The following is a 72,089-nucleotide window of genomic DNA, read 5'->3' on the forward strand; positions in this document are numbered from 1 at the left end:
GTTTATTTGGGAAAATTTCAGGACACCGCGAGTGTTCTTAGAACACATTCAACTTGCCAGCGAACAATACGGACAGCGCCCTTAAGACACCCCCATTTTGTTTATTTGGGAAAATTTCAGGACACTGTAACGCTCACCTGATTCCCGTAGAGGCGCCGGTCTTGACTGGGCGTATACCGTATCTTCAAAGGTGATGTGTAACACACGGCTGGCTCTTTGGGCTGGACCTCTGTGCACTGTATGTCTGACTCGAAGGGTAAGATGTCTGCAGATATGGGATTAATGAACTGGGTTATTGAATGTCTCTTCTTCCCTTTCTCTTCTCCTGTAGAACCCCAAAGGTTAACGCTCTCACCTTAGGTAAGTGAACGCCGTGCTCTCCATCTGCCTCGGGGCAGGGTGCTGTAACCAGTTTCTTCACTGGATAAGGGGAGCAGGACTCTTGACTTCAGAGGACTGCTGTCCGTCGTTTACTGCACGAACGGTAAGTTTCGAGTAATTCTAATGTCTTTAAAAGTCTTTAGTAATGATGTCTCTTGTTTTGCAGGGTTCCGGCGATGGCGGATGACGGGCTGAAGTGAGTTGAAGATGGAGCTTGTGTGATGAATAGGAGCGCCTGGAAGCACGTAAGTAAGCGCTTGTTGCCTGCTTCACGATGCGCTCAAACTGTCTTTTTATTTTGCAGGTACAAGTTCGGAGCGGCTGCAGGGTGCCGGAATACCCACTGGGTTAGATGTGGAAAGGAGTAATGGCACGTGAGTATTAAAGTTCCCCAATGTCTTTAAACGCACCTTGTTTTGTCTTTCAGATGCGGGATGCAGCGCCGAAGGCCTCCGGAGAGTGCGAAGAGTTGGTAAGCTTTTGTCTTTCAGATGCCGGAATGCAGTGCGAAGACCTCCGGAGCGCACGAAGAGTAGGTAAGCCTTTGTCTTTCAGATGCCGGAATGCAGCGCGAGGCGTTGGTGACAGCCGATGGACCAGGTAAGTGAAGCGCTGTCACTGAAGACCGTAATGCTAACCTGTTCTTTCTTGTCTTTATAGGTGTTGCTGAAGACTGGATTCAGGATGGTAAGCCTTTTTCCTTAGGCCCAGGATCAGATGCAGAAGACACAATGAGCGTTCTGCTGCAGAGAATGCAGAATAACGCAAAGCAAGATTCATCCATCGGGTGTGGTTTAAATAGCCTCCTGTAGTGCTTAGGTGTCTCCTTCCACAGCCACGCCTAGATAAGAAAAGAGTTCCTGCTTTCCAGAAGAGTTCCAGTGTTCTGAACCTAGGGAGTGGCTCCTGCCCCACCCAACAGGAAAAGTAGTTCCAAACAGAAGAGGATCAGAGGCTCAACTGGCAGGCAAGTAAGCAGCATGGTCTGCTGCAGGTAAGTCCACCCAAGCATTATGAGCCCGGCGCTTCCAGCGCTGGGACTGGGCATATTTATGAGCCTGGTGCCACTGGCGCCAGGACTGGGTCCAAAAGGTCCCAATTGGGACTGGTTGGCACTCGGAACCTGGGTTATGGATCTGCTTCCAAGGGAGTTGGGAAAACCCTGACCTTTTGGAAGCAGAGATCATGACAGACACCGCGAGTGTTCTTAGAACACATTCAACTTGCCAGCGAACAATACGGACAGCGTCCTCAGGACACCCCCATTTTGTTAATTTGCAAACATTTCGGGACACGGCGAGTGTTCTTAGAACACATTCATCTTGCCAGTGAACAATACGGACAATGTCCTCAGGACACCCCCATTTTGTTAATTTACAAACATTTCAGGACACCGCGGGTGTTCTTAGAACACATTCAACTTGCCAGTGAACAATACGGACAGCGTCCTCAGGACACCCCCATTTTGTTAATTTAAGAACATTTCAGGACACTGCGAGTGTTCTTAGAAGACATTCAACTTGCGACCGAACAATACAGACAGCGTCTTCAGGACACCCCCATCTTGTTTATTTACGCACATTTCAGTTCACCGCGAGTGTTCTTAGAACACATTCAACTTGCCAGCGAACAATACGGACAGTGTCCTCAGGAAACCCCATTTTGTTTATTTACGAACATTTCAGGACACCGCGAGTGTTCTTAGAACACATTCAACTTGCCAGCGAACAATACGGACAGCGTCCTCAGGACACCCCCATTTTGTTAATTTACGAACATTTCAGGACACAGCAAGTGTTCTTAGAACACATTCAACTTGCCAGCAAACAATACGGACAGCGTCCTCAGGACACCCCCATTTTGTTAATTTACGAACATTTCAGGACACCGCGAGTGTTCTTAGAACACATTCAACTTGCCAGCGAACAATACGGACAGCGTCCTCAGGACACCCCCATTTTGTTTATTTACGAACATTTCAGAACACCGCGAGTGTTCTTAGAACACTTTCAACTTGCCAGCGAACAATACGGACAGCGTCCTCAGGACACCCCCATTTTGTTAATTTACGAACATTTCAGGACACCGTGGGTGTTCTTAGAACACATTCAACTTGCCAGCAAACAATACGGACAGCGTCCTCAGGACACCCCATTTAGTTTATTTACGAACATTTCAGGACACCGCAAGTGATCTTAGAACACTTTCAACTTGCCAGCGAACAATATGGACCACGCCCTCAGGAGTACACCCCCATTTTGTTTATTTACGAACATTTCAGGACACCGCAAGTGTTCTTAGAACACATTCAACTTGCAAGCGAACAATACGGACAGCGTCCTCAGGACACCCCCATTTTGTTTATTTGCGAACATTTCAGGACACCGCGAGTGTTCTTAGAACACATTCAACTTGCCAGCGAACAATACGGACAGCGTCCTCAGGACACCCCCCTTTTGTTAATTTGCGAACATTTCAGGACACGGCGAGTGTTCTTAGAACACATTCAACTTGCCAGCGAACAATACGGACAGCGTCCTCAGGACACCCCCATTTTGTTAATTTGCGAACATTTCAGGACACGGCGATTGTTCTTAGAACACATTCAACTTGCCAGCGAACAATACGGACAGCATCCTCAGGAAAGCCACATTTTGTTTATTTGCGAAAATTTCAGGACACTGCGAGTGTTCATAGAACACATTCAACTTGCCAGCGAACAATACGGACAGCGTCCTCAGGACACCCCCATTTTGTTAATTTGCAAACATTTCGGACCACGGCGAGTGTTCTTAGAACACATTCATCTTGCCAGTGAACAATACGGACAATGTCCTCAGGACACCCCCATTTTGTTAATTTACGAACATTTCAGGACACCGCGGGTGTTCTTAGAACACATTCAACTTGCCAGCGAACAATACGGACAGCGTCCTCAGGACACCCCCATTTTGTTAATTTACGAACATTTCAGGACACCGCGAGTGTTCTTAGAACACATTCAACTTGCCAGCGAACAATACGGACAGCGTCCTCAGGACACCCCCATTTTGTTTATTTATGAACATTTCAGGACACCGCGAGTGTTCTTAGAACACTTTCAACTTGCCAGCGAACACTACGGACAGCGTTCTCAGGACACCCCCATTTTGTTGATTTGTGAACATTTCATGACACGGCGAGTGTTCTTAGAACACATTCAACTTGCCAGCGAACAATACGGACAGCGTCCTCAGGACACCCCCATTTTGTTAATTTGCAAACATTTCAGGACACAGCGAGTGTTCTTAGAACACATTCAACTTGCCAGCGAACAATACGGACAGCGTCCTCAGGACACCCCCATTTTGTTTATTTGGGAAAATTTCAGGACACCGCGAGTGTTCTTAGAACACATTCAACTTGCCAGCGAACAGTACGGACAGCGTCCTCAGGACACCCCCATTTTGTTTATTTGGGAACATTTCAGGACACCGCGAGTGTTCTTAGAACACATTCAACTTGCCAGCGAACAATACAGACAGTGTCCTCAGGACACCCCCATTTTGTTAATTTGCGAACATTTCGGGACACGGCAAGTGTTCTTAGAACACATTCATCTTGCCAGTGAACAATACGGACAATGTCCTCAGGACACCCCCATTTTGTTAATTTACAAACATTTCAGGACACCGCGGGTGTTCTTAGAACACATTCAACTTGCCAGCGAACAATACGGACAGCGTCCTCAGGACACCCCCATTTTGTTAATTTGCGAACATTTCAGGACACTGCGAGTGTTCTTAGAACACATTCAATTTCCCAGCGAACAATACGGACAGCGTCCTCAGGACACCCCCATTTTGTTTATTTACGAACATTTCAGGACACCGCGAGTGTTTTTAGAACACTTTCAACTTGCCAGCGAACAATACGGACAGCGTCCTCGGGACACCCCCATTTTTTTAATTTGCGAACATTTCATGACACGGCAAGTGTTCTTAGAACACATTCAAATTGCCAGCGAACAATACAGACAGCGTCCTCAGGTCACCCCCATTTTGTTAATTTGCGAACATTTCAGGACACGGCGATTGTTCTTAGAACACATTCAACTTGCCAGCGAACAATACGGACAGCATCCTCAGGACACCCCCATTTTGTTTATTTGCGAAAATTTCGGGACACCGCGAGTGTTCTTAGAACACATTCAACTTGCCAGCGAACAATACGGACAGCGTCCTCAGGACACCCCCATTTTGTTAATTTGCGAACATTTCAGGACACCGCGAGTGTTCTTAGAACACTTTCAATGACCAGCGAACACTACGGACAGCGTCCTCAGGACACCCCCATTTTGTTAATTTGTGAACATTTCATGACACGGCGAGTGTTCTTAGAACACATTCAACTTGCCAGCGAACAATACGGACAGCGTCCTCAGGACACCCCCATTTTGTTAATTTGCGAACATTTCAGGACACGGCGAGAGTTCTTAGAACACATTCAACTTGCCAGCGAACAATACGGACAGCGTCATCAGGACACCCCCATTTTGTTTATTTGGGAAAATTTCAGGACACCGCGAGTGTTCTTAGAACACATTCAACTTGCCAGCGAACAATACGGACAGCGTCCCTAGGACACCCCCATTTTGTTTATTTGGGAAAATTTCAGGACACTGTAACGCTCACCTGATTCCCGTAGAGGCGCCGGTCTTGACTGGGCGTATACCGTATCTTCAAAGGTGATGTGTAACACACGGCTGGCTCTTTGGGCTGGACCTCTGTGCACTGTATGTCTGACTCGAAGGGTAAGATGTCTGCAGATAGAAAATATGGGATTAATGAACTGGGTTATTGAATGTCTCTTCTTCCCTTTCTCTTCTCCTGTAGAACCCCAAAGGTTAACGCTCTCACCTTAGGTAAGTGAACGCCGTGCTCTCCATCTGCCTCGGGGCAGGGTGCTGTAACCAGTTTCTTCACTGGATAAGGGGAGCAGGCCTCTTGACTTCAGAGGACTGCTGTCCGTCGTTTACTGCACGAACGGTAAGTTTCGAGTAATTCTAATGTCTTTAAAAGTCTTTAGTAATGATGTCTCTTGTTTTGCAGGGTTCCGGCGATGGCGGATGACGGGCTGAAGTGAGTTGAAGATGGAGCCCGTGTGATGAATAGAAGCGCCTGGAAGCACGTAAGTAAGCGCTTGTTGCCTGCTTCACGATGCGCTCAAACTGTCTTTTTATTTTGCAGGTACAAGTTCGGAGCGGCTGCAGGGTGCCGGAATACCCACTGGGTTAGATGTGGAAAGGAGTAATGGCACGTGAGTATTAAAGTTCCCCAATGTCTTTAAACGCACCTTGTTTTGTCTTTCAGATGCGGGATGCAGCGCTGAAGGCGTCCGGAGAGTGCGAAGAGTTGGTAAGCTTTTATCTTTCAGATGCCGGAATGCAGTGCGAAGACCTCCGGAGCGCACGAAGAGTAGGTAAGCCTTTGTCTTTCAGATGCCGGAATGCAGCGCGAGGCGTTGGTGACAGCCGATGGACCAGGTAAGTGAAGCGCTGTCACTGAAGGCCGTAATGCTAACCTGTTCTTTCTTGTCTTTATAGGTGTTGCTGAAGACTGGATTCAGGATGGTAAGCCTTTTTCCTTAGGCCCAGGATCAGATGCAGAAGACACGATGAGCGTTCTGCTGCAGAGGATGCAGAATAACGCAAAGCAAGATTCATCCATCGGGTGTGGTTTAAATAGCCTCCTGTAGTGCTTAGGTGTCTCCTTCCACAGCCACGCCTAGGTAAGAAAAGTGTTCCTGCTTTCCAGAAGAGTTCCAGTGTTCTGAACCTAGGGAGTGGCTCCTGCCCCACCCTACAGGAAAAGTAGTTCCAAACAGAAGAGGATCAGAGGCTCAACTGACAGGCAAGTAAGCAGCATGGTCTGCTGCAGGTAAGTCCACCCAAGCATTATGAGCCCGGCGCTTCCAGCGCTGGGACTGGGCATATTTATGAGCCTGGTGCCACTGGCGCCAGGACTGGGTCCAAAAGGTCCCAATTGGGACTGGTTGGCACTCGGAACCTGGGTTATGGATCTGCTTCCAAGGGAGTTGGGAAAACCCTGACCTTTTGGAAGCAGAGATCATGACAGACACCGCGAGTGTTCTTAGAACACATTCAACTTGCCAGCGAACAATACGGACAGCGTCCTCAGGACACCCCCATTTTGTTAATTTGCAAACATTTCGGGACACGGCGAGTGTTCTTAGAACACATTCATCTTGCCAGTGAACAATACGGACAATGTCCTCAGGACACCCCCATTTTGTTAATTTACAAACATTTCAGGACACCGCGGGTGTTCTTAGAACACATTCAACTTGCCAGTGAACAATACGGACAGCGTCCTCAGGACACCCCCATTTTGTTAATTTAAGAACATTTCAGGACACTGCGAGTGTTCTTAGAAGACATTCAACTTGCGACCGAACAATACAGACAGCGTCTTCAGGACACCCCCATTTTGTTTATTTACGCACATTTCAGTTCACCGCGAGTGTTCTTAGAACACATTCAACTTGCCAGCGAACAATACGGACAGTGTCCTCAGGAAACCCCATTTTGTTTATTTACGAACATTTCAGGACACCGCGAGTGTTCTTAGAACACATTCAACTTGCCAGCGAACAATACGGACAGCGTCCTCAGGACACCCCCATTTTGTTAATTTGCGAACATTTCAAGACACGGCGAGTATTCTTAGAACACATTCATCTTTCCAGCGAACAATACGGACAGCGTCCTCAGGACACCCCCATTTTGTTAATTTGCGAACATTTCAGGACACGGCGAGTGTTCTTAGCACACATTCAACTTGCCAGCGAACAATACGGACAGCATCCTCAGGACACCCCCATTTTGTTAATTTGCGAACATTTCAGGACACGGCAGGTGTTCTTAGAACACATTCAACATGCCAGCGAACAATACGGACAGCGTCTTCAGGACACCCCCATTTTGTTAATTTACATACATTTCAGGACACCGCGAGTGTTCTTAGAACACATTCAACTTGCCAGCGAACAATACGGACAGCGTCCTCAGGACACCCCCATTTCTTAAAGAACACTTTCAACTTGCCAGCGAACAATACAGACAGCGTCCTCAGGATACCCCCATTTTGTTTATTTACGAACATTTCAGGACACCGCGAGTGTTCTTAGAACACATTCAACTTGCCAGCGGACAATACGGACAGCGTCCTCAGGACACCCCCATTTTGTTTATTTACAAACATTTCAGGACACCACAAGTGTTCTTAGAACACTTTCAGCTTGCCAGCGAACAATACGGACAGCGTCCTAAGGACATCCCCATTTTGTTAATTTGCAAACATTTCAGGACACGGCGAGTGTTCTTAGAACACATTCAACTTGCCAGCGAACAATACGGAAAGAGTCCTCAGGACACCCCCATTTTGTTTATTTGCGAACATTTCAGGACACCGCGAGTGTTCTTAGAACACATTCAACTTGCCAGCGAACAATACGGACAGCGTCCTCAGGACACCCCTATTTTGTTAATTTGCGAACATTTCAGGACACGACGAGTGTTCTTAGAACACATTCAACTTGCCAGCGAACAATACGGACAGCGTCCTCAGGACACCCCCATTTTGTTAATTTACGAACATTTCAGGACACTGCGAGTGTTCTTAGAACACATTCAACTTGCCAGCGAACAATACAAAAAGCGTCTTCAGGACAACCCCATTTTGTTTATTTACGTACATTTCAGGACACCGCTAGTGTTCTTAGAACACATTCAACTTGCCAGCGAACAATACGGACAGCGTCCTCAGAACACCCCCATTTTGTTTATTTACGAACATTTCAGGACACCGAAAGTGTTCTTAGAACACATTCAACTTGCCAGCGAACAATACTGACAACGTCCTCAGGACACCCCCATTTTGTTAATTTACGAACATTTCAGGACACGGCGAGTGTTCTTAGAACACATTCAACTTGCCAGCGAACAATACGGACAGCGTCCTCAGGGCACCCCCATTTTGTTAATTTACGAACATTTCAGGACACCGCGAGTGTTCTTAGAACACATTCAACTTGCCAGCGAACAATACAGACAGCGTCCTCAGGACACCCCCATTTTGTTTATTTGTGAACATTTCAGGACACCGCGAGTGTTCTTAGAACACATTCAACTTGCCAGAGAACAATACGGACAGCGTCCTCAGGACACCCCCATTTTGTTTATTTGCAAACATTTCAGGACACCGCGAGTGTTCTTAGAACACATTCAATTTTCCAGCGAACAATACGGACAGCGTCCTCAGGACACCCCCATTTTGTTAATTTGCGAACATTTCAGGACACGGCGAGTGTTCTTAGAACACATTCAACTTGCCAGCGAACAATACGGACAGCGTCCTCAGGACACCCCCATTTTGTTAATTTGCGAACATTTCAGGACACGGCGAGTGTTCTTAGAACACATTCAACTTGCCAGCGAACAATACGGACAGCGTCCTCAGGACACCCCCATTTTGTTAATTTGCGAACATTTCAGGACACGGCGAGTGTTCTTAGAACACATTCAACTTGCCAGCGAACAATACGGACAGCATCCTCAGGACACCCCCATTTTGTTTATTTGTGATCATTTCAGGACACCGCGAGTGTTCTTAGAACACATTCAACTTGCCAGCGAACAATACGGACAGCGTCCTCAGGACACCCCCCTTTTGTTAATTTGCAAACATTTCAGGACACGGCGAGTGTTCTTAGAACACATTCAACTTGCCAGTGAACAATACGGACAGCGTCCTCAGGACACCCCATTTTGTTTATTTACGAACATTTCAGGACACCGCGAGTGTTCTTAGAACACTTTCAACTTGCCAGCGAACAATACGGACAGCGTCCTCGGGACACCCCCATTTTTTTAATTTGCGAACATTTCATGACACGGCAAGTGTTCTTAGAACACATTCAAATTGCCAGCGAACAATACAGACTGCGTCCTCAGGTCACCCCCATTTTGTTAATTTGCGAACATTTCAGGACACGGCGATTGTTCTTAGAACACATTCAACTTGCCAGCGAACAATACGGACAGCATCCTCAGGACACCCCCATTTTGTTTATTTGCGAAAATTTCGGGACACCGCGAGTGTTCTTAGAACACATTCAACTTGCCAGCGAACAATACGGACAGCGTCCTCAGGACACCCCCATTTCGTTAATTTGCGAAAATTTCGGGACACCGCGAGTGTTCTTAGAACACATTCAACTTGCCAGCGAACAATACGGACAGCATCCTCAGGACACCCCCATTTTGTTTATTTACGAACATTTCAGGACACCGCGAGTGTTCTTAGAACACTTTCAACTTGCCAGCGAACACTACGGACAGCGTCCTCAGGACACCCCCATTTTGTTGATTTGTGAACATTTCATGACACGGCGAGTGTTCTTAGAACACATTCAACTTGCCAGCGAACAATACGGACAGCGTCCTCAGGACACCCCCATTTTGTTAATTTGCGAACATTTCAGGAAACGGCGAGTGTTCTTAGAACACATTCAACTTGCCAGCGAACAATACGGACAGCGTCATCAGGACACCCCCATTTTGTTTATTTGGGAAAATTTCAGGACACCGCGAGTGTTCTTAGAACACATTCAACTTGCCAGCGAACAATACGGACAGCGCCCTTAAGACACCCCCATTTTGTTTATTTGGGAAAATTTCAGGACACTGTAACGCTCACCTGATTCCCGTAGAGGCGCCGGTCTTGACTGGGCGTATACCGTATCTTCAAAGGTGATGTGTAACACACGGCTGGCTCTTTGGGCTGGACCTCTGTGCACTGTATGTCTGACTCGAAGGGTAAGATGTCTGCAGATATGGGATTAATGAACTGGGTTATTGAATGTCTCTTCTTCCCTTTCTCTTCTCCTGTAGAACCCCAAAGGTTAACGCTCTCACCTTAGGTAAGTGAACGCCGTGCTCTCCATCTGCCTCGGGGCAGGGTGCTGTAACCAGTTTCTTCACTGGATAAGGGGAGCAGGACTCTTGACTTCAGAGGACTGCTGTCCGTCGTTTACTGCACGAACGGTAAGTTTCGAGTAATTCTAATGTCTTTAAAAGTCTTTAGTAATGATGTCTCTTGTTTTGCAGGGTTCCGGCGATGGCGGATGACGGGCTGAAGTGAGTTGAAGATGGAGCTTGTGTGATGAATAGGAGCGCCTGGAAGCACGTAAGTAAGCGCTTGTTGCCTGCTTCACGATGCGCTCAAACTGTCTTTTTATTTTGCAGGTACAAGTTCGGAGCGGCTGCAGGGTGCCGGAATACCCACTGGGTTAGATGTGGAAAGGAGTAATGGCACGTGAGTATTAAAGTTCCCCAATGTCTTTAAACGCACCTTGTTTTGTCTTTCAGATGCGGGATGCAGCGCCGAAGGCCTCCGGAGAGTGCGAAGAGTTGGTAAGCTTTTGTCTTTCAGATGCCGGAATGCAGTGCGAAGACCTCCGGAGCGCACGAAGAGTAGGTAAGCCTTTGTCTTTCAGATGCCGGAATGCAGCGCGAGGCGTTGGTGACAGCCGATGGACCAGGTAAGTGAAGCGCTGTCACTGAAGACCGTAATGCTAACCTGTTCTTTCTTGTCTTTATAGGTGTTGCTGAAGATTGGATTCAGGATGGTAAGCCTTTTTCCTTAGGCCCAGGATCAGATGCAGAAGACACAATGAGCGTTCTGCTGCAGAGAATGCAGAATAACGCAAAGCAAGATTCATCCATCGGGTGTGGTTTAAATAGCCTCCTGTAGTGCTTAGGTGTCTCCTTCCACAGCCACGCCTAGATAAGAAAAGAGTTCCTGCTTTCCAGAAGAGTTCCAGTGTTCTGAACCTAGGGAGTGGCTCCTGCCCCACCCAACAGGAAAAGTAGTTCCAAACAGAAGAGGATCAGAGGCTCAACTGGCAGGCAAGTAAGCAGCATGGTCTGCTGCAGGTAAGTCCACCCAAGCATTATGAGCCCGGCGCTTCCAGCGCTGGGACTGGGCATATTTATGAGCCTGGTGCCACTGGCGCCAGGACTGGGTCCAAAAGGTCCCAATTGGGACTGGTTGGCACTCGGAACCTGGGTTATGGATCTGCTTCCAAGGGAGTTGGGAAAACCCTGACCTTTTGGAAGCAGAGATCATGACAGACACCGCGAGTGTTCTTAGAACACATTCAACTTGCCAGCGAACAATACGGACAGCGTCCTCAGGACACCCCCATTTTGTTAATTTGCAAACATTTCGGGACACGGCGAGTGTTCTTAGAACACATTCATCTTGCCAGTGAACAATACGGACAATGTCCTCAGGACACCCCCATTTTGTTAATTTACAAACATTTCAGGACACCGCGGGTGTTCTTAGAACACATTCAACTTGCCAGTGAACAATACGGACAGCGTCCTCAGGACACCCCCATTTTGTTAATTTAAGAACATTTCAGGACACTGCGAGTGTTCTTAGAAGACATTCAACTTGCGACCGAACAATACAGACAGCGTCTTCAGGACACCCCCATCTTGTTTATTTACGCACATTTCAGTTCACCGCGAGTGTTCTTAGAACACATTCAACTTGCCAGCGAACAATACGGACAGTGTCCTCAGGAAACCCCATTTTGTTTATTTACGAACATTTCAGGACACCGCGAGTGTTCTTAGAACACATTCAACTTGCCAGCGAACAATACGGACAGCGTCCTCAGGACACCCCCATTTTGTTAATTTACGAACATTTCAGGACACAGCAAGTGTTCTTAGAACACATTCAACTTGCCAGCAAACAATACGGACAGCGTCCTCAGGACACCCCCATTTTGTTAATTTACGAACATTTCAGGACACCGCGAGTGTTCTTAGAACACATTCAACTTGCCAGCGAACAATACGGACAGCGTCCTCAGGACACCCCCATTTTGTTTATTTACGAACATTTCAGAACACCGCGAGTGTTCTTAGAACACTTTCAACTTGCCAGCGAACAATACGGACAGCGTCCTCAGGACACCCCCATTTTGTTAATTTACGAACATTTCAGGACACCGTGGGTGTTCTTAGAACACATTCAACTTGCCAGCAAACAATACGGACAGCGTCCTCAGGACACCCCATTTAGTTTATTTACGAACATTTCAGGACACCGCAAGTGATCTTAGAACACTTTCAACTTGCCAGCGAACAATATGGACCACGCCCTCAGGAGTACACCCCCATTTTGTTTATTTACGAACATTTCAGGACACCGCAAGTGTTCTTAGAACACATTCAACTTGCAAGCGAACAATACGGACAGCGTCCTCAGGACACCCCCATTTTGTTTATTTGCGAACATTTCAGGACACCGCGAGTGTTCTTAGAACACATTCAACTTGCCAGCGAACAATACGGACAGCGTCCTCAGGACACCCCCCTTTTGTTAATTTGCGAACATTTCAGGACACGGCGAGTGTTCTTAGAACACATTCAACTTGCCAGCGAACAATACGGACAGCGTCCTCAGGACACCCCCATTTTGTTAATTTACGAACATTTCAGGACACCGCGGGTGTTCTTAGAACACATTCAACTTGCCAGTGAACAATACGGACAGCGTCCTCAGGACACCCCCATTTTGTTTATTTACGAAAATGTCAGGACACCGCGAGTGTTCTTAGAACACATTCAACTTGCCAGCGAACAATACGGACAGCGTCCTCAGGACACCCCCATTTTCTTAATTTGCGAACATTTCAGGACACAGCGAGTGTTCTTAGAACACATTCAACTTGCCAGCGAACAATACGGACAACGTCCTCAGGACACCCCCATTTTGTTAATTTGCGAACATTTCAGGACACGGCGAGTGTTCTTAGAACACATTCAACTTGCCAGCGAACAATCCGGATAGCGTCCTCAGGACACCCCCATTTTGTTTATTTGTGAACATTTCAGGACACCGCAAGTGTTCTTAGAACACATTCAACTTGCCAGCGAACAATACGGTCAGCGTCCTCAGTACACCCCCCTTTTGTTAATTTCGGAACATTTCAGGACACGGCGAGTGTTCTTAGAACACATTCAACTTGCCAGTGAACAATACGGACAGTGTCCTCAGGACACCCCCATTTTGTTTATTTACGAACATTTCAGGACACCGCGAGTGTTCTTAGAACACATTCAACTTGCCAGCGAACAATACGGACAGCGTCCTCAGGACACCCCCATTTTCTTAATTTGCTAACATTTCAGGACACAGCGAGTGTTCTTAGAACACATTCAACTTGCCAGCGAACAATACGGACAACGTCCTCAGGACACCCCCATTTTGTTAATTTGCAAACATTTCAGGACACGGCGAGTGTTCTTAGAACACATTCAACTTGCCAGCGAACAATTCGGACAGCGTCCTCAGGACACCCCCATTTTGTTAATTTGCGAACATTTCAGGACACCGCGAGTGTTCTTAGAACACATTCAATTTCCCAGCGAACAATACGGATAGCGTCCTCAGGACACCCCCATTTTGTTAATTTGCGAACATTTCATGACACGGCAAGTGTTCTTAGAACACATTCAACTTGCCAGCGAACAATACGGACAGCGTCCTCAGGACACCCCATTTTGTTAATTTGCGAACATTTCAGGACACGGCGATTGTTCTTAGAACACATTCAACTTGCCAGCGAACAATACGGACAGCATCCTCAGGACACCCCCATTTTGTTTATTTGCGAAAATTTCAGGACACCGCGAGTGTTCATAGAACACATTCAACTTGCCAGCGAACAATACGGACAGCGTCCTCAGGACACCCCCATTTTGTTAATTTGCGAACATTTCGGGACACGGCGAGTGTTCTTAGAACACATTCATCTTGCCAGTGAACAATACGGACAATGTCCTCAGGACACCCCCATTTTGTTAATTTACGAACATTTCAGGACACCGCGGGTGTTCTTAGAACACATTCAACTTGCCAGCGAACAATACGGACAGCGTCCTCAGGACACCCCCATTTTGTGAATTTACGAACATTTCAGGACACCGCGAGTGTTCTTAGAACACATTCAACTTGCCAGCGAACAATACGGACAGCGTCCTCAGGACACCCCCATTTTGTTTATTTATGAACATTTCAGGACACCGCGAGTGTTCTTAGAACACTTTCAACTTGCCAGCGAACACTACGGACAGCGTCCTCAGGACACCACCATTTTGTTGATTTGTGAACATTTCATGACACGGCGAGTGTTCTTAGAACACATTCAACTTGCCAGCGAACAATACGGACAGCGTCCTCAGGACACCCCCATTTTGTTAATTTGCTAACATTTCAGGACACGGCGAGTGTTCTTAGAACACATTCAACTTGCCAGCGAACAATACGGACAGCGTCCTCAGGACACCCCCATTTTGTTTATTTGGGAAAATTTCAGGACACCGCGAGTGTTCTTAGAACACATTCAACTTGCCAGCGAACAGTACAGACAGCGTCCTCAGGACACCCCCATTTTGTTTATTTGGGAAAATTTCAGGACACCGCGAGTTTTCTTAGAACACATTCAACTTGCCAGCGAACAATACGGACAGCGTCCTCAGGACACCCCCATTTTGTTAATTTGCGAAAATTTCGGGACACGGCGAGTGTTCTTAGAACACATTCATCTTGCCAGTGAACAATACGGACAATGTCCTCAGGACACCCCCATTTTGTTAATTTACAAACATTTCAGGACACCGCGAGTGTTCTTAGAACACATTCAACTTGCCAGCGAACAATACGGACAGCGTCCTCAGGACACCCCCATTTTGTTAATTTACGAACATTTCAGGACACCGCAGGTGTTCTTAGAACACATTCAACTTGCCAGCGAACAATACGGACAACGTCCTCAGGACAACCCCATTTTGTTAATTTGCAAATATTTCAGGACACGGCGAGTGTTCTTAGAACACATTCAACTTGCCAGCGAACAATACAGACAGTGTCCTCAGGACACCCCCATTTTGTTAATTTGCGAACATTTCGGGACACGGCGAGTGTTCTTAGAACCCATTCATCTTGCCGGTGAACAATACGGACAATGTCCTCAGGACACCCCCATTTTGTTAATTTACAAACATTTCAGGACACCGCGGGTGTTCTTAGAACACATTCAACTTGCCAGCGAACAATACAACAGCGTCCTCAGGACACCCCCATTTTGTTAATTTGCGAACATTTCAGGACACTGCGAGTGTTCTTAGAACACATTCAATTTCCCAGCGAACAATACGGACAGCATCCTCAGGACACCCCCATTTTGTTTATTTGCGAAAATTTCGGGACACCGCGAGTTTTCTTAGAACACATTCAACTTGCCAGCGAACAATACGGACAGCGTCCTCAGGACACCCCCATTTTGTTAATTTGCGAAAATTTCGGGACACGGCGAGTGTTCTTAGAACACATTCATCTTGCCAGTGAACAATACGGACAATGTCCTCAGGACACCCCCATTTTGTTAATTTACAAACATTTCAGGACACCGCGAGTGTTCTTAGAACACATTCAACTTGCCAGCGAACAATACGGACAGCGTCCTCAGGACACCCCCATTTTGTTAATTTACGAACATTTCAGGACACCGCAGGTGTTCTTAGAACACATTCAACTTGCCAGCGAACAATACGGACAACGTCCTCAGGACACCCCCATTTTGTTTATTTGCGAACATTTCAGGACACCGCAAGTGTTCTTAGAACACATTCAACTTGCCAGCGAACAATACGGTCAGCGTCCTCAGGACACCCCCCTTTTGTTAATTTGCAAACATTTCAGGACACGGCGAGTGTTCTTAGAACACATTCAACTTGCCAGCGAACAATACGGACAGCGTCCTCAGGGCACCCCCATTTTGTTAATTTACCAACATTTCAGGACACCGCGGGTGTTCTTAGAACACATTCAACTTGCCAGTGAACAATACGGACAGTGTCCTCAGGATACCCCCATTTTGTTTATTTACGAACATTTCAGGACACCGCGAGTGTTCTTAGAACACATTCAACTTGCCAGCGAACAATACGGACAGCGTCCTCAGGACACCCCCATTTTCTTAATTTGCTAACATTTCAGGACACAGCGAGTGTTCTTAGAACACATTCAACTTGCCAGCGAACAATACGGACAACGTCCTCAGGACAACCCCATTTTGTTAATTTGCAAATATTTCAGGACACGGCGAGTGTTCTTAGAACACATTCAACTTGCCAGCGAACAATCCGGACAGCGTCCTCAGGACACCCCCATTTTGTTAATTTGCGAACATTTCAGGACACCGCGAGTGTTCTTAGAACACATTCAATTTCCCAGCGAACAATACGGACAGCGTCCTCAGGACACCCCCATTTTGTTAATTTGCGAACATTTCATGACACGGCAAGTGATCTTAGAACACATTCAACTTGCCAGCGAACAATATGGACAGCGTCCTCAGGACACCCCCATTTTGTTAATTTGCGAACATTTCAGGACACGGCGATTGTTCTTAGAACACATTCAACTTGCCAGCGAACAATACGGACAGCATCCTCAGGAAAGCCACATTTTGTTTATTTGCGAAAATTTCAGGACACTGCGAGTGTTCATAGAACACATTCAACTTGCCAGCGAACAATACGGACAGCGTCCTCAGGACACCCCCATTTTGTTAATTTGCAAACATTTCGGACCACGGCGAGTGTTCTTAGAACACATTCATCTTGCCAGTGAACAATACGGACAATGTCCTCAGGACACCCCCATTTTGTTAATTTACGAACATTTCAGGACACCGCGGGTGTTCTTAGAACACATTCAACTTGCCAGCGAACAATACGGACAGCGTCCTCAGGACACCCCCATTTTGTTAATTTACGAACATTTCAGGACACCGCGAGTGTTCTTAGAACACATTCAACTTGCCAGCGAACAATACGGACAGCGTCCTCAGGACACCCCCATTTTGTTTATTTATGAACATTTCAGGACACCGCGAGTGTTCTTAGAACACTTTCAACTTGCCAGCGAACACTACGGACAGCGTTCTCAGGACACCCCCATTTTGTTGATTTGTGAACATTTCATGACACGGCGAGTGTTCTTAGAACACATTCAACTTGCCAGCGAACAATACGGACAGCGTCCTCAGGACACCCCCATTTTGTTAATTTGCAAACATTTCAGGACACAGCGAGTGTTCTTAGAACACATTCAACTTGCCAGCGAACAATACGGACAGCGTCCTCAGGACACCCCCATTTTGTTTATTTGGGAAAATTTCAGGACACCGCGAGTGTTCTTAGAACACATTCAACTTGCCAGCGAACAGTACGGACAGCGTCCTCAGGACACCCCCATTTTGTTTATTTGGGAACATTTCAGGACACCGCGAGTGTTCTTAGAACACATTCAACTTGCCAGCGAACAATACAGACAGTGTCCTCAGGACACCCCCATTTTGTTAATTTGCGAACATTTCGGGACACGGCAAGTGTTCTTAGAACACATTCATCTTGCCAGTGAACAATACGGACAATGTCCTCAGGACACCCCCATTTTGTTAATTTACAAACATTTCAGGACACCGCGGGTGTTCTTAGAACACATTCAACTTGCCAGTGAACAATACGGACAGCGTCCTCAGGACACCCCCATTTTGTTAATTTAAGAACATTTCAGGACACTGCGAGTGTTCTTAGAAGACATTCAACTTGCGACCGAACAATACAGACAGCGTCTTCAGGACACCCCCATTTTGTTTATTTACGCACATTTCAGTTCACCGCGAGTGTTCTTAGAACACATTCAACTTGCCAGCGAACAATATGGACAGCGTCCTCAGGACACCCCCATTTTGTTAATTTGCGAACATTTCAGGACACGGCGATTGTTCTTAGAACACATTCAACTTGCCAGCGAACAATACGGACAGCATCCTCAGGAAAGCCACATTTTGTTTATTTGCGAAAATTTCAGGACACTGCGAGTGTTCATAGAACACATTCAACTTGCCAGCGAACAATACGGACAGCGTCCTCAGGACACCCCCATTTTGTTAATTTGCAAACATTTCGGACCACGGCGAGTGTTCTTAGAACACATTCATCTTGCCAGTGAACAATACGGACAATGTCCTCAGGACACCCCCATTTTGTTAATTTACGAACATTTCAGGACACCGCGGGTGTTCTTAGAACACATTCAACTTGCCAGCGAACAATACGGACAGCGTCCTCAGGACACCCCCATTTTGTTAATTTACGAACATTTCAGGACACCGCGAGTGTTCTTAGAACACATTCAACTTGCCAGCGAACAATACGGACAGCGTCCTCAGGACACCCCCATTTTGTTTATTTATGAACATTTCAGGACACCGCGAGTGTTCTTAGAACACTTTCAACTTGCCAGCGAACACTACGGACAGCGTCCTCAGGACACCCCCATTTTGTTGATTTGTGAACATTTCATGACACGGCGAGTGTTCTTAGAACACATTCAACTTGCCAGCGAACAATACGGACAGCGTCCTCAGGACACCCCCATTTTGTTTATTTATGAACATTTCAGGACACCGCGAGTGTTCTTAGAACACTTTCAACTTGCCAGCGAACACTACGGACAGCGTCCTCAGGACACCACCATTTTGTTGATTTGTGAACATTTCATGACACGGCGAGTGTTCTTAGAACACATTCAACTTGCCAGCGAACAATACGGACAGCGTCCTCAGGACACCCCCATTTTGTTAATTTGCTAACATTTCAGGACACGGCGAGTGTTCTTAGAACACATTCAACTTGCCAGCGAACAATACGGACAGCGTCCTCAGGACGCCCCCATTTTGTTTATTTGGGAAAATTTCAGGACACCGCGAGTGTTCTTAGAACACATTCAACTTGCCAGCGAACAGTACAGACAGCGTCCTCAGGACACCCCCATTTTGTTTATTTGGGAAAATTTCAGGACACCGCGAGTGTTCTTAGAACACATTCAACTTGCCAGCGAACAATACAGACAGTGTCCTCAGGACACCCCCATTTTGTTAATTTGCGAACATTTCGGGACACGGCGAGTGTTCTTAGAACCCATTCATCTTGCCGGTGAACAATACGGACAATGTCCTCAGGACACCCCCATTTTGTTAATTTACAAACATTTCAGGACACCGCGGGTGTTCTTAGAACACATTCAACTTGCCAGCGAACAATACAACAGCGTCCTCAGGACACCCCCATTTTGTTAATTTGCGAACATTTCAGGACACTGCGAGTGTTCTTAGAACACATTCAATTTCCCAGCGAACAATACGGACAGCATCCTCAGGACACCCCCATTTTGTTTATTTGCGAAAATTTCGGGACACCGCGAGTTTTCTTAGAACACATTCAACTTGCCAGCGAACAATACGGACAGCGTCCTCAGGACACCCCCATTTTGTTAATTTGCGAAAATTTCGGGACACGGCGAGTGTTCTTAGAACACATTCATCTTGCCAGTGAACAATACGGACAATGTCCTCAGGACACCCCCATTTTGTTAATTTACAAACATTTCAGGACACCGCGAGTGTTCTTAGAACACATTCAACTTGCCAGCGAACAATACGGACAGCGTCCTCAGGACACCCCCATTTTGTTAATTTACGAACATTTCAGGACACCGCAGGTGTTCTTAGAACACATTCAACTTGCCAGCGAACAATACGGACAACGTCCTCAGGACACCCCCATTTTGTTTATTTGCGAACATTTCAGGACACCGCAAGTGTTCTTAGAACACATTCAACTTGCCAGCGAACAATACGGTCAGCGTCCTCAGGACACCCCCCTTTTGTTAATTTGCGAACATTTCAGGACACGGCGAGTGTTCTTAGAACACATTCAACTTGCCAGCGAACAATACGGACAGCGTCCTCAGGGCACCCCCATTTTGTTAATTTACCAACATTTCAGGACACCGCGGGTGTTCTTAGAACACATTCAACTTGCCAGTGAACAATACGGACAGTGTCCTCAGGATACCCCCATTTTGTTTATTTACGAACATTTCAGGACACCGCGAGTGTTCTTAGAACACATTCAACTTGCCAGCGAACAATACGGACAGCGTCCTCAGGACACCCCCATTTTCTTAATTTGCTAACATTTCAGGACACAGCGAGTGTTCTTAGAACACATTCAACTTGCCAGCGAACAATACGGACAACGTCCTCAGGACAACCCCATTTTGTTAATTTGCAAATATTTCAGGACACGGCGAGTGTTCTTAGAACACATTCAACTTGCCAGCGAACAATCCGGACAGCGTCCTCAGGACACCCCCATTTTGTTAATTTGCGAACATTTCAGGACACCGCGAGTGTTCTTAGAACACATTCAATTTCCCAGCGAACAATACGGACAGCGTCCTCAGGACACCCCCATTTTGTTAATTTGCGAACATTTCATGACACGGCAAGTGATCTTAGAACACATTCAACTTGCCAGCGAACAATATGGACAGCGTCCTCAGGACACCCCCATTTTGTTAATTTGCGAACATTTCAGGACACGGCGATTGTTCTTAGAACACATTCAACTTGCCAGCGAACAATACGGACAGCATCCTCAGGAAAGCCACATTTTGTTTATTTGCGAAAATTTCAGGACACTGCGAGTGTTCATAGAACACATTCAACTTGCCAGCGAACAATACGGACAGCGTCCTCAGGACACCCCCATTTTGTTAATTTGCAAACATTTCGGACCACGGCGAGTGTTCTTAGAACACATTCATCTTGCCAGTGAACAATACGGACAGCGTCCTCAGGACACCCCCATTTTGTTTATTTGGGAAAATTTCAGGACACCGCGAGTGTTCTTAGAACACATTCAACTTGCCAGCGAACAGTACGGACAGCGTCCTCAGGACACCCCCATTTTGTTTATTTGGGAACATTTCAGGACACCGCGAGTGTTCTTAGAACACATTCAACTTGCCAGCGAACAATACAGACAGTGTCCTCAGGACACCCCCATTTTGTTAATTTGCGAACATTTCGGGACACGGCAAGTGTTCTTAGAACACATTCATCTTGCCAGTGAACAATACGGACAATGTCCTCAGGACACCCCCATTTTGTTAATTTACAAACATTTCAGGACACCGCGGGTGTTCTTAGAACACATTCAACTTGCCAGTGAACAATACGGACAGCGTCCTCAGGACACCCCCATTTTGTTAATTTAAGAACTTTTCAGGACACTGCGAGTGTTCTTAGAAGACATTCAACTTGCGACCGAACAATACAGACAGCGTCTTCAGGACACCCCCATTTTGTTTATTTACGCACATTTCAGTTCACCGCGAGTGTTCTTAGAACACATTCAACTTGCCAGCGAACAATATGGACAGCGTCCTCAGGACACCCCCATTTTGTTAATTTGCGAACATTTCAGGACACGGCGATTGTTCTTAGAACACATTCAACTTGCCAGCGAACAATACGGACAGCATCCTCAGGAAAGCCACATTTTGTTTATTTGCGAAAATTTCAGGACACTGCGAGTGTTCATAGAACACATTCAACTTGCCAGCGAACAATACGGACAGCGTCCTCAGGACACCCCCATTTTGTTAATTTGCAAACATTTCGGACCACGGCGAGTGTTCTTAGAACACATTCATCTTGCCAGTGAACAATACGGACAATGTCCTCAGGACACCCCCATTTTGTTAATTTACGAACATTTCAGGACACCGCGGGTGTTCTTAGAACACATTCAACTTGCCAGCGAACAATACGGACAGCGTCCTCAGGACACCCCCATTTTGTTAATTTACGAACATTTCAGGACACCGCGAGTGTTCTTAGAACACATTCAACTTGCCAGCGAACAATACGGACAGCGTCCTCAGGACACCCCCATTTTGTTTATTTATGAACATTTCAGGACACCGCGAGTGTTCTTAGAACACTTTCAACTTGCCAGCGAACACTACGGACAGCGTCCTCAGGACACCACCATTTTGTTGATTTGTGAACATTTCATGACACGGCGAGTGTTCTTAGAACACATTCAACTTGCCAGCGAACAATACGGACAGCGTCCTCAGGACACCCCCATTTTGTTAATTTGCTAACATTTCAGGACACGGCGAGTGTTCTTAGAACACATTCAACTTGCCAGCGAACAATACGGACAGCGTCCTCAGGACGCCCCCATTTTGTTTATTTGGGAAAATTTCAGGACACCGCGAGTGTTCTTAGAACACATTCAACTTGCCAGCGAACAGTACAGACAGCGTCCTCAGGACACCCCCATTTTGTTTATTTGGGAAAATTTCAGGACACCGCGAGTGTTCTTAGAACACATTCAACTTGCCAGCGAACAATACAGACAGTGTCCTCAGGACACCCCCATTTTGTTAATTTGCGAACATTTCGGGACACGGCGAGTGTTCTTAGAACCCATTCATCTTGCCGGTGAACAATACGGACAATGTCCTCAGGACACCCCCATTTTGTTAATTTACAAACATTTCAGGACACCGCGGGTGTTCTTAGAACACATTCAACTTGCCAGCGAACAATACAACAGCGTCCTCAGGACACCCCCATTTTGTTAATTTGCGAACATTTCAGGACACTGCGAGTGTTCTTAGAACACATTCAATTTCCCAGCGAACAATACGGACAGCATCCTCAGGACACCCCCATTTTGTTTATTTGCGAAAATTTCGGGACACCGCGAGTTTTCTTAGAACACATTCAACTTGCCAGCGAACAATACGGACAGCGTCCTCAGGACACCCCCATTTTGTTAATTTGTGAAAATTTCGGGACACGGCGAGTGTTCTTAGAACACATTCATCTTGCCAGTGAACAATACGGACAATGTCCTCAGGACACCCCCATTTTGTTAATTTACAAACATTTCAGGACACCGCGAGTGTTCTTAGAACACATTCAACTTGCCAGCGAACAATACGGACAGCGTCCTCAGGACACCCCCATTTTGTTAATTTACGAACATTTCAGGACACCGCAGGTGTTCTTAGAACACATTCAACTTGCCAGCGAACAATACGGACAACGTCCTCAGGACACCCCCATTTTGTTTATTTGCGAACATTTCAGGACACCGCAAGTGTTCTTAGAACACATTCAACTTGCCAGCGAACAATACGGTCAGCGTCCTCAGGACACCCCCCTTTTGTTAATTTGCGAACATTTCAGGACACGGCGAGTGTTCTTAGAACACATTCAACTTGCCAGCGAACAATACGGACAGCGTCCTCAGGGCACCCCCATTTTGTTAATTTACCAACATTTCAGGACACCGCGGGTGTTCTTAGAACACATTCAACTTGCCAGTGAACAATACGGACAGTGTCCTCAGGATACCCCCATTTTGTTTATTTACGAACATTTCAGGACACCGCGAGTGTTCTTAGAACACATTCAACTTGCCAGCGAACAATACGGACAGCGTCCTCAGGACACCCCCATTTTCTTAATTTGCTAACATTTCAGGACACAGCGAGTGTTCTTAGAACACATTCAACTTGCCAGCGAACAATACGGACAACGTCCTCAGGACAACCCCATTTTGTTAATTTGCAAATATTTCAGGACACGGCGAGTGTTCTTAGAACACATTCAACTTGCCAGCGAACAATCCGGACAGCGTCCTCAGGACACCCCCATTTTGTTAATTTGCGAACATTTCAGGACACCGCGAGTGTTCTTAGAACACATTCAATTTCCCAGCGAACAATACGGACAGCGTCCTCAGGACACCCCCATTTTGTTAATTTGCGAACATTTCATGACACGGCAAGTGATCTTAGAACACATTCAACTTGCCAGCGAACAATATGGACAGCGTCCTCAGGACACCCCCATTTTGTTAATTTGCGAACATTTCAGGACACGGCGATTGTTCTTAGAACACATTCAACTTGCCAGCGAACAATACGGACAGCATCCTCAGGAAAGCCACATTTTGTTTATTTGCGAAAATTTCAGGGGAACCCTGCGAGTGTTCATAGAACACATTCAACTTGCCAGCGAACAATACGGACAGCGTCCTCAGGACACCCCCATTTTGTTAATTTGCAAACATTTCGGACCACGGCGAGTGTTCTTAGAACACATTCATCTTGCCAGTGAACAATACGGACAATGTCCTCAGGACACCCCCATTTTGTTAATTTACGAACATTTCAGGACACCGCGGGTGTTCTTAGAACACATTCAACTTGCCAGCGAACAATACGGACAGCGTCCTCAGGACACCCCCATTTTGTTAATTTACGAACATTTCAGGACACCGCGAGTGTTCTTAGAACACATTCAACTTGCCAGCGAACAATACGGACAGCGTCCTCAGGACACCCCCATTTTGTTTATTTATGAACATTTCAGGACACCGCGAGTGTTCTTAGAACACTTTCAACTTGCCAGCGAACACTACGGACAGCGTTCTCAGGACACCCCCATTTTGTTGATTTGTGAACATTTCATGACACGGCGAGTGTTCTTAGAACACATTCAACTTGCCAGCGAACAATACGGACAGCGTCCTCAGGACACCCCCATTTTGTTAATTTGCAAACATTTCAGGACACAGCGAGTGTTCTTAGAACACATTCAACTTGCCAGCGAACAATACGGACAGCGTCCTCAGGACACCCCCATTTTGTTTATTTGGGAAAATTTCAGGACACCGCGAGTGTTCTTAGAACACATTCAACTTGCCAGCGAACAGTACGGACAGCGTCCTCAGGACACCCCCATTTTGTTTATTTGGGAACATTTCAGGACACCGCGAGTGTTCTTAGAACACATTCAACTTGCCAGCGAACAATACAGACAGTGTCCTCAGGACACCCCCATTTTGTTAATTTGCGAACATTTCGGGACACGGCAAGTGTTCTTAGAACACATTCATCTTGCCAGTGAACAATACGGACAATGTCCTCAGGACACCCCCATTTTGTTAATTTACAAACATTTCAGGACACCGCGGGTGTTCTTAGAACACATTCAACTTGCCAGTGAACAATACGGACAGCGTCCTCAGGACACCCCCATTTTGTTAATTTAAGAACATTTCAGGACACTGCGAGTGTTCTTAGAAGACATTCAACTTGCGACCGAACAATACAGACAGCGTCTTCAGGACACCCCCATTTTGTTTATTTACGCACATTTCAGTTCACCGCGAGTGTTCTTAGAACACATTCAACTTGCCAGCGAACAATATGGACAGCGTCCTCAGGACACCCCCATTTTGTTAATTTGCGAACATTTCAGGACACGGCGATTGTTCTTAGAACACATTCAACTTGCCAGCGAACAATACGGACAGCATCCTCAGGAAAGCCACATTTTGTTTATTTGCGAAAATTTCAGGACACTGCGAGTGTTCATAGAACACATTCAACTTGCCAGCGAACAATACGGACAGCGTCCTCAGGACACCCCCATTTTGTTAATTTGCAAACATTTCGGACCACGGCGAGTGTTCTTAGAACACATTCATCTTGCCAGTGAACAATACGGACAATGTCCTCAGGACACCCCCATTTTGTTAATTTACGAACATTTCAGGACACCGCGGGTGTTCTTAGAACACATTCAACTTGCCAGCGAACAATACGGACAGCGTCCTCAGGACACCCCCATTTTGTTAATTTACGAACATTTCAGGACACCGCGAGTGTTCTTAGAACACATTCAACTTGCCAGCGAACAATACGGACAGTGTCCTCAGGACACCCCCATTTTGTTTATTTATGAACATTTCAGGACACCGCGAGTGTTCTTAGAACACTTTCAACTTGCCAGCGAACACTACGGACAGCGTCCTCAGGACACCCCCATTTTGTTGATTTGTGAACATTTCATGACACGGCGAGTGTTCTTAGAACACATTCAACTTGCCAGCGAACAATACGGACAGCGTCCTCAGGACACCCCCATTTTGTTTATTTATGAACATTTCAGGACACCGCGAGTGTTCTTAGAACACTTTCAACTTGCCAGCGAACACTACGGACAGCGTCCTCAGGACACCACCATTTTGTTGATTTGTGAACATTTCATGACACGGCGAGTGTTCTTAGAACACATTCAACTTGCCAGCGAACAATACGGACAGCGTCCTCAGGACACCCCCATTTTGTTAATTTGCTAACATTTCAGGACACGGCGAGTGTTCTTAGAACACATTCAACTTGCCAGCGAACAATACGGACAGCGTCCTCAGGACGCCCCCATTTTGTTTATTTGGGAAAATTTCAGGACACCGCGAGTGTTCTTAGAACACATTCAACTTGCCAGCGAACAGTACAGACAGCGTCCTCAGGACACCCCCATTTTGTTTATTTGGGAAAATTTCAGGACACCGCGAGTGTTCTTAGAACACATTCAACTTGCCAGCGAACAATACAGACAGTGTCCTCAGGACACCCCCATTTTGTTAATTTGCGAACATTTCGGGACACGGCGAGTGTTCTTAGAACCCATTCATCTTGCCGGTGAACAATACGGACAATGTCCTCAGGACACCCCCATTTTGTTAATTTACAAACATTTCAGGACACCGCGGGTGTTCTTAGAACACATTCAACTTGCCAGCGAACAATACAACAGCGTCCTCAGGACACCCCCATTTTGTTAATTTGCGAACATTTCAGGACACTGCGAGTGTTCTTAGAACACATTCAATTTCCCAGCGAACAATACGGACAGCATCCTCAGGACACCCCCATTTTGTTTATTTGCGAAAATTTCGGGACACCGCGAGTTTTCTTAGAACACATTCAACTTGCCAGCGAACAATACGGACAGCGTCCTCAGGACACCCCCATTTTGTTAATTTGCGAAAATTTCGGGACACGGCGAGTGTTCTTAGAACACATTCATCTTGCCAGTGAACAATACGGACAATGTCCTCAGGACACCCCCATTTTGTTAATTTACAAACATTTCAGGACACCGCGAATGTTCTTAGAACACATTCAACTTGCCAGCGAACAATACGGACAGCGTCCTCAGGACACCCCCATTTTGTTAATTTACGAACATTTCAGGACACCGCAGGTGTTCTTAGAACACATTCAACTTGCCAGCGAACAATACGGACAACGTCCTCAGGACACCCCCATTTTGTTTATTTGCGAACATTTCAGGACACCGCAAGTGTTCTTAGAACACATTCAACTTGCCAGCGAACAATACGGTCAGCGTCCTCAGGACACCCCCCTTTTGTTAATTTGCGAACATTTCAGGACACGGCGAGTGTTCTTAGAACACATTCAACTTGCCAGCGAACAATACGGACAGCGTCCTCAGGGCACCCCCATTTTGTTAATTTACCAACATTTCAGGACACCGCGGGTGTTCTTAGAACACATTCAACTTGCCAGTGAACAATACGGACAGTGTCCTCAGGATACCCCCATTTTGTTTATTTACGAACATTTCAGGACACCGCGAGTGTTCTTAGAACACATTCAACTTGCCAGCGAACAATACGGACAGCGTCCTCAGGACACCCCCATTTTCTTAATTTGCTAACATTTCAGGACACAGCGAGTGTTCTTAGAACACATTCAACTTGCCAGCGAACAATACGGACAACGTCCTCAGGACAACCCCATTTTGTTAATTTGCAAATATTTCAGGACACGGCGAGTGTTCTTAGAACACATTCAACTTGCCAGCGAACAATCCGGACAGCGTCCTCAGGACACCCCCATTTTGTTAATTTGCGAACATTTCAGGACACCGCGAGTGTTCTTAGAACACATTCAATTTCCCAGCGAACAATACGGACAGCGTCCTCAGGACACCCCCATTTTGTTAATTTGCGAACATTTCATGACACGGCAAGTGATCTTAGAACACATTCAACTTGCCAGCGAACAATATGGACAGCGTCCTCAGGACACCCCCATTTTGTTAATTTGCGAACATTTCAGGACACGGCGATTGTTCTTAGAACACATTCAACTTGCCAGCGAACAATACGGACAGCATCCTCAGGAAAGCCACATTTTGTTTATTTGCGAAAATTTCAGGACACTGCGAGTGTTCATAGAACACATTCAACTTGCCAGCGAACAATACGGACAGCGTCCTCAGGACAACCCCATTTTGTTAATTTGCAAACATTTCGGACCACGGCGAGTGTTCTTAGAACACATTCATCTTGCCAGTGAACAATACGGACAATGTCCTCAGGACACCCCCATTTTGTTAATTTACGAACATTTCAGGACACCGCGGGTGTTCTTAGAACACATTCAACTTGCCAGCGAACAATACGGACAGCGTCCTCAGGACACCCCCATTTTGTTAATTTACGAACATTTCAGGACACCGCGAGTGTTCTTAGAACACATTCAACTTGCCAGCGAACAATACGGACAGCGTCCTCAGGACACCCCCATTTTGTTTATTTATGAACATTTCAGGACACCGCGAGTGTTCTTAGAACACTTTCAACTTGCCAGCGAACACTACGGACAGCGTTCTCAGGACACCCCCATTTTGTTGATTTGTGAACATTTCATGACACGGCGAGTGTTCTTAGAACACATTCAACTTGCCAGCGAACAATACGGACAGCGTCCTCAGGACACCCCCATTTTGTTAATTTGCAAACATTTCAGGACACAGCGAGTGTTCTTAGAACACATTCAACTTGCCAGCGAACAATACGGACAGCGTCCTCAGGACACCCCCATTTTGTTTATTTGGGAAAATTTCAGGACACCGCGAGTGTTCTTAGAACACATTCAACTTGCCAGCGAACAGTACGGACAGCGTCCTCAGGACACCCCCATTTTGTTTATTTGGGAACATTTCAGGACACCGCGAGTGTTCTTAGAACACATTCAACTTGCCAGCGAACAATACAGACAGTGTCCTCAGGACACCCCCATTTTGTTAATTTGCGAACATTTCGGGACACGGCAAGTGTTCTTAGAACACATTCATCTTGCCAGTGAACAATACGGACAATGTCCTCAGGACACCCCCATTTTGTTAATTTACAAACATTTCAGGACACCGCGGGTGTTCTTAGAACACATTCAACTTGCCAGTGAACAATACGGACAGCGTCCTCAGGACACCCCCATTTTGTTAATTTAAGAACATTTCAGGACACTGCGAGTGTTCTTAGAAGACATTCAACTTGCGACCGAACAATACAGACAGCGTCTTCAGGACACCCCCATTTTGTTTATTTACGCACATTTCAGTTCACCGCGAGTGTTCTTAGAACACATTCAACTTGCCAGCGAACAATATGGACAGCGTCCTCAGGACACCCCCATTTTGTTAATTTGCGAACATTTCAGGACACGGCGATTGTTCTTAGAACACATTCAACTTGCCAGCGAACAATACGGACAGCATCCTCAGGAAAGCCACATTTTGTTTATTTGCGAAAATTTCAGGACACTGCGAGTGTTCATAGAACACATTCAACTTGCCAGCGAACAATACGGACAGCGTCCTCAGGACACCCCCATTTTGTTAATTTGCAAACATTTCGGACCACGGCGAGTGTTCTTAGAACACATTCATCTTGCCAGTGAACAATACGGACAATGTCCTCAGGACACCCCCATTTTGTTAATTTACGAACATTTCAGGACACCGCGGGTGTTCTTAGAACACATTCAACTTGCCAGCGAACAATACGGACAGCGTCCTCAGGACACCCCCATTTTGTTAATTTACGAACATTTCAGGACACCGCGAGTGTTCTTAGAACACATTCAACTTGCCAGCGAACAATACGGACAGCGTCCTCAGGACACCCCCATTTTGTTTATTTATGAACATTTCAGGACACCGCGAGTGTTCTTAGAACACTTTCAACTTGCCAGCGAACACTACGGACAGCGTCCTCAGGACACCCCCATTTTGTTGATTTGTGAACATTTCATGACACGGCGAGTGTTCTTAGAACACATTCAACTTGCCAGCGAACAATACGGACAGCGTCCTCAGGACACCCCCATTTTGTTTATTTATGAACATTTCAGGACACCGCGAGTGTTCTTAGAACACTTTCAACTTGCCAGCGAACACTACGGACAGCGTCCTCAGGACACCACCATTTTGTTGATTTGTGAACATTTCATGACACGGCGAGTGTTCTTAGAACACATTCAACTTGCCAGCGAACAATACGGACAGCGTCCTCAGGACACCCCCATTTTGTTAATTTGCTAACATTTCAGGACACGGCGAGTGTTCTTAGAACACATTCAACTTGCCAGCGAACAATACGGACAGCGTCCTCAGGACGCCCCCATTTTGTTTATTTGGGAAAATTTCAGGACACCGCGAGTGTTCTTAGAACACATTCAACTTGCCAGCGAACAGTACAGACAGCGTCCTCAGGACACCCCCATTTTGTTTATTTGGGAAAATTTCAGGACACCGCGAGTGTTCTTAGAACACATTCAACTTGCCAGCGAACAATACAGACAGTGTCCTCAGGACACCCCCATTTTGTTAATTTGCGAACATTTCGGGACACGGCGAGTGTTCTTAGAACCCATTCATCTTGCCGGTGAACAATACGGACAATGTCCTCAGGACACCCCCATTTTGTTAATTTACAAACATTTCAGGACACCGCGGGTGTTCTTAGAACACATTCAACTTGCCAGCGAACAATACAACAGCGTCCTCAGGACACCCCCATTTTGTTAATTTGCGAACATTTCAGGACACTGCGAGTGTTCTTAGAACACATTCAATTTCCCAGCGAACAATACGGACAGCATCCTCAGGACACCCCCATTTTGTTTATTTGCGAAAATTTCGGGACACCGCGAGTTTTCTTAGAACACATTCAACTTGCCAGCGAACAATACGGACAGCGTCCTCAGGACACCCCCATTTTGTTAATTTGCGAAAATTTCGGGACACGGCGAGTGTTCTTAGAACACATTCATCTTGCCAGTGAACAATACGGACAATGTCCTCAGGACACCCCCATTTTGTTAATTTACAAACATTTCAGGACACCGCGAGTGTTCTTAGAACACATTCAACTTGCCAGCGAACAATACGGACAGCGTCCTCAGGACACCCCCATTTTGTTAATTTACGAACATTTCAGGACACCGCAGGTGTTCTTAGAACACATTCAACTTGCCAGCGAACAATACGGACAACGTCCTCAGGACACCCCCATTTTGTTTATTTGCGAACATTTCAGGACACCGCAAGTGTTCTTAGAACACATTCAACTTGCCAGCGAACAATACGGTCAGCGTCCTCAGGACACCCCCCTTTTGTTAATTTGCGAACATTTCAGGACACGGCGAGTGTTCTTAGAACACATTCAACTTGCCAGCGAACAATACGGACAGCGTCCTCAGGGCACCCCCATTTTGTTAATTTACCAACATTTCAGGACACGGCGGGTGTTCTTAGAACACATTCAACTTGCCAGTGAACAATACGGACAGTGTCCTCAGGATACCCCCATTTTGTTTATTTACGAACATTTCAGGACACCGCGAGTGTTCTTAGAACACATTCAACTTGCCAGCAAACAATACGGACAGCGTCCTCAGGACACCCCCATTTTCTTAATTTGCTAACATTTCAGGACACAGCGAGTGTTCTTAGAACACATTCAACTTGCCAGCGAACAATACGGACAACGTCCTCAGGACAACCCCATTTTGTTAATTTGCAAATATTTCAGGACACGGCGAGTGTTCTTAGAACACATTCAACTTGCCAGCGAACAATCCGGACAGCGTCCTCAGGACACCCCCATTTTGTTAATTTGCGAACATTTCAGGACACCGCGAGTGTTCTTAGAACACATTCAATTTCCCAGCGAACAATACGGACAGCGTCCTCAGGACACCCCCATTTTGTTAATTTGCGAACATTTCATGACACGGCAAGTGATCTTAGAACACATTCAACTTGCCAGCGAACAATATGGACAGCGTCCTCAGGACACCCCCATTTTGTTAATTTGCGAACATTTCAGGACACGGCGATTGTTCTTAGAACACATTCAACTTGCCAGCGAACAATACGGACAGCATCCTCAGGAAAGCCACATTTTGTTTATTTGCGAAAATTTCAGGACACTGCGAGTGTTCATAGAACACATTCAACTTGCCAGCGAACAATACGGACAGCGTCCTCAGGACACCCCCATTTTGTTAATTTGCAAACATTTCGGACCACGGCGAGTGTTCTTAGAACACATTCATCTTGCCAGTGAACAATACGGACAATGTCCTCAGGACACCCCCATTTTGTTAATTTACGAACATTTCAGGACACCGCGGGTGTTCTTAGAACACATTCAACTTGCCAGCGAACAATACGGACAGCGTCCTCAGGACACCCCCATTTTGTTAATTTACGAACATTTCAGGACACCGCGAGTGTTCTTAGAACACATTCAACTTGCCAGCGAACAATACGGACAGCGTCCTCAGGACACCCCCATTTTGTTTATTTATGAACATTTCAGGACACCGCGAGTGTTCTTAGAACACTTTCAACTTGCCAGCGAACACTACGGACAGCGTTCTCAGGACACCCCCATTTTGTTGATTTGTGAACATTTCATGACACGGCGAGTGTTCTTAGAACACATTCAACTTGCCAGCGAACAATACGGACAGCGTCCTCAGGACACCCCCATTTTGTTAATTTGCAAACATTTCAGGACACAGCGAGTGTTCTTAGAACACATTCAACTTGCCAGCGAACAATACGGACAGCGTCCTCAGGACACCCCCATTTTGTTTATTTGGGAAAATTTCAGGACACCGCGAGTGTTCTTAGAACACATTCAACTTGCCAGCGAACAGTACGGACAGCGTCCTCAGGACACCCCCATTTTGTTTATTTGGGAACATTTCAGGACACCGCGAGTGTTCTTAGAACACATTCAACTTGCCAGCGAACAATACAGACAGTGTCCTCAGGACACCCCCATTTTGTTAATTTGCGAACATTTCGGGACACGGCAAGTGTTCTTAGAACACATTCATCTTGCCAGTGAACAATACGGACAATGTCCTCAGGACACCCCCATTTTGTTAATTTACAAACATTTCAGGACACCGCGGGTGTTCTTAGAACACATTCAACTTGCCAGTGAACAATACGGACAGCGTCCTCAGGACACCCCCATTTTGTTAATTTAAGAACATTTCAGGACACTGCGAGTGTTCTTAGAAGACATTCAACTTGCGACCGAACAATACAGACAGCGTCTTCAGGACACCCCCATTTTGTTTATTTACGCACATTTCAGTTCACCGCGAGTGTTCTTAGAACACATTCAACTTGCCAGCGAACAATATGGACAGCGTCCTCAGGACACCCCCATTTTGTTAATTTGCGAACATTTCAGGACACGGCGATTGTTCTTAGAACACATTCAACTTGCCAGCGAACAATACGGACAGCATCCTCAGGAAAGCCACATTTTGTTTATTTGCGAAAATTTCAGGACACTGCGAGTGTTCATAGAACACATTCAACTTGCCAGCGAACAATACGGACAGCGTCCTCAGGACACCCCCATTTTGTTAATTTGCAAACATTTCGGACCACGGCGAGTGTTCTTAGAACACATTCATCTTGCCAGTGAACAATACGGACAATGTCCTCAGGACACCCCCATTTTGTTAATTTACGAACATTTCAGGACACCGCGGGTGTTCTTAGAACACATTCAACTTGCCAGCGAACAATACGGACAGCGTCCTCAGGACACCCCCATTTTGTTAATTTACGAACATTTCAGGACACCGCGAGTGTTCTTAGAACACATTCAACTTGCCAGCGAACAATACGGACAGCGTCCTCAGGACACCCCCATTTTGTTTATTTATGAACATTTCAGGACACCGCGAGTGTTCTTAGAACACTTTCAACTTGCCAGCGAACACTACGGACAGCGTCCTCAGGACACCCCCATTTTGTTGATTTGTGAACATTTCATGACACGGCGAGTGTTCTTAGAACACATTCAACTTGCCAGCGAACAATACGGACAGCGTCCTCAGGACACCCCCATTTTGTTTATTTATGAACATTTCAGGACACCGCGAGTGTTCTTAGAACACTTTCAACTTGCCAGCGAACACTACGGACAGCGTCCTCAGGACACCACCATTTTGTTGATTTGTGAACATTTCATGACACGGCGAGTGTTCTTAGAACACATTCAACTTGCCAGCGAACAATACGGACAGCGTCCTCAGGACACCCCCATTTTGTTAATTTGCTAACATTTCAGGACACGGCGAGTGTTCTTAGAACACATTCAACTTGCCAGCGAACAATACGGACAGCGTCCTCAGGACGCCCCAATTTTGTTTATTTGGGAAAATTTCAGGACACCGCGAGTGTTCTTAGAACACATTCAACTTGCCAGCGAACAGTACAGACAGCGTCCTCAGGACACCCCCATTTTGTTTATTTGGGAAAATTTCAGGACACCGCGAGTGTTCTTAGAACACATTCAACTTGCCAGCGAACAATACAGACAGTGTCCTCAGGACACCCCCATTTTGTTAATTTGCGAACATTTCGGGACACGGCGAGTGTTCTTAGAACCCATTCATCTTGCCGGTGAACAATACGGACAATGTCCTTAGGACACCCCCATTTTGTTAATTTACAAACATTTCAGGACACCGCGGGTGTTCTTAGAACACATTCAACTTGCCAGCGAACAATACAACAGCGTCCTCAGGACACCCCCATTTTGTTAATTTGCGAACATTTCAGGACACTGCGAGTGTTCTTAGAACACATTCAATTTCCCAGCGAACAATACGGACAGCATCCTCAGGACACCCCCATTTTGTTTATTTGCGAAAATTTCGGGACACCGCGAGTTTTCTTAGAACACATTCAACTTGCCAGCGAACAATACGGACAGCGTCCTCAGGACACCCCCATTTTGTTAATTTGCGAAAATTTCGGGACACGGCGAGTGTTCTTAGAACACATTCATCTTGCCAGTGAACAATACGGACAATGTCCTCAGGACACCCCCATTTTGTTAATTTACAAACATTTCAGGACACCGCGAGTGTTCTTAGAACACATTCAACTTGCCAGCGAACAATACGGACAGCGTCCTCAGGACACCCCCATTTTGTTAATTTACGAACATTTCAGGACACCGCAGGTGTTCTTAGAACACATTCAACTTGCCAGCGAACAATACGGACAACGTCCTCAGGACACCCCCATTTTGTTTATTTGCGAACATTTCAGGACACCGCAAGTGTTCTTAGAACACATTCAACTTGCCAGCGAACAATACGGTCAGCGTCCTCAGGACACCCCCCTTTTGTTAATTTGCGAACATTTCAGGACACGGCGAGTGTTCTTAGAACACATTCAACTTGCCAGCGAACAATACGGACAGCGTCCTCAGGGCACCCCCATTTTGTTAATTTACCAACATTTCAGGACACCGCGGGTGTTCTTAGAACACATTCAACTTGCCAGTGAACAATACGGACAGTGTCCTCAGGATACCCCCATTTTGTTTATTTACGAACATTTCAGGACACCGCGAGTGTTCTTAGAACACATTCAACTTGCCAGCGAACAATACGGACAGCGTCCTCAGGACACCCCCATTTTCTTAATTTGCTAACATTTCAGGACACAGCGAGTGTTCTTAGAACACATTCAACTTGCCAGCGAACAATACGGACAATGTCCTCAGGACAACCCCATTTTGTTAATTTGCAAATATTTCAGGACACGGGGAGTGTTCTTAGAACACATTCAACTTGCCAGCGAACAATCCGGACAGCGTCCTCAGGACACCCCCATTTTGTTAATTTGCGAACATTTCAGGACACCGCGAGTGTTCTTAGAACACATTCAATTTCCCAGCGAACAATACGGACAGCGTCCTCAGGACACCCCCATTTTGTTAATTTGCGAACATTTCATGACACGGCAAGTGATCTTAGAACACATTCAACTTGCCAGCGAACAATATGGACAGCGTCCTCAGGACACCCCCATTTTGTTAATTTGCGAACATTTCAGGACACGGCGATTGTTCTTAGAACACATTCAACTTGCCAGCGAACAATACGGACAGCGTCCTCAGGACACCCCCATTTTGTTAATTTGCAAACATTTCGGACCACGGCGAGTGTTCTTAGAACACATTCATCTTGCCAGTGAACAATACGGACAATGTCCTCAGGACACCCCCATTTTGTTAATTTACGAACATTTCAGGACACCGCGGGTGTTCTTAGAACACATTCAACTTGCCAGCGAACAATACGGACAGCGTCCTCAGGACACCCCCATTTTGTTAATTTACGAACATTTCAGGACACCGTGAGTGTTCTTAGAACACATTCAACTTGCCAGCGAACAATACGGACAGCGTCCTCAGGACACCCCCATTTTGTTTATTTATGAACATTTCAGGACACCGCGAGTGTTCTTAGAACACTTTCAACTTGCCAGCGAACACTACGGACAGCGTTCTCAGGACACCCCCATTTTGTTGATTTGTGAACATTTCATGACACGGCGAGTGTTCTTAGAACACATTCAACTTGCCAGCGAACAATACGGACAGCGTCCTCAGGACACCCCCATTTTGTTAATTTGCAAACATTTCAGGACACAGCGAGTGTTCTTAGAACACATTCAACTTGCCAGCGAACAATACGGACAGCGTCCTCAGGACACCCCCATTTTGTTTATTTGGGAAAATTTCAGGACACCGCGAGTGTTCTTAGAACACATTCAACTTGCCAGCGAACAGTACGGACAGCGTCCTCAGGACACCCCCATTTTGTTTATTTGGGAACATTTCAGGACACCGCGAGTGTTCTTAGAACACATTCAACTTGCCAGCGAACAATACAGACAGTGTCCTCAGGACACCCCCATTTTGTTAATTTGCGAACATTTCGGGACACGGCAAGTGTTCTTAGAACACATTCATCTTGCCAGTGAACAATACGGACAATGTCCTCAGGACACCCCCATTTTGTTAATTTACAAACATTTCAGGACACCGCGGGTGTTCTTAGAACACATTCAACTTGCCAGTGAACAATACGGACAGCGTCCTCAGGACACCCCCATTTTGTTAATTTAAGAACATTTCAGGACACTGCGAGTGTTCTTAGAAGACATTCAACTTGCGACCGAACAATACAGACAGCGTCTTCAGGACACCCCCATTTTGTTTATTTACGCACATTTCAGTTCACCGCGAGTGTTCTTAGAACACATTCAACTTGCCAGCGAACAATATGGACAGCGTCCTCAGGACACCCCCATTTTGTTAATTTGCGAACATTTCAGGACACGGCGATTGTTCTTAGAACACATTCAACTTGCCAGCGAACAATACGGACAGCATCCTCAGGAAAGCCACATTTTGTTTATTTGCGAAAATTTCAGGACACTGCGAGTGTTCATAGAACACATTCAACTTGCCAGCGAACAATACGGACAGCGTCCTCAGGACACCCCCATTTTGTTAATTTGCAAACATTTCGGACCACGGCGAGTGTTCTTAGAACACATTCATCTTGCCAGTGAACAATACGGACAATGTCCTCAGGACACCCCCATTTTGTTAATTTACGAACATTTCAGGACACCGCGGGTGTTCTTAGAACACATTCAACTTGCCAGCGAACAATACGGACAGCGTCCTCAGGACACCCCCATTTTGTTAATTTACGAACATTTCAGGACACCGCGAGTGTTCTTAGAACACATTCAACTTGCCAGCGAACAATACGGACAGCGTCCTCAGGACACCCCCATTTTGTTTATTTATGAACATTTCAGGACACCGCGAGTGTTCTTAGAACACTTTCAACTTGCCAGCGAACACTACGGACAGCGTCCTCAGGACACCCCCATTTTGTTGATTTGTGAACATTTCATGACACGGCGAGTGTTCTTAGAACACATTCAACTTGCCAGCGAACAATACGGACAGCGTCCTCAGGACACCCCCATTTTGTTTATTTATGAACATTTCAGGACACCGCGAGTGTTCTTAGAACACTTTCAACTTGCCAGCGAACACTACGGACAGCGTCCTCAGGACACCACCATTTTGTTGATTTGTGAACATTTCATGACACGGCGAGTGTTCTTAGAACACATTCAACTTGCCAGCGAACAATACGGACAGCGTCCTCAGGACACCCCCATTTTGTTAATTTGCTAACATTTCAGGACACGGCGAGTGTTCTTAGAACACATTCAACTTGCCAGCGAACAATACGGACAGCGTCCTCAGGACGCCCCCATTTTGTTTATTTGGGAAAATTTCAGGACACCGCGAGTGTTCTTAGAACACATTCAACTTGCCAGCGAACAGTACAGACAGCGTCCTCAGGACACCCCCATTTTGTTTATTTGGGAAAATTTCAGGACACCGCGAGTGTTCTTAGAACACATTCAACTTGCCAGCGAACAATACAGACAGTGTCCTCAGGACACCCCCATTTTGTTAATTTGCGAACATTTCGGGACACGGCGAGTGTTCTTAGAACCCATTCATCTTGCCGGTGAACAATACGGACAATGTCCTCAGGACACCCCCATTTTGTTAATTTACAAACATTTCAGGACACCGCGGGTGTTCTTAGAACACATTCAACTTGCCAGCGAACAATACGGACAGCATCCTCAGGACACCCCCATTTTGTTTATTTGCGAAAATTTCGGGACACCGCGAGTTTTCTTAGAACACATTCAACTTGCCAGCGAACAATACGGACAGCGTCCTCAGGACACCCCCATTTTGTTAATTTGCGAAAATTTCGGGACACGGCGAGTGTTCTTAGAACACATTCATCTTGCCAGTGAACAATACGGACAATGTCCTCAGGACACCCCCATTTTGTTAATTTACAAACATTTCAGGACACCGCGAGTGTTCTTAGAACACATTCAACTTGCCAGCGAACAATACGGACAGCGTCCTCAGGACACCCCCATTTTGTTAATTTACGAACATTTCAGGACACCGCAGGTGTTCTTAGAACACATTCAACTTGCCAGCGAACAATACGGACAACGTCCTCAGGACACCCCCATTTTGTTTATTTGCGAACATTTCAGGACACCGCAAGTGTTCTTAGAACACATTCAACTTGCCAGCGAACAATACGGTCAGCGTCCTCAGGACACCCCCCTTTTGTTAATTTGCGAACATTTCAGGACACGGCGAGTGTTCTTAGAACACATTCAACTTGCCAGCGAACAATACGGACAGCGTCCTCAGGGCACCCCCATTTTGTTAATTTACCAACATTTCAGGACACCGCGGGTGTTCTTAGAACACATTCAACTTGCCAGTGAACAATACGGACAGTGTCCTCAGGATACCCCCATTTTGTTTATTTACGAACATTTCAGGACACCGCGAGTGTTCTTAGAACACATTCAACTTGCCAGCGAACAATACGGACAGCGTCCTCAGGACACCCCCATTTTCTTAATTTGCTAACATTTCAGGACACAGCGAGTGTTCTTAGAACACATTCAACTTGCCAGCGAACAATACGGACAACGTCCTCAGGACAACCCCATTTTGTTAATTTGCAAATATTTCAGGACACGGCGAGTGTTCTTAGAACACATTCAACTTGCCAGCGAACAATCCGGACAGCGTCCTCAGGACACCCCCATTTTGTTAATTTGCGAACATTTCAGGACACCGCGAGTGTTCTTAGAACACATTCAATTTCCCAGCGAACAATACGGACAGCGTCCTCAGGACACCCCCATTTTGTTAATTTGCGAACATTTCATGACACGGCAAGTGATCTTAGAACACATTCAACTTGCCAGCGAACAATATGGACAGCGTCCTCAGGACACCCCCATTTTGTTAATTTGCGAACATTTCAGGACACGGCGATTGTTCTTAGAACACATTCAACTTGCCAGCGAACAATACGGACAGCATCCTCAGGAAAGCCACATTTTGTTTATTTGCGAAAATTTCAGGACACTGCGAGTGTTCATAGAACACATTCAACTTGCCAGCGAACAATACGGACAGCGTCCTCAGGACACCCCCATTTTGTTAATTTGCAAACATTTCGGACCACGGCGAGTGTTCTTAGAACACATTCATCTTGCCAGTGAACAATACGGACAATGTCCTCAGGACACCCCCATTTTGTTAATTTACGAACATTTCAGGACACCGCGGGTGTTCTTAGAACACATTCAACTTGCCAGCGAACAATACGGACAGCGTCCTCAGGACACCCCCATTTTGTTAATTTACGAACATTTCAGGACACCGCGAGTGTTCTTAGAACACATTCAACTTGCCAGCGAACAATACGGACAGCGTCCTCAGGACACCCCCATTTTGTTTATTTATGAACATTTCAGGACACCGCGAGTGTTCTTAGAACACTTTCAACTTGCCAGCGAACACTACGGACAGCGTTCTCAGGACACCCCCATTTTGTTGATTTGTGAACATTTCATGACACGGCGAGTGTTCTTAGAACACATTCAACTTGCCAGCGAACAATACGGACAGCGTCCTCAGGACACCCCCATTTTGTTAATTTGCAAACATTTCAGGACACAGCGAGTGTTCTTAGAACACATTCAACTTGCCAGCGAACAATACGGACAGCGTCCTCAGGACACCCCCATTTTGTTTATTTGGGAAAATTTCAGGACACCGCGAGTGTTCTTAGAACACATTCAACTTGCCAGCGAACAGTACGGACAGCGTCCTCAGGACACCCCCATTTTGTTTATTTGGGAACATTTCAGGACACCGCGAGTGTTCTTAGAACACATTCAACTTGCCAGCGAACAATACAGACAGTGTCCTCAGGACACCCCCATTTTGTTAATTTGCGAACATTTCGGGACACGGCAAGTGTTCTTAGAACACATTCATCTTGCCAGTGAACAATACGGACAATGTCCTCAGGACACCCCCATTTTGTTAATTTACAAACATTTCAGGACACCGCGGGTGTTCTTAGAACACATTCAACTTGCCAGCGAACAATACGGACAGCGTCCTCAGGACACCCCCATTTTGTTAATTTGCGAACATTTCAGGACACTGCGAGTGTTCTTAGAACACATTCAATTTCCCAGCGAACAATACGGACAGCGTCCTCAGGACACCCCCATTTTGTTTATTTACGAACATTTCAGGACACCGCAAGTGTTTTTAGAACACTTTCAACTTGCCAGCGAACAATACGGACAGCGTCCTCGGGACACCCCCATTTTTTTAATTTGCGAACATTTCATGACACGGCAAGTGTTCTTAGAACACATTCAAATTGCCAGCGAACAATACGGACAGCGTCCTCAGGACACCCCCATTTTGTTTATTTGGGAAAATTTCAGGACACCGCGAGTGTTCTTAGAACACATTCAACTTGCCAGCGAACAGTACGGACAGCGTCCTCAGGACACCCCCATTTTGTTTATTTGGGAACATTTCAGGACACCGCGAGTGTTCTTAGAACACATTCAACTTGCCAGCGAACAATACAGACAGTGTCCTCAGGACACCCCCATTTTGTTAATTTGCGAACATTTCGGGACACGGCAAGTGTTCTTAGAACACATTCATCTTGCCAGTGAACAATACGGACAATGTCCTCAGGACACCCCCATTTTGTTAATTTACAAACATTTCAGGACACCGCGGGTGTTCTTAGAACACATTCAACTTGCCAGCGAACAATACGGACAGCGTCCTCAGGACACCCCCATTTTGTTAATTTGCGAACATTTCAGGACACTGCGAGTGTTCTTAGAACACATTCAATTTCCCAGCGAACAATACGGACAGCGTCCTCAGGACACCCCCATTTTGTTTATTTACGAACATTTCAGGACACCGCAAGTGTTTTTAGAACACTTTCAACTTGCCAGCGAACAATACGGACAGCGTCCTCGGGACACCCCCATTTTTTTAATTTGCGAACATTTCATGACACGGCAAGTGTTCTTAGAACACATTCAAATTGCCAGCGAACAATACAGACAGCGTCCTCAGGTCACCCCCATTTTGTTAATTTGCGAACATTTCAGGACACGGCGATTGTTCTTAGAACACATTCAACTTGCCAGCGAACAATACGGACAGCATCCTCAGGACACCCCCATTTTGTTTATTTGCGAAAATTTCGGGACACCGCGAGTGTTCTTAGAACACATTCAACTTGCCAGCGAACAATACGGACAGCGTCCTCAGGACACCCCCATTTTGTTAATTTGCGAACATTTCAGGACACCGCGAGTGTTCTTAGAACACTTTCAATGACCAGCGAACACTACGGACAGCGTCCTCAGGACACCCCCATTTTGTTAATTTGTGAACATTTCATGACACGGCGAGTGTTCTTAGAACACATTCAACTTGCCAGCGAACAATACGGACAGCGTCCTCAGGACACCCCCATTTTGTTAATTTGCGAACATTTCAGGACACGGCGAGAGTTCTTAGAACACATTCAACTTGCCAGCGAACAATACGGACAGCGTCATCAGGACACCCCCATTTTGTTTATTTGGGAAAATTTCAGGACACCGCGAGTGTTCTTAGAACACATTCAACTTGCCAGCGAACAATACGGACAGCGTCCTTAGGACACCCCCATTTTGTTTATTTGGGAAAATTTCAGGACACTGTAACGCTCACCTGATTCCCGTAGAGGCGCCGGTCTTGACTGGGCGTATACCGTATCTTCAAAGGTGATGTGTAACACACGGCTGGCTCTTTGGGCTGGACCTCTGTGCACTGTATGTCTGACTCGAAGGGTAAGATGTCTGCAGATAGAAAATATGGGATTAATGAACTGGGTTATTGAATGTCTCTTCTTCCCTTTCTCTTCTCCTGTAGAACCCCAAAGGTTAACGCTCTCACCTTAGGTAAGTGAACGCCGTGCTCTCCATCTGCCTCGGGGCAGGGTGCTGTAACCAGTTTCTTCACTGGATAAGGGGAGCAGGCCTCTTGACTTCAGAGGACTGCTGTCCGTCGTTTACTGCACGAACGGTAAGTTTCGAGTAATTCTAATGTCTTTAAAAGTCTTTAGTAATGATGTCTCTTGTTTTGCAGGGTTCCGGCGATGGCGGATGACGGGCTGAAGTGAGTTGAAGATGGAGCCCGTGTGATGAATAGAAGCGCCTGGAAGCACGTAAGTAAGCGCTTGTTGCCTGCTTCACGATGCGCTCAAACTGTCTTTTTATTTTGCAGGTACAAGTTCGGAGCGGCTGCAGGGTGCCGGAATACCCACTGGGTTAGATGTGGAAAGGAGTAATGGCACGTGAGTATTAAAGTTCCCCAATGTCTTTAAACGCACCTTGTTTTGTCTTTCAGATGCGGGATGCAGCGCTGAAGGCCTCCGGAGAGTGCGAAGAGTTGGTAAGCTTTTGTCTTTCAGATGCCGGAATGCAGTGCGAAGACCTCCGGAGCGCACGAAGAGTAGGTAAGCCTTTGTCTTTCAGATGCCGGAATGCAGCGCGAGGCGTTGGTGACAGCCGATGGACCAGGTAAGTGAAGCGCTGTCACTGAAGGCCGTAATGCTAACCTGTTCTTTCTTGTCTTTATAGGTGTTGCTGAAGACTGGATTCAGGATGGTAAGCCTTTTTCCTTAGGCCCAGGATCAGATGCAGAAGACATGATGAGCGTTCTGCTGCAGAGGATGCAGAATAACGCAAAGCAAGATTCATCCATCGGGTGTGGTTTAAATAGCCTCCTGTAGTGCTTAGGTGTCTCCTTCCACAGCCACGCCTAGGTAAGAAAAGTGTTCCTGCTTTCCAGAAGAGTTCCAGTGTTCTGAACCTAGGGAGTGGCTCCTGCCCCACCCTACAGGAAAAGTAGTTCCAAACAGAAGAGGATCAGAGGCTCAACTGACAGGCAAGTAAGCAGCATGGTCTGCTGCAGGTAAGTCCACCCAAGCATTATGAGCCCGGCGCTTCCAGCGCTGGGACTGGGCATATTTATGAGCCTGGTGCCACTGGCGCCAGGACTGGGTCCAAAAGGTCCCAATTGGGACTGGTTGGCACTCGGAACCTGGGTTATGGATCTGCTTCCAAGGGAGTTGGGAAAACCCTGACCTTTTGGAAGCAGAGATCATGACAGACACCGCGAGTGTTCTTAGAACACATTCAACTTGCCAGCGAACAATACGGACAGCGTCCTCAGGACACCCCCATTTTGTTAATTTGCAAACATTTCGGGACACGGCGAGTGTTCTTAGAACACATTCATCTTGCCAGTGAACAATACGGACAATGTCCTCAGGACACCCCCATTTTGTTAATTTACAAACATTTCAGGACACCGCGGGTGTTCTTAGAACACATTCAACTTGCCAGTGAACAATACGGACAGCGTCCTCAGGACACCCCCATTTTGTTAATTTAAGAACATTTCAGGACACTGCGAGTGTTCTTAGAAGACATTCAACTTGCGACCGAACAATACAGACAGCGTCTTCAGGACACCCCCATTTTGTTTATTTACGCACATTTCAGTTCACCGCGAGTGTTCTTAGAACACATTCAACTTGCCAGCGAACAATACGGACAGTGTCCTCAGGAAACCCCATTTTGTTTATTTACGAACATTTCAGGACACCGCGAGTGTTCTTAGAACACATTCAACTTGCCAGCGAACAATACGGACAGCGTCCTCAGGACACCCCCATTTTGTTAATTTGCGAACATTTCAAGACACGGCGAGTATTCTTAGAACACATTCATCTTTCCAGCTAACAATACGGACAGCGTCCTCAGGACACCCCCATTTTGTTAATTTGCGAACATTTCAGGACACGGCGAGTGTTCTTAGCACACATTCAACTTGCCAGCGAACAATACGGACAGCATCCTCAGGACACCCCCATTTTGTTAATTTGCGAACATTTCAGGACACGGCAGGTGTTCTTAGAACACATTCAACATGCCAGCGAACAATACGGACAGCGTCTTCAGGACACCCCCATTTTGTTAATTTACATACATTTCAGGACACCGCGAGTGTTCTTAGAACACATTCAACTTGCCAGCGAACAATACGGACAGCGTCCTCAGGACACCCCCATTTCTTAAAGAACACTTTCAACTTGCCAGCGAACAATACAGACAGCGTCCTCAGGATACCCCCATTTTGTTTATTTACGAACATTTCAGGACACCGCGAGTGTTCTTAGAACACATTCAACTTGCCAGCGGACAATACGGACAGCGTCCTCAGGACACCCCCATTTTGTTTATTTACAAACATTTCAGGACACCACAAGTGTTCTTAGAACACTTTCAGCTTGCCAGCGAACAATACGGACAGCGTCCTAAGGACATCCCCATTTTGTTAATTTGCAAACATTTCAGGACACGGCGAGTGTTCTTAGAACACATTCAACTTGCCAGCGAACAATACGGAAAGAGTCCTCAGGACACCCCCATTTTGTTTATTTGCGAACATTTCAGGACACCGCGAGTGTTCTTAGAACACATTCAACTTGCCAGCGAACAATACGGACAGCGTCCTCAGGACACCCCTATTTTGTTAATTTGCGAACATTTCAGGACACGACGAGTGTTCTTAGAACACATTCAACTTGCCAGCGAACAATACGGACAGCGTCCTCAGGACACCCCCATTTTGTTAATTTACGAACATTTCAGGACACTGCGAGTGTTCTTAGAACACATTCAACTTGCCAGCGAACAATACAAAAAGCGTCTTCAGGACACCCCCATTTTGTTTATTTACGTACATTTCAGGACACCGCTAGTGTTCTTATAACACATTCAACTTGCCAGCGAACAATACGGACAGCGTCCTCAGAACACCCCCATTTTGTTTATTTACGAACATTTCAGGACACCGAAAGTGTTCTTAGAACACATTCAACTTGCCAGCGAACAATACTGACAACGTCCTCAGGACACCCCCATTTTGTTAATTTACGAACATTTCAGGACACGGCGAGTGTTCTTAGAACACGTTCAACTTGCCAGCGAACAATACGGACAGCGTCCTCAGGGCACCCCCATTTTGTTAATTTACGAACATTTCAGGACACCGCGAGTGTTCTTAGAACACATTCAACTTGCCAGCGAACAATACAGACAGCGTCCTCAGGACACCCCCATTTTGTTTATTTGTGAACATTTCAGGACACCGCGAGTGTTCTTAGAACACATTCAACTTGCCAGAGAACAATACGGACAGCGTCCTCAGGACACCCCCATTTTGTTTATTTGCAAACATTTCAGGACACCGCGAGTGTTCTTAGAACACATTCAATTTTCCAGCGAACAATACGGACAGCGTCCTCAGGACACCCCCATTTTGTTAATTTGCGAACATTTCAGGACACGGCGAGTGTTCTTAGAACACATTCAACTTGCCAGCGAACAATACGGACAGCGTCCTCAGGACACCCCCATTTTGTTAATTTGCGAACATTTCAGGACACGGCGAGTGTTCTTAGAACACATTCAACTTGCCAGCGAACAATACGGACAGCATCCTCAGGACACCCCCATTTTGTTTATTTGTGATCATTTCAGGACACCGCGAGTGTTCTTAGAACACATTCAACTTGCCAGCGAACAATACGGACAGCGTCCTCAGGACACCCCCCTTTTGTTAATTTGCAAACATTTCAGGACACGGCGAGTGTTCTTAGAACACATTCAACTTGCCAGTGAACAATACGGACAGCGTCCTCAGGACACCCCATTTTGTTTATTTACGAACATTTCAGGACACCGCGAGTGTTCTTAGAACACTTTCAACTTGCCAGCGAACAATACGGACAGCGTCCTCGGGACACCCCCATTTTTTTAATTTGCGAACATTTCATGACACGGCAAGTGTTCTTAGAAAACATTCAAATTGCTAGCGAACAATACAGACTGCGTCCTCAGGTCACCCCCATTTTGTTAATTTGCGAACATTTCAGGACACGGCGATTGTTCTTAGAACACATTCAACTTGCCAGCGAACAATACGGACAGCATCCTCAGGACACCCCCATTTTGTTTATTTGCGAAAATTTCGGGACACCGCGAGTGTTCTTAGAACACATTCAACTTGCCAGCGAACAATACGGACAGCGTCCTCAGGACACCCCCATTTCGTTAATTTGCGAAAATTTCGGGACACCGCGAGTGTTCTTAGAACACATTCAACTTGCCAGCGAACAATACGGACAGCATCCTCAGGACACCCCCATTTTGTTTATTTACGAACATTTCAGGACACCGCGAGTGTTCTTAGAACACTTTCAACTTGCCAGCGAACACTACGGACAGCGTCCTCAGGACACCCCCATTTTGTTGATTTGTGAACATTTCATGACACGGCGAGTGTTCTTAGAACACATTCAACTTGCCAGCGAACAATACGGACAGCGTCCTCAGGACACCCCCATTTTGTTAATTTGCGAACATTTCAGGAAACGGCGAGTGTTCTTAGAACACATTCAACTTGCCAGCGAACAATACGGACAGCGTCATCAGGACACCCCCATTTTGTTTATTTGGGAAAATTTCAGGACACCGCGAGTGTTCTTAGAACACATTCAACTTGCCAGCGAACAATACGGACAGCGTCCTTAAGACACCCCCATTTTGTTTATTTGGGAAAATTTCAGGACACTGTAACGCTCACCTGATTCCCGTAGAGGCGCCGGTCTTGACTGGGCGTATACCGTATCTTCAAAGGTGATGTGTAACACACGGCTGGCTCTTTGGGCTGGACCTCTGTGCACTGTATGTCTGACTCGAAGGGTAAGATGTCTGCAGATATGGGATTAATGAACTGGGTTATTGAATGTCTCTTCTTCCCTTTCTCTTCTCCTGTAGAACCCCAAAGGTTAACGCTCTCACCTTAGGTAAGTGAACGCCGTGCTCTCCATCTGCCTCGGGGCAGGGTGCTGTAACCAGTTTCTTCACTGGATAAGGGGAGCAGGACTCTTGACTTCAGAGGACTGCTGTCCGTCGTTAACTGCACGAACGGTAAGTTTCGAGTAATTCTAATGTCTTTAAAAGTCTTTAGTAATGATGTCTCTTGTTTTGCAGGGTTCCGGCGATGGCGGATGACGGGCTGAAGTGAGTTGAAGATGGAGCTTGTGTGATGAATAGGAGCGCCTGGAAGCACGTAAGTAAGCGCTTGTTGCCTGCTTCACGATGCGCTCAAACTGTCTTTTTATTTTGCAGGTACAAGTTCGGAGCGGCTGCAGGGTGCCGGAATACCCACTGGGTTAGATGTGGAAAGGAGTAATGGCACGTGAGTATTAAAGTTCCCCAATGTCTTTAAACGCACCTTGTTTTGTCTTTCAGATGCGGGATGCAGCGCCGAAGGCCTCCGGAGAGTGCGAAGAGTTGGTAAGCTTTTGTCTTTCAGATGCCGGAATGCAGTGCGAAGACCTCCGGAGCGCACGAAGAGTAGGTAAGCCTTTGTCTTTCAGATGCCGGAATGCAGCGCGAGGCGTTGGTGACAGCCGATGGACCAGGTAAGTGAAGCGCTGTCACTGAAGACCGTAATGCTAACCTGTTCTTTCTTGTCTTTATAGGTGTTGCTGAAGACTGGATTCAGGATGGTAAGCCTTTTTCCTTAGGCCCAGGATCAGATGCAGAAGACACGATGAGCGTTCTGCTGCAGAGAATGCAGAATAACGCAAAGCAAGATTCATCCATCGGGTGTGGTTTAAATAGCCTCCTGTAGTGCTTAGGTGTCTCCTTCCACAGCCACGCCTAGATAAGAAAAGAGTTCCTGCTTTCCAGAAGAGTTCCAGTGTTCTGAACCTAGGGAGTGGCTCCTGCCCCACCCAACAGGAAAAGTAGTTCCAAACAGAAGAGGATCAGAGGCTCAACTGGCAGGCAAGTAAGCAGCATGGTCTGCTGCAGGTAAGTCCACCCAAGCATTATGAGCCCGGCGCTTCCAGCGCTGGGACTGGGCATATTTATGAGCCTGGTGCCACTGGCGCCAGGACTGGGTCCAAAAGGTCCCAATTGGGACTGGTTGGCACTCGGAACCTGGGTTATGGATCTGCTTCCAAGGGAGTTGGGAAAACCCTGACCTTTTGGAAGCAGAGATCATGACAGACACCGCGAGTGTTCTTAGAACACATTCAACTTGCCAGCGAACAATACGGACAGCGTCCTCAGGACACCCCCATTTTGTTAATTTGCAAACATTTCGGGACACGGCGAGTGTTCTTAGAACACATTCATCTTGCCAGTGAACAATACGGACAATGTCCTCAGGACACCCCCATTTTGTTAATTTACAAACATTTCAGGACACCGCGGGTGTTCTTAGAACACATTCAACTTGCCAGTGAACAATACGGACAGCGTCCTCAGGACACCCCCATTTTGTTAATTTAAGAACATTTCAGGACACTGCGAGTGTTCTTAGAAGACATTCAACTTGCGACCGAACAATACAGACAGCGTCTTCAGGACACCCCCATTTTGTTTATTTACGCACATTTCAGTTCACCGCGAGTGTTCTTAGAACACATTCAACTTGCCAGCGAACAATACGGACAGTGTCCTCAGGACACCCCATTTTGTTTATTTACGAACATTTCAGGACACCGCGAGTGTTCTTAGAACACATTCAACTTGCCAGCGAACAATATGGACAGCGTCCTCAGGACACCCCCATTTTGTTAATTTGCGAACATTTCAAGACACGGCGAGTATTCTTAGAACACATTCATCTTTCCAGCGAACAATACGGACAGCGTCCTCAGGACACCCCCATTTTGTTAATTTGCGAACATTTCAGGACACGGCGAGTGTTCTTAGCACACATTCAACTTGCCAGCGAACAATACGGACAGCATCCTCAGGACACCCCCATTTTGTTTATTTGTGAACATTTCAGGACACCGCGAGTGTTCTTAGAAGACATTCAACTTGCCAGCGAACAATACGGACAGCGTCCTCAGGACACCCCCATTTTGTTAATTTCCGAACATTTCAGGACACGGCAGGTGTTCTTAGAACACATTCAACTTGCCAGCGAACAATACGGACAGCGTCTTCAGGACACCCCCATTTTGTTAATTTACATACATTTCAGGACACCGCGAGTGTTCTTAGAACAGATTCAACTTGCCAGCGAACAATACAGACAGCGTCCTCAGGACACCCCCATTTCTTTTATTTACGAACATTTCAGGACACCGCGAGTGTTCTAAGAACACTTTCAACTTGCCAGCGAACAATACAGACAGCGTCCTCAGGATACCCCCATTTTGTTTATTTACGAACATTTCAGGACACCGCGAGTGTTCTTAGAACACATTCAACTTGCCAGCGGACAATACGGACAGCGTCCTCAGGACACCCCCATTTTGTTTATTTACAAACATTTCAGGACACCACAAGAGTTCTTAGAACACTTTCAGCTTGCCAGCGAACAATACGGACAGCGTCCTCAGGACATCCCCATTTTGTTAATTTGCAAACATTTCAGGACACGGCGAGTGTTCTTAGAACACATTCAACTTGCCAGCGAACAATACGGAAAGAGTCCTCAGGACACCCCCATTTTGTTTATTTGCGAACATTTCAGGACACCGCGAGTGTTCTTAGAACACATTCAACTTGCCAGCGAACAATACGGACAGCGTCCTCAGGACACCCCTATTTTGTTAATTTGCGAACATTTCAGGACACGACGAGTGTTCTTAGAACACATTCAACTTGCCAGCGAACAATACGGACAGCGTCCTCAGGACACCCCCATTTTGTTAATTTACGAACATTTCAGGACACTGCGAGTGTTCTTAGAACACATTCAACTTGCCAGCGAACAATACAAAAAGCGTCTTCAGGACACCCCCATTTTGTTTATTTACGTACATTTCAGGACACCGCTAGTGTTCTTAGAACACATTCAACTTGCCAGCGAACAATACGGACAGCGTCCTCAGAACACCCCCATTTTGTTTATTTACGAACATTTCAGGACACCGAAAGTGTTCTTAGGACACATTCAACTTGCCAGCGAACAATACTGACAACGTCCTCAGGACACCCCCATTTTGTTAATTTACGAACATTTCAGGACACGGCGAGTGTTCTTAGAACACATTCAACTTGCCAGCGAACAATACGGACAGCGTCCTCAGGGCACCCCCATTTTGTTAATTTACGAACATTTCAGGACACCGCGAGTGTTCTTAGAACACATTCAACTTGCCAGCGAACAATACAGACAGCGTCCTCAGGATACCCCCATTTTGTTTATTTGTGAACATTTCAGGACACCGCGAGTGTTCTTAGAACACATTCAACTTGCCAGAGAACAATACGGACAGCGTCCTCAGGACACCCCCATTTTGTTTATTTGCAAACATTTCAGGACACCGCGAGTGTTCTTAGAACACATTCAATTTGCCAGCGAACAATACGGACAGCGTCCTCAGGACACCCCCATTTTGTTAATTTGCGAACATTTCAGGACACGGCGAGTGTTCTTAGAACACATTCAACTTGCCAGCGAACAATACTGACAGCGTCCTCAGGACACCCCCATTTTGTTAATTTGCGAACATTTCAGGACACGGCGAGTGTTCTTAGAACACATTCAACTTGCCAGCGAACAATACGGACAGCATCCTCAGGACACCCCCATTTTGTTTATTTGTGATCATTTCAGGACACCGCGAGTGTTCTTAGAACACATTCAACTTGCCAGCGAACAATACGGACAGCGTCCTCAGGACACCCCCCTTTTGTTAATTTGCAAACATTTCAGGACACGGCGAGTGTTCTTAGAACACGTTCAACTTGCCAGTGAACAATACGGACAGCGTCCTCAGGACACCCCATTTTGTTTATTTACGAACATTTCAGGACACCGCGAGTGTTCTTAGAACACTTTCAACTTGCCAGCGAACAATACGGACAGCGTCCTCGGGACACCCCCATTTTTTTAATTTGCGAACATTTCATGACACAGCAAGTGTTCTTAGAACACATTCAAATTGCCAGCGAACAATACAGACTGCGTCCTCAGGTCACCCCCATTTTGTTAATTTGCGAACATTTCAGGACACGGCGATTGTTCTTAGAACACATTCAACTTGCCAGCGAACAATACGGACAGCATCCTCAGGACACCCCCATTTTGTTTATTTGCGAACATTTCGGGACACCGCGAGTGTTCTTAGAACACATTCAACTTGCCAGCGAACAATACGGACAGCGTCCTCAGGACACCCCCATTTCGTTAATTTGCGAAAATTTCGGGACACCGCGAGTGTTCTTAGAACACATTCAACTTGCCAGCGAACAATACGGACAGCATCCTCAGGACACCCCCATTTTGTTTATTTACGAACATTTCAGGACACCGCGAGTGTTCTTAGAACACTTTCAACTTGCCAGCGAACACTACGGACCGCGTCCTCAGGACACCCCCATTTTGTTGATTTGTGAACATTTCATGACACGGCGAGTGTTCTTAGAACACATTCAACTTGCCAGCGAACAATACGGACAGCGTCCTCAGGACACCCCCATTTTGTTAATTTGCGAACATTTCAGGAAACGGCAAGTGTTCTTAGAACACATTCAACTTGCCAGCGAACAATACGGACAGCGTCATCAGGACACCCCCATTTTGTTTATTTGGGAAAATTTCAGGACACCGCGAGTGTTCTTAGAACACATTCAACTTGCCAGCGAACAATACGGACAGCGTCCTTAAGACACCCCCATTTTGTTTATTTGGGAAAATTTCAGGACACTGTAACGCTCACCTGATTCCCGTAGAGGCGCCGGTCTTGACTGGGCGTATACCGTATCTTCAAAGGTGATGTGTAACACACGGCTGGCTCTTTGGGCTGGACCTCTGTGCACTGTATGTCTGACTCGAAGGGTAAGATGTCTGCAGATATGGGATTAATGAACTGGGTTATTGAATGTCTCTTCTTCCCTTTCTCTTCTCCTGTAGAACCCCAAAGGTTAACGCTCTCACCTTAGGTAAGTGAACGCCGTGCTCTCCATCTGCCTCGGGGCAGGGTGCTGTAACCAGTTTCTTCACTGGATAAGGGGAGCAGGACTCTTGACTTCAGAGGACTGCTGTCCGTCGTTTACTGCACGAACGGTAAGTTTCGAGTAATTCTAATGTCTTTAAAAGTCTTTAGTAATGATGTCTCTTGTTTTGCAGGGTTCCGGCGATGGCGGATGACGGGCTGAAGTGAGTTGAAGATGGAGCCCGTGTGATGAATAGAAGCGCCTGGAAGCACGTAAGTAAGCGCTTGTTGCCTGCTTCACGATGCGCTCAAACTGTCTTTTTATTTTGCAGGTACAAGTTCGGAGCGGCTGCAGGGTGCCGGAATACCCACTGGGTTAGATGTGGAAAGGAGTAATGGCACGTGAGTATTAAAGTTCCCCAATGTCTTTAAACGCACCTTGTTTTGTCTTTCAGATGCGGGATGCAGCGCCGAAGGCCTCCGGAGAGTGCGAAGAGTTGGTAAGCTTTTGTCTTTCAGATGCCGGAATGCAGTGCGAAGACCTCCGGAGCGCACGAAGAGTAGGTAAGCCTTTGTCTTTCAGATGCCGGAATGCAGCGCGAGGCGTTGGTGACAGCCGATGGACCAGGTAAGTGAAGCGCTGTCACTGAAGACCGTAATGCTAACCTGTTCTTTCTTGTCTTTATAGGTGTTGCTGAAGACTGGATTCAGGATGGTAAGCCTTTTTCCTTAGGCCCAGGATCAGATGCAGAAGACACGATGAGCGTTCTGCTGCAGAGAATGCAGAATAACGCAAAGCAAGATTCATCCATCGGGTGTGGTTTAAATAGCCTCCTGTAGTGCTTAGGTGTCTCCTTCCACAGCCACGCCTAGATAAGAAAAGAGTTCCTGCTTTCCAGAAGAGTTCCAGTGTTCTGAACCTAGGGAGTGGCTCCTGCCCCACCCAACAGGAAAAGTAGTTCCAAACAGAAGAGGATCAGAGGCTCAACTGGCAGGCAAGTAAGCAGCATGGTCTGCTGCAGGTAAGTCCACCCAAGCATTATGAGCCCGGCGCTTCCAGCGCTGGGACTGGGCATATTTATGAGCCTGGTGCCACTGGCGCCAGGACTGGGTCCAAAAGGTCCCAATTGGGACTGGTTGGCACTCGGAACCTGGGTTATGGATCTGCTTCCAAGGGAGTTGGGAAAACCCTGACCTTTTGGAAGCAGAGATCATGACAGACACCGCGAGTGTTCTTAGAACACATTCAACTTGCCAGCGAACAATACGGCCAGCGTCCTCAGGACACCCCCATTTTGTTAATTTGCAAACATTTCGGGACACGGCGAGTGTTCTTAGAACACATTCATCTTGCCAGTGAACAATACGGACAATGTCCTCAGGACACCCCCATTTTGTTAATTTACAAACATTTCAGGACACCGCGGGTGTTCTTAGAACACATTCAACTTGCCAGTGAACAATACGGACAGCGTCCTCAGGACACCCCCATTTTGTTAATTTAAGAACATTTCAGGACACTGCGAGTGTTCTTAGAAGACATTCAACTTGCGACCGAACAATACAGACAGCGTCTTCAGGACACCCCCATTTTGTTTATTTACGCACATTTCAGTTCACCGCGAGTGTTCTTAGAACACATTCAACTTGCCAGCGAACAATACGGACAGTGTCCTCAGGACACCCCATTTTGTTTATTTACGAACATTTCAGGACACCGCGAGTGTTCTTAGAACACATTCAACTTGCCAGCGAACAATACGGACAGCGTCCTCAGGACACCCCCATTTTGTTAATTTGCGAACATTTCAAGACACGGCGAGTATTCTTAGAACACATTCATCTTTCCAGCGAACAATACGGACAGCGTCCTCAGGACACCCCCATTTTGTTAATTTGCGAACATTTCAGGACACGGCGAGTGTTCTTAGCACACATTCAACTTGCCAGCGAACAATACGGACAGCATCCTCAGGACACCCCCATTTTGTTTATTTGTGAACATTTCAGGACACCGCGAGTGTTCTTAGAAGACATTCAACTTGCCAGCGAACAATACGGACAGCGTCCTCAGGACACCCCCATTTTGTTAATTTCCGAACATTTCAGGACACGGCAGGTGTTCTTAGAACACATTCAACTTGCCAGCGAACAATACGGACAGCGTCTTCAGGACACCCCCATTTTGTTAATTTACATACATTTCAGGACACGGCGAGTGTTCTTAGAACACATTCAACTTGCCAGCGAACAATACGGACAGCGTCCTCAGGACACCCCCATTTTGTTAATTTGCGAACATTTCAGGAAACGGCGAGTGTTCTTAGAACACATTCAACTTGCCAGCGAACAATACGGACAGCGTCATCAGGACACCCCCATTTTGTTTATTTGGGAAAATTTCAGGACACCGCGAGTGTTCTTAGAACACATTCAACTTGCCAGCGAACAATACGGACAGCGCCCTTAAGACACCCCCATTTTGTTTATTTGGGAAAATTTCAGGACACTGTAACGCTCACCTGATTCCCGTAGAGGCGCCGGTCTTGACTGGGCGTATACCGTATCTTCAAAGGTGATGTGTAACACACGGCTGGCTCTTTGGGCTGGACCTCTGTGCACTGTATGTCTGACTCGAAGGGTAAGATGTCTGCAGATATGGGATTAATGAACTGGGTTATTGAATGTCTCTTCTTCCCTTTCTCTTCTCCTGTAGAACCCCAAAGGTTAACGCTCTCACCTTAGGTAAGTGAACGCCGTGCTCTCCATCTGCCTCGGGGCAGGGTGCTGTAACCAGTTTCTTCACTGGATAAGGGGAGCAGGACTCTTGACTTCAGAGGACTGCTGTCCGTCGTTTACTGCACGAACGGTAAGTTTCGAGTAATTCTAATGTCTTTAAAAGTCTTTAGTAATGATGTCTCTTGTTTTGCAGGGTTCCGGCGATGGCGGATGACGGGCTGAAGTGAGTTGAAGATGGAGCTTGTGTGATGAATAGGAGCGCCTGGAAGCACGTAAGTAAGCGCTTGTTGCCTGCTTCACGATGCGCTCAAACTGTCTTTTTATTTTGCAGGTACAAGTTCGGAGCGGCTGCAGGGTGCCGGAATACCCACTGGGTTAGATGTGGAAAGGAGTAATGGCACGTGAGTATTAAAGTTCCCCAATGTCTTTAAACGCACCTTGTTTTGTCTTTCAGATGCGGGATGCAGCGCCGAAGGCCTCCGGAGAGTGCGAAGAGTTGGTAAGCTTTTGTCTTTCAGATGCCGGAATGCAGTGCGAAGACCTCCGGAGCGCACGAAGAGTAGGTAAGCCTTTGTCTTTCAGATGCCGGAATGCAGCGCGAGGCGTTGGTGACAGCCGATGGACCAGGTAAGTGAAGCGCTGTCACTGAAGACCGTAATGCTAACCTGTTCTTTCTTGTCTTTATAGGTGTTGCTGAAGACTGGATTCAGGATGGTAAGCCTTTTTCCTTAGGCCCAGGATCAGATGCAGAAGACACAATGAGCGTTCTGCTGCAGAGAATGCAGAATAACGCAAAGCAAGATTCATCCATCGGGTGTGGTTTAAATAGCCTCCTGTAGTGCTTAGGTGTCTCCTTCCACAGCCACGCCTAGATAAGAAAAGAGTTCCTGCTTTCCAGAAGAGTTCCAGTGTTCTGAACCTAGGGAGTGGCTCCTGCCCCACCCAACAGGAAAAGTAGTTCCAAACAGAAGAGGATCAGAGGCTCAACTGGCAGGCAAGTAAGCAGCATGGTCTGCTGCAGGTAAGTCCACCCAAGCATTATGAGCCCGGCGCTTCCAGCGCTGGGACTGGGCATATTTATGAGCCTGGTGCCACTGGCGCCAGGACTGGGTCCAAAAGGTCCCAATTGGGACTGGTTGGCACTCGGAACCTGGGTTATGGATCTGCTTCCAAGGGAGTTGGGAAAACCCTGACCTTTTGGAAGCAGAGATCATGACAGACACCGCGAGTGTTCTTAGAACACATTCAACTTGCCAGCGAACAATACGGACAGCGTCCTCAGGACACCCCCATTTTGTTAATTTGCAAACATTTCGGGACACGGCGAGTGTTCTTAGAACACATTCATCTTGCCAGTGAACAATACGGACAATGTCCTCAGGACACCCCCATTTTGTTAATTTACAAACATTTCAGGACACCGCGGGTGTTCTTAGAACACATTCAACTTGCCAGTGAACAATACGGACAGCGTCCTCAGGACACCCCCATTTTGTTAATTTACATACATTTCAGGACACCGCGAGTGTTCTTAGAACACATTCAACTTGCCAGCGAACAATACGGACAGCGTCCTCAGGACACCCCCATTTCTTTTATTTACGAACATTTCAGGACACCGCGAGTGTTCTTAGAACACTTTCAACTTGCCAGCGAACACTACGGACAGCGTCCTCAGGACACCCCCATTTTGTTGATTTGTGAACATTTCATGACACGGCGAGTGTTCTTAGAACACATTCAACTTGCCAGCGAACAATACGGACAGCGTCCTCAGGACACCCCCATTTTGTTAATTTGCGAACATTTCAGGAAACGGCGAGTGTTCTTAGAACACATTCAACTTGCCAGCGAACAATACGGACAGCGTCATCAGGACACCCCCATTTTGTTTATTTGGGAAAATTTCAGGACACCGCGAGTGTTCTTAGAACACATTCAACTTGCCAGCGAACAATACGGACAGCGTCCTTAAGACACCCCCATTTTGTTTATTTGGGAAAATTTCAGGACACTGTAACGCTCACCTGATTCCCGTAGAGGCGCCGGTCTTGACTGGGCGTATACCGTATCTTCAAAGGTGATGTGTAACACACGGCTGGCTCTTTGGGCTGGACCTCTGTGCACTGTATGTCTGACTCGAAGGGTAAGATGTCTGCAGATATGGGATTAATGAACTGGGTTATTGAATGTCTCTTCTTCCCTTTCTCTTCTCCTGTAGAACCCCAAAGGTTAACGCTCTCACCTTAGGTAAGTGAACGCCGTGCTCTCCATCTGCTTCGGGGCAGGGTGCTGTAACCAGTTTCTTCACTGGATAAGGGGAGCAGGACTCTTGTCTTCAGAGGACTGCTGTCCGTCGTTTACTGCACGAACGGTAAGTTTCGAGTAATTCTAATGTCTTTAAAAGTCTTTAGTAATGATGTCTCTTGTTTTGCAGGGTTCCGGCGATGGCGGATGACGGGCTGAAGTGAGTTGAAGATGGAGCCCGTGTGATGAATAGAAGCGCCTGGAAGCACGTAAGTAAGCGCTTGTTGCCTGCTTCACGATGCGCTCAAACTGTCTTTTTATTTTGCAGGTACAAGTTCGGAGCGGCTGCAGGGTGCCGGAATACCCACTGGGTTAGATGTGGAAAGGAGTAATGGCACGTGAGTATTAAAGTTCCCCAATGTCTTTAAACGCACCTTGTTTTGTCTTTCAGATGCGGGATGCAGCGCCGAAGGCCTCCGGAGAGTGCGAAGAGTTGGTAAGTTTTTATCTTTCAGATGCCGGAATGCAGTGCGAAGACCTCCGGAGCGCACGAAGAGTAGGTAAGCCTTTGTCTTTCAGATGCCGGAATGCAGCGCGAGGCGTTGGTGACAGCCGATGGACCAGGTAAGTGAAGCGCTGTCACTGAAGACCGTAATGCTAACCTGTTCTTTCTTGTCTTTATAGGTGTTGCTGAAGACTGGATTCAGGATGGTAAGCCTTTTTCCTTAGGCCCAGGATCAGATGCAGAAGACACGATGAGCGTTCTGCTGCAGAGAATGCAGAATAACGCAAAGCAAGATTCATCCATCGGGTGTGGTTTAAATAGCCTCCTGTAGTGCTTAGGTGTCTCCTTCCACAGCCACGCCTAGATAAGAAAAGAGTTCCTGCTTTCCAGAAGAGTTCCAGTGTTCTGAACCTAGGGAGTGGCTCCTGCCCCACCCAACAGGAAAAGTAGTTCCAAACAGAAGAGGATCAGAGGCTCAACTGGCAGGCAAGTAAGCAGCATGGTCTGCTGCAGGTAAGTCCACCCAAGCATTATGAGCCCGGCGCTTCCAGCGCTGGGACTGGGCATATTTATGAGCCTGGTGCCACTGGCGCCAGGACTGGGTCCAAAAGGTCCCAATTGGGACTGGTTGGCACTCGGAACCTGGGTTATGGATCTGCTTCCAAGGGAGTTGGGAAAACCCTGACCTTTTGGAAGCAGAGATCATGACAGACACCGCGAGTGTTCTTAGAACACATTCAACTTGCCAGCGAACAATACGGACAGCGTCCTCAGGACACCCCCATTTTGTTAATTTGCAAACATTTCGGGACACGGCGAGTGTTCTTAGAACACATTCATCTTGCCAGTGAACAATACGGACAATGTCCTCAGGACACCCCCATTTTGTTAATTTACAAACATTTCAGGACACCGCGGGTGTTCTTAGAACACATTCAACTTGCCAGTGAACAATACGGACAGCGTCCTCAGGACACCCCCATTTTGTTAATTTACATACATTTCAGGACACCGCGAGTGTTCTTAGAACACATTCAACTTGCCAGCGAACAATACGGACAGCGTCCTCAGGACACCCCCATTTCTTTTATTTACGAACATTTCAGGACACCGCGAGTGTTCTTAGAACACTTTCAACTTGCCAGCGAACACTACGGACAGCGTCCTCAGGACACCCCCATTTTGTTGATTTGTGAACATTTCATGACACGGCGAGTGTTCTTAGAACACATTCAACTTGCCAGCGAACAATACGGACAGCGTCCTCAGGACACCCCCATTTTGTTAATTTGCGAACATTTCAGGAAACGGCGAGTGTTCTTAGAACACATTCAACTTGCCAGCGAACAATACGGACAGCGTCATCAGGACACCCCCATTTTGTTTATTTGGGAAAATTTCAGGACACCGCGAGTGTTCTTAGAACACATTCAACTTGCCAGCGAACAATACGGACAGCGTCCTTAAGACACCCCCATTTTGTTTATTTGGGAAAATTTCAGGACACTGTAACGCTCACCTGATTCCCGTAGAGGCGCCGGTCTTGACTGGGCGTATACCGTATCTTCAAAGGTGATGTGTAACACACGGCTGGCTCTTTGGGCTGGACCTCTGTGCACTGTATGTCTGACTCGAAGGGTAAGATGTCTGCAGATATGGGATTAATGAACTGGGTTATTGAATGTCTCTTCTTCCCTTTCTCTTCTCCTGTAGAACCCCAAAGGTTAACGCTCTCACCTTAGGTAAGTGAACGCCGTGCTCTCCATCTGCCTCGGGGCAGGGTGCTGTAACCAGTTTCTTCACTGGATAAGGGGAGCAGGACTCTTGACTTCAGAGGACTGCTGTCCGTCGTTTACTGCACGAACGGTAAGTTTCGAGTAATTCTAATGTCTTTAAAAGTCTTTAGTAATGATGTCTCTTGTTTTGCAGGGTTCCGGCGATGGCGGATGACGGGCTGAAGTGAGTTGAAGATGGAGCCCGTGTGATGAATAGAAGCGCCTGGAAGCACGTAAGTAAGCGCTTGTTGCCTGCTTCACGATGCGCTCAAACTGTCTTTTTATTTTGCAGGTACAAGTTCGGAGCGGCTGCAGGGTGCCGGAATACCCACTGGGTTAGATGTGGAAAGGAGTAATGGCACGTGAGTATTAAAGTTCCCCAATGTCTTTAAACGCACCTTGTTTTGTCTTTCAGATGCGGGATGCAGCGCCGAAGGCCTCCGGAGAGTGCGAAGAGTTGGTAAGCTTTTGTCTTTCAGATGCCGGAATGCAGTGCGAAGACCTCCGGAGCGCACGAAGAGTAGGTAAGCCTTTGTCTTTCAGATGCCGGAATGCAGCGCGAGGCGTTGGTGACAGCCGATGGACCAGGTAAGTGAAGCGCTGTCACTGAAGACCGTAATGCTAACCTGTTCTTTCTTGTCTTTATAGGTGTTGCTGAAGACTGGATTCAGGATGGTAAGCCTTTTTCCTTAGGCCCAGGATCAGATGCAGAAGACACGATGAGCGTTCTGCTGCAGAGAATGCAGAATAACGCAAAGCAAGATTCATCCATCGGGTGTGGTTTAAATAGCCTCCTGTAGTGCTTAGGTGTCTCCTTCCACAGCCACGCCTAGATAAGAAAAGAGTTCCTGCTTTCCAGAAGAGTTCCAGTGTTCTGAACCTAGGGAGTGGCTCCTGCCCCACCCAACAGGAAAAGTAGTTCCAAACAGAAGAGGATCAGAGGCTCAACTGGCAGGCAAGTAAGCAGCATGGTCTGCTGCAGGTAAGTCCACCCAAGCATTATGAGCCCGGCGCTTCCAGCGCTGGGACTGGGCATATTTATGAGCCTGGTGCCACTGGCGCCAGGACTGGGTCCAAAAGGTCCCAATTGGGACTGGTTGGCACTCGGAACCTGGGTTATGGATCTGCTTCCAAGGGAGTTGGGAAAACCCTGACCTTTTGGAAGCAGAGATCATGACAGACACCGCGAGTGTTCTTAGAACACATTCAACTTGCCAGCGAACAATACGGCCAGCGTCCTCAGGACACCCCCATTTTGTTAATTTGCAAACATTTCGGGACACGGCGAGTGTTCTTAGAACACATTCATCTTGCCAGTGAACAATACGGACAATGTCCTCAGGACACCCCCATTTTGTTAATTTACAAACATTTCAGGACACCGCGGGTGTTCTTAGAACACATTCAACTTGCCAGTGAACAATACGGACAGCGTCCTCAGGACACCCCCATTTTGTTAATTTAAGAACATTTCAGGACACTGCGAGTGTTCTTAGAAGACATTCAACTTGCGACCGAACAATACAGACAGCGTCTTCAGGACACCCCCATTTTGTTTATTTACGCACATTTCAGTTCACCGCGAGTGTTCTTAGAACACATTCAACTTGCCAGCGAACAATACGGACAGTGTCCTCAGGACACCCCATTTTGTTTATTTACGAACATTTCAGGACACCGCGAGTGTTCTTAGAACACATTCAACTTGCCAGCGAACAATACGGACAGCGTCCTCAGGACACCCCCATTTTGTTAATTTGCGAACATTTCAAGACACGGCGAGTATTCTTAGAACACATTCATCTTTCCAGCGAACAATACGGACAGCGTCCTCAGGACACCCCCATTTTGTTAATTTGCGAACATTTCAGGACACGGCGAGTGTTCTTAGCACACATTCAACTTGCCAGCGAACAATACGGACAGCATCCTCAGGACACCCCCATTTTGTTTATTTGTGAACATTTCAGGACACCGCGAGTGTTCTTAGAAGACATTCAACTTGCCAGCGAACAATACGGACAGCGTCCTCAGGACACCCCCATTTTGTTAATTTCCGAACATTTCAGGACACGGCAGGTGTTCTTAGAACACATTCAACTTGCCAGCGAACAATACGGACAGCGTCTTCAGGACACCCCCATTTTGTTAATTTACATACATTTCAGGACACCGCGAGTGTTCTTAGAACACATTCAACTTGCCAGCGAACAATACGGACAGCGTCCTCAGGACACCCCCATTTCTTTTATTTACGAACATTTCAGGACACCGCGAGTGTTCTAAGAACACTTTCAACTTGCCAGCGAACAATACAGACAGCGTCCTCAGGATACCCCCATTTTGTTTATTTACGAACATTTCAGGACACCGCGAGTGTTCTTAGAACACATTCAACTTGCCAGCGGACAATACGGACAGCGTCCTCAGGACACCCCCATTTTGTTTATTTACAAACATTTCAGGACACCACAAGTGTTCTTAGAACACTTTCAGCTTGCCAGCGAACAATACGGACAGCGTCCTCAGGACACCCCCATTTTGTTTATTTGCGAACATTTCAGGACACCGCGAGTGTTCTTAGAACACATTCAACTTGCCAGCGAACAATACGGACAGCGTCCTCAGGACACCCCTATTTTGTTAATTTGCGAACATTTCAGGACACGACGAGTGTTCTTAGAACACATTCAACTTGCCAGCGAACAATACGGACAGCGTCTTCAGGACACCCCCATTTTGTTAATTTACATACATTTCAGGACACCGCGAGTGTTCTTAGAACACATTCAACTTGCCAGCGAACAATACGGACAGCGTCCTCAGGACACCCCCATTTCTTTTATTTACGAACATTTCAGGACACCGCGAGTGTTTTAAGAACACTTTCAACTTGCCAGCGAACAATAAAGACAGCGTCCTCAGGATACCCCCATTTTGTTTATTTACGAACATTTCAGGACACCGCGAGTGTTCTTAGAACACATTCAACTTGCCAGCGAACAATACGGACAGCGTCCTCAGGACACCCCCATTTTGTTTATTTACAAACATTTCAGGACACCACGAGTGTTCTTAGAACACTTTCAGCTTGCCAGCGAACAATACGGACAGCGTCCTCAGGACACCCCCATTTTGTTAATTTGCAAACATTTCAGGACACGGCGAGTGTTCTTAGAACACATTCAACTTGCCAGCGAACAATACAGAAAGAGTCCTCAGGACACCCCCATTTTGTTTATTTGCGAACATTTCAGGACACCGCGAGTGTTCTTAGAACACATTCAACTTGCCAGCGAACAATACGGACAGCGTCCTCAGGACACCCCTATTTTGTTAATTTGCGAACATTTCAGGACACGACGAGTGTTCTTAGAACACATTCAACTTGCCAGCGAATAATACGGACAGCGTCCTCAGGACACCCCCATTTTGTTAATTTACGAACATTTCAGGACACTGCGAGTGTTCTTAGAACACATTCAACTTGCCAGCGAACAATACAAAAAGCGTCTTCAGGACACCCCCATTTTGTTTATTTACGTACATTTCAGGACACCGCTAGTGTTCTTAGAACACATTCAACTTGCCAGCGAACAATACGGACAGCGTCCTCAGAACACCCCCATTTTGTTTATTTACGAACATTTCAGGACACCGAAAGTGTTCTTAGAACACATTCAACTTGCCAGCGAACAATACTGACAACGTCCTCAGGACACCCCCATTTTGTTAATTTACGAACATTTCAGGACACGGCGAGTGTTCTTAGAACACATTCAACTTGCCAGCGAACAATACGGACAGCGTCCTCAGGGCACCCCCATTTTGTTAATTTACGAACATTTCAGGACACCGCGAGTGTTCTTAGAACACATTCAACTTGCCAGCGAACAATACAGACAGCGTCCTCAGGACACCCCCATTTTGTTTATTTGTGAACATTTCAGGACACCGCTAGTGTTCTTAGAACACATTCAACTTGCCAGCGAACAATACGGACAGCGTCCTCAGAACACCCCCATTTTGTTTATTTACGAACATTTCAGGACACCGAAAGTGTTCTTAGAACACATTCAACTTGCCAGCGAACAATACTGACAACGTCCTCAGGACACCCCCATTTTGTTAATTTACGAACATTTCAGGACACGGCGAGTGATCTTAGAACACATTCAACTTGCCAGCGAACAATACGGACAGCGTCCTCAGGGCACCCCCATTTTGTTAATTTACGAACATTTCAGGACACCGCGAGTGTTCTTAGAACACATTCAACTTGCCAGCGAACAATACAGACAGCGTCCTCAGGACACCCCCATTTTGTTTATTTGTGAACATTTCAGGACACCGCGAGTGTTCTTAGAACACATTCAACTTGCCAGAGAACAATACGGACAGCGTCCTCAGGACACCCCCATTTTGTTTATTTGCGAACATTTCAGGACACCGCGAGTGTTCTTAGAACACATTCAACTTGCCAGCAAACAATACGGACAGCGTCCTCAGGACACCCCCATTTTGTTAATTTGCGAACATTTCAGGACACGGCGAGTGTTCTTAGAACACATTCAACTTGCCAGCGAACAATACGGACAGCGTCCTCAGGACACCCCCATTTTGTTAATTTGCGAACATTTCAGGACACGGCGAGTGTTCTTAGAACACATTCAACTTTCCAGCGAACAATACGGACAGCATCCTCAGGACACCCCCATTTTGTTTATTTGTGAACATTTCAGGACACCGCGAGTGTTCTTAGAAAACATTCAACTTGCCAGTGAACAATACGGACAGCGCCCTCAGGACACCCCCCTTTTGTTAATTTGCAAACATTTCAGGACACGGCGAGTGTTCTTAGAACACATTCAACTTGCCAGTGAACAATACGGACAGCGTCCTCAGGACACCCCATTTTGTTTATTTACGAACATTTCAGGACACCGCGTGTGTTCTTAGAACACATTCAACTTGCCAGCGAACAATACGGACAGCGTTCTCAGGACACCCCCATTTTGTTAATTTGCGAACATTTCGGGACACGGCGAGTGTTCTTAGAACACATTCATCTTGCCAGTGAACAATACGGACAATGTCCTCAGGACACCCCCATTTTGTTAATTTACGAACATTTCAGGACACTGCGGGTGTTCTTAGAACACATTCAACTTGCCAGCGAACAATATGGACAGCGTCCTCAGGACACCCCCATTTTGTTAATTTACGAACATTTCAGGACACCACGGGTGTGCTTAGAACGCATTCAACTTGCCAGCGAACAATACGGACAGCGTCCTCAGGACACCCCCATTTTGTTTATTTACAAACATTTCAGGACACCGCGAGTGTTCTTAGAACACTTTCAACTTGCCAGCGAACACTACGGACAGCGTCCTCAGGACACCCCCATGTTGTTAATTTGTGAACATTTCATGACACGGCGAGTGTTCTTAGAACACATTCAACTTGCCAGCGAACAATACGGACAGCGTCCTCAGGACACCCCCATTTTGTTAATTTGCGAACATTTCAGGACACGGCAAGTGTTCTTAGAACACGTTCAACTTGCCAGCGAACAATACGGACAGCGTCCTCAGGAAACACCTATTTTGTTTATTTGGGAAAATTTCAGGACACCGCGAGTGTTCTTAGAACACATTCAACTTGCCAGCAAACAATACGGACAGCGTCCTCAGGACACCCCCATTTTGTTCATTTGGGAAAATTTCAGGACACCGCGAGTGTTCTTAGAACACATTCAACTTGCCAGTGAACAATACGAACAGCGTCCTCAGGACACCCCCATTTTGTTAATTTGCGAACATTTCGGGACACGGCGAGTGTTCTTAGAACACATTCATCTTGCTAGTGAACAATACGGACAATGTCCTCAGGACACCCCCATTTTGTTTATTTACGCACATTTCAGTTCACCGCGAGTGTTCTTAGAACACATTCAACTTGCCAGCGAACAATACGGACAGCGTCCTCAGGACACCCCATTTTGTTTATTTACGAACATTTCAGGACACCGCGAGTGTTCTTAGAACACATTCAACTTGCCAGCGAACAATACGGACAGCGTCCTCAGGACACCCCCATTTTGTTAATTTGCAAACATTTCAGGACACGGCGAGTGTTCTTAGAACACATTCAACTTGCCAGCGAACAATACGGACAGCGTCCTCAGAACACTCCCCCATTTAGTTTATTTAGAACATTTCAGAAAAGCCGTGTTGTCCGTAGACAAATCGAACACAACAAGAGGGTCTACCACATAACAAAATACAACATTTAACTTATCTCATACTCTCCCACCCTCCCCAAAAACTCTTACACACCAACACACTCTACTAAAAACAATTTTTAAACCAAGTTTCACCGCGCTGTCCATGGACGTCCGCGAATCCAAGATGGTGGACGCTACCGAAAATCAGACGCGCTTCACGCTCTACGCTGTCCAATCAGCGAACACGTCGCATGTCCGCAGACATCACGCCAGCCGATTGGACAAACAGAACACTGTCCGCGGAGCGAACAGGCAAGTGTGTCCGTGGACCGAACAGATATCACTAATTTTGTGTGACCTACTTTTTGGTCATTTAAAAAAAAACTACTGGACGGATTTTCACCAAATCTACAAAAGCACGCTTTTGGGACCAGGCTGCTACTCCTGGTCCAAATTTGGTTAAAATCCGTCCAGGGGTTTGGGCTGTAGGCGCGAGCACATTTTTTTCCCCATTTAGTCTATGGGAAAAAAAAAGTTTTGTGACCCCCCTTATAACTTTGCCCCCCCCCTGGACGAATCCTTACCAAACTTTGCAAAAAAATTCAGAGTGGGCCATATATTTTTTTTTGCAAAGTTTGGTGAGGATTCGTCCAGGGAGAGCAAAGTTATATGCCGCCCAAAAAGTGCTCTTCCTATGGAAACAGCAACTTAACCATAACTACATGGCCACTACCGTGGCCATGTAATATATATATATATATATATATATATTTACACATTATGCAGCACCGTCCAGTTGTAGCATTTTGGCCTAAGCGGAGCTACAGATAACTATGTATACTGTACATGGATCTATTCATATGGATATGTGTTTGGGTGTGCGTATATATGCATACATACTCTATGCGTACTGCTCAGGATGAGAAAATGGCTGGGGGCTGGACTACAGCTGCTGCTTTAAGAGCCTTAACATATTCATGACTTGTGCCTCCAACCCTGAAAAACTATTCTGATGCCTGGGGGATGCATTCTATGGTAGCTGTTCCAGAAAAATTGCATTCCTTTGATGTAGATTGAGAGAAACCCTTTCGAGTCCGTTTCCTATTTATGTCTCGCAAAATAAAATCAGAACCTATGCACTGCATTTGTCAATATGAAACTAATGACACAGAAGAGCATCATGCTTTGAACCCGCTCACAAAAGGAAATCGAAATGAATATCAGAAAGGGAGACCCTAACCGTAGAAACAAATTTGCATTTCATTTCCATGGGGTCAGCAATATCTCTCAGGCGGCATTTCCCTTAGGTTAACTATGCTTCTGCCGCCATAAATTAGAATGGGGGTGGGTTAGGAAATAAATGAAATCTTTTGTTTGGGGTATTTTTCGAGGCGCAGCCGGAACATGCGCACATTTCTTAAAGATGTATGAGATTGCCATAAGGGAGAAGAGGACATTGCTGGCTTGCTCCTGCTTTTGTGGCTCTGGTTGTGTTGCCACGCAGCTCTAATCTTTTGGCAACAGAGCAATATGATTATTCTGCCGTTTTATGTTTTTTTTTTTGCGCTCTTAGTTTTCGCGTCTTGCCGGACTTTGACTTTCCACATCTACCCAGCCGCACACATTTGCAATAGAATTAGAAAATTGATAGCCGGTGTGGGAAAGAAAAGAATGACCGGCTGATTGCTTTACGGTTATTTTGCAAAACTGATGAGACAGCAAATGATATTCAATCCCATTAAAAAGACTAAGCACAGCTCCCCCCTCCCCCTTTCTCTCTAACAAAATCCTCATATTCCTTGCTTTGGGATTGCGCGATATGGTTCTACAATTCAGGGAGATTGGAAGTCACAGAACATCTGCGACGAAATTGGTTTTCTGGGGAAAACTGATGAATCACTTACTGCCAATGACTGGAAGGAAAAGTACTTGTTTATGCCCTTATGTAATGAATTTTTATGAGGTGCAGTTTGCTGTTTATGAAAAAATACATTTTAAGCTGCTGCGGGTGTAAGGTAATAGAATTCAGAGTTCAGCATCCATGCGTTTCTGCGGAAGACCGTCAATGGTGGGGTATCTCTTGCCAGAAAAAAATAAAAAATGGTTTAATCGAATTAAAACATTTCTTGCAGAACTTGTAACGCTAAAACAACATGCACTGAGTAATTGGAACCTGTCTGAAAAGAATGTTAATATCTTCAGATCTGGCGGGAAAAAATAAACCACTTGTAATTTCTCATAGGCCGCTGCTAATCTGCTGTGAAGCGAATAATGACAGATTTAATTTGGAAGAAAGTAATACGTTTTGCGTTGTGTTTTACGTTGTGTTTTTGATAATTGTGTGAGGTCAATTCTTGTTTTTCAATAAAGCACTGATAAATAAATTGGGCATTTGGTTACAGCATTTGGTTGTCGCGAATGCTGCCGCCATCTTGCGACTTTACCAACTCCTGTCACGAGGGAAGATGTTCAACCTTTGCAATGCCGCGGTTACATGCATCGTGCGTGCTTCAGGGGACACGAGCACATTTTACACAGAGTTTACCCTTCAGGCAGAATGCACATGAATACACCAGTCACCAGCAGCATGCAATACAACTAATGAACACTGTTTGAAGAAAGAACAGCATTTCAAAGCAAATTGAGAGAAAATTGTCAGCGGATACTCAGGGGCGCGAAACAATAGAACAGAGGCAGACAGGGCCTTCCCAGCCAGGGGTTGTTAGGGATAACCCCTGCAGCCGTCCATTTGCCTTTGCTCCCAAATATCTTTGCGCATGCACACAATGTTTTCACCCCCATGAATTGGCATGACACAAGATTTCAATTGGCAAAATTGGCCGCAGTTTTATTTCCATGACAACAGAAGTATTTGTACACAATAGTGACCTCATTCTGCGCGTGTGGCGTTTGCTTGCCGGATTTCCTTTGCTTCCCCCTATACTTGGTCTAGTAGGCCCCCAACTCCCCCGACCCATTGTACCTGTTCCTATCCTGCCCGTGCAGGGGTCCGTGGGTGGGGAGAGCGCCGTTTGTTTCCGGGGGGAAGCTGAGCCTTGTTTGTTCCTACCAGGCGCCCCCGCCGTTTAGGCCCAAGAGGCGCTGGTCCAGAAGAGCGAAGACCCATTCTGTTTCCTTCTGGCTCGTCCGGAGTCTATCATTTGTGCTTGGTTGCCCAAACACCGCCAACTTGTCATTTCTGACCTGGGTGCCCTGCGACAGCACAACCCGGGTGTCCTCCTCCTTGTATTTCGCGGGTGGGTGGGTGGAAACGAAATTCCTTGTCCGGTGGCGGCGACCGGGTCCCAGTGCCGGAGCGAGATGCCTGGTCCCTGGTCCCGCCTGCTTATATCCAGCACGCCCCGCCCCCTTCCCTTTGTTTATTTTTCGCGGGCTTCCCGGCCCATTCAGCTTTGGCGCCGTTTCGCCCCCTTTGTCCTTTCCCCTTCCGGGTGAGGGCCTCCGCTCCCGGCGACATGACCCCGCAGGGGTTACCCTGCTGCCTCCTCCATTTTGCGGACGTTTTCCGTCGTCAGCTCCATAACCCCTGCAGCCGTCCATTTGCCTTTGCTCCCAAATATCTTTGCGCATGCACACAATGTTTTCACCCCCATGAATTGGCATGACACAAGATTTCAATTGGCAAAATTGGCCGCAGTTTTATTTCCATGACAACAGAAGTATTTGTACACAATAGTGACCTCATTCTGCGCGTGTGGCGTTTGCTTGCCGGATTTCCTTTGCTTCCCCCTATACTTGGTCTAGTAGGCCCCCAACTCCCCCGACCCATTGTACCTGTTCCTATCCTGCCCGTGCAGGGGTCCGTGGGTGGGGAGAGCGCCGTTTGTTTCCGGGGGGAAGCTGAGCCTTGTTTGTTCCTACCAGGCGCCCCCGCCGTTTAGGCCCAAGAGGCGCTGGTCCAGAAGAGCGAAGACCCATTCTGTTTCCTTCTGGCTCGTCCGGAGTCTATCATTTGTGCTTGGTTGCCCAAACACCGCCACGCCAACCGGTGGGTTCTCGCCCTCCGTTGGCTCCCTTCTCCCTCATTCCTTCTCACAATTCCAGCAATTTGGTGCAAATGTTCCAGAAAAAGAGCTCCATTCCTTTAGGGGATAAGTGCACCCCATCGGCTAAGAAATACTCGGGAGTCTTCCCGTCAATCAGCCCATGCCTGATCTGATAGAAACCTCTGCCCTTGCAGAATTTGGCCATCGCCCCGTTCAGCTTCCTCCTTGATTTCTCTACTGCCGAATGGTCTGCTGCTCCCCTCCATTGCAACCGCGGAATCACCTCGGACCAGATGATCTCCGTCTCCCCCATCTGTGCTGATATTTCCTGTAACGAGCTTGTGATGTCTCTCAGCAAGGGCCCCCTCCCCAAGCTGGTCAGGTCGTTCCCTCCCAAGTGTATTACCAACACGTCCGGCTTCCGCCGTTTGTTTAGCAGCGTATGCAATTGCCCTATCAGCTGGGCCCATTTCATCCCTGGCACCCCGTGCCATTCGATCTTGAATTCTCCTGCCGTCAAGATTTCATGCTGCTGGTTCCAGCTTGCCTTTGCCCTTGAGATGAATGAGTGCCCCACCACCCATACTGTGCGTCGCTTCCTTTGGTGTACTGCTGGTAAATGACATGGAGGGAACGGCATGGTTATCTTTACACTTTTTCCGGCCTGACATAACGTTTATAACATCCTGACGACCATCTCCCCAATCTCTTAATCTCTTCGGCCCCTAGCCCCCCGACTGATGCTGAGGTGGCGGCCCCAATCCGAAAGGAATGTGTCCCAAACTGGCCCCCTGCCATACCCATTTTCTCCAGCCCAAGAGACATTACTTTTCTGAACTGAAATCGGCTCAGTGCGGACCCATCCCCGTGAGTGAGCCATGGCGCCTCAGCCCCTGATGGCCGTCTCTGTCGCCTAAAGTTTGCCGCTGCCGCCACCGGGCAAACCCTGCTCGCTTGAATGGCCCGTACGGTCAGTGCCGTACCCTTTCCTTTCTGATCCGTCTTTGACCGCCTCACATAAATGACGACCTGAGCGCTCCCCACTTGGATGTCCCTGACGCGCAAGAACCCACTCCCTTTGCCGTTCTTGTTTTCCGGCACCAA

This window comes from Ambystoma mexicanum, chromosome 5q, assembly GCF_040938575.1.
Source record: "Ambystoma mexicanum isolate Mex_15411 chromosome 5q, UKY_AmexF1_1, whole genome shotgun sequence".
Lineage (NCBI taxonomy): Eukaryota > Metazoa > Chordata > Amphibia > Caudata > Ambystomatidae > Ambystoma > Ambystoma mexicanum.